The sequence below is a fragment of the Crinia signifera genome, chromosome 8, assembly GCF_055691185.1.
Source record: "Crinia signifera chromosome 8, ASM5569118v1, whole genome shotgun sequence".
NCBI lineage: Eukaryota > Metazoa > Chordata > Amphibia > Anura > Myobatrachidae > Crinia > Crinia signifera.
The window spans coordinates 126994437-127066525 of NC_139224.1; the positions used below are offsets into that span (position 1 = coordinate 126994437).

General features: G+C 42.5%; 1 protein-coding gene across 1 annotated transcript; it reads right to left on the bottom strand.

Moving 5' to 3' along the window:
• Positions 1-8846: 8846 nt before the first annotated feature.
• LMO4 (LIM domain only 4) lies at positions 8847-40806 on the bottom strand. Its single transcript, XM_083157148.1, has 5 exons — positions 40358-40806; positions 37867-38105; positions 20215-20311; positions 19878-20033; positions 8847-9619 (listed from the first exon to the last, which is right to left on the bottom strand). Exons 2-5 carry the CDS (start codon positions 38100-38102, stop codon positions 9611-9613), a joined length of 498 nt encoding a protein of 165 aa, XP_083013274.1. The 5' UTR covers positions 38103-38105; positions 40358-40806; the 3' UTR covers positions 8847-9610.
• Between the last annotated feature and the right edge of the window lie 31283 nt (positions 40807-72089).

The following is a 72089-nucleotide window of genomic DNA, read 5'->3' on the forward strand; positions in this document are numbered from 1 at the left end:
AAGCAGAAGATTGGGCATCTTTAGAATGTAAGCTCTCACAAGCAGGGCCCTCTCCCCTAATGTGCTTTTCCTTTTCTTATTAAACCATCTTTGACGGCACCAATTCCTGGGGTTTCCAGCCACGCTGATACTTATTCCAGTGTCCGCTGCTGATGTAGCTATAAGGAAAAGTCACACCAACTGTAAGCCAATCAAGGCTAGGTGGAGGTTGCACTGGAGAATAGGTACCAGGAGAGACAGGTGAACATCAAACCACGCCTTATAGATAGGGCAGTGCTTGCATAGGAAGCATTGAGTCACATGAAGCAGCTTTTAGATTTACTGGAGCCTTGCTTAGAACAGAATTAGGGTTACCACCTAGTCCCTTTAATTCCGGACACATATTAATTACACAGGTTCTGTGGCTGGCTGACTTCAAGACTCCACTTCACCTGATTTTAAACTGCCACAGAACCTGTGTAATTAACATGTGTCCGGAATTAAAGGGACTAGGTGGTAACCCTAAACAGAATGCTTATTTATATATGAATGTGAGTACCATTTCCAAGGAAAAATTGGAATCAAGATGCAAAATATACGATCTGCCACTGGCCTCAAACACTATATGGATACTAAGAACTACCTTGATACGACTTTTAAAGCTCTCAGTACAGGAATACATTCTATACGCACAATGGCTGCTCTGACAACAGCTTGCGTTAAGCATAAAGGAATCACCTATGCAATGTATTACTGATGTACAACACAGGCCATCCCTTAGCTCCACCAGCAAGACAACCTAGTACGGGATACGCTTCTTGTATGAATCCTGAGAACTGTCTGCAGACATCTGTCAAACACAGAACTCAAATGTATAGCAAGCTTTTCCCAAACAATGCTCTGCCTAGGGATCAGCTGTAGCAGGCTGAGCATGCTTAAGGCAGCCATGCATCTATATTAGAGAGAACTGAACATTTTAAATGCTTGTGGTTGGGAAAGAAAAAGTCTGAAAATCATTCTGCTAACTACTTTAGTATGCACTATTGTATATTAATAGTGCCATTAGCCCGTCTCCAATTTAGCACATCAAAGCAAAACCTTCATCTCCTGCTGGTGGATTATAAGAAAATGAGTGACATCTGTAATCTTATAGGTTCGCCATTTAGGAAATGCTTTTAAATCTTCCCATTAACTGAGTAGCAGTTCTCCAAGAACCCAGGGATATAATGGCTCATTTAAAGCGTTATCTGAACTTTGACCCTACAACACTAAATACCTTTTTAGGATACTTACTAATTGTTAGCAGTTATGTTTAGCATTCCATGCCTGTCATACAGGGTGCTGGATTTCGGCCAGTCAGAGAGCAGGATTCTCACTAATGCCCTGGAATTTTCACTAATTAGCATATGATATATGTAAGCGAATCTGAGTGCGTTGATGTGACATGAGTAAAATCTGCGATCGCAGGCTTAGCGAACCACACAGGAGTTTACAGAGTACACCAGAAGCTAGGAAGCTATGTATCATAAGCTGGCTATTAAATGACATTACACTTATTTCGGGGACGTTTCTTGATCACAATATATGGTTTTTATTGCTTTGTTTAAACTTTATTAAGAATACAGATTGCATTCTGCGTATTCACTGGTCTCTGGCTGTTTTTGGTAAAGATTACAGTTATATCTAGACAATGGAAACAACATGGCAGTCCCTAAACCGATTACTAAAGAAAAAATGCGGTAAAAACCCTGTTTTTTGGTGTTTTACCGCACTTTTAAATGTATTAAAGCCCCTCCCGGTGGGGCTTCGCTTCGGCTCGTTATGCCAGATCTGGCTGGCCCAATCCCATAGAAGTCTATGGCTTCTCTCGCAAGATTACTCCCAGCATGCCCCGCAGCCGCCAGTGTCTCTGCACAAGAGGGACTCCTGTGTCATAGACCCGGAAGTCCAGGCAGCGGCAGGGATTGCAAAGGGCAGCTCTTATCGGGAGAACTGCCCTTTTGCATTGCTCATCGCATATGTCAGTACATACAGTGTGCGATGAGCATCAGTGCGGTGGGTGGCGGGATGTTCCTGACACTGGTTGGTACATCCTGCCCAAAGGCTTGAAACCCTGTTCACACAGCAGGCTGAACCCTGCCAGCACTTGGAGATGACATAGGTCCAGATTTACTAAGCTTAAAAAGTGATAAAGTGGAGAGTGATAAACTACTGTGCCAGCCAATCAGCTCTAAACTGTAATTTTTGAAACACATTCTGTAACATTACATTTAGGAGCCAAATGGCTGGTTGTTTATGGCTCTATCACTTTCTGAAGCTTAGTACTGTACATCCCTCCCAGAATCTCTAAGCACTGGTGAGCCTGCTCTCCATAGGCTTTTAACAGGACCCAAGTGACCTATTAACACCGCAGCCTTATCTGGTCTTAAATTCAAATGAATAGATATGGTTTATGCTGGGGTAATAATGACCAATCAGGTTTCAATTTCAGACACATACATTCAGTCTCTACAGTAAGTGTATAATATTATGGACTGCGGGCACATCCTTAAAGCTGAGGATCTACAATCATCGTGTAATCAGTAAGCAGCAGAGATTGGTTGTAATAAGAAATAAAGCATAGAACTGGAAGTGAGACATTATTGATTGTGGTTTATTCTCATCTGTAATTACTTTTCTCTATTGTTCAATTTATGCCCGTTTCATCCCTATTTTCCCCAGTACAGGTGCAGTATATGTGAATGCTGGCAATCTTGGGGTTGGTTACTTTTACAAAAACTATTTTATAACAGGAGGAAAAAATACAAAATATGATGGTACTTATGTATTATCTGGACTCCCATGTTAAATGCACCTCATTTTTTCATACCCCTGCTATCCAACTATGCATGGAGTTGATTTTATATAGTGTGGCGAGCGCAGCGAGCCCCGCGAGGGGACGCGGTCTCATAAGAAAAACGGGAGTCCAGATATTACATAAGTACCAATATGACCAGATAATCATAAATATAGATAGATCAAAATCGGTCATCTTAAAGCCGTGTACACACGGCAGCGATAGGGGCTGATATCGCTGGCGACCATATTGCCAGTGATGGGAGTGTGCCCCGGCGATAAATCGACGGGTTCGTGCTCCCATTTTCAGCCCCGTTATAATCGCTGGTCGCAGGAGTTAGGTCATTTAAGACTCCTTGGTTGACAGGCTAAAAGGATTTACAAGCAGATTTAGGGGGGTATACAATCGTGGCCGCCTATTTAATGATGCCGGTTCCAACAGCGTTGAAGGCGGATTCCAACAAAACAGATCTCTTTTTAAAACCAGTTGGATCTGTTTTATGGAAACAGACGCTGCAAATTCACGGCTGTTTTTGCCGACACGCCCACTTTCGACATTTGACAGAACATTAAATTCCACCTGTCGAGTATCTGCGTAGCGGAGCGAAAATGGCTCGGGATTATGAACGTCCGGATGTTCCAACAGTCAGAATACCGGGGTAAATTTACTAAAGTGTGAGTTTTTAGAAGTGAGAGATGTTGACATAGCAACCAAGCAGATACTATTTATAATTTATCTAGTTCTTTCTAGAGGATAATTGGTAGAGTCTGATTGGTTGATATGTGCAAAATCCGTCACTTTTAAAAACTCACACTTTAGTAACGTTACCACTTTGGCTACAATAACCATATGATAAGGTGTTAAAAATGAAACAGGTCAGAATGGATGGAAGCACTGACCTGTTTGGTGCAGAATTCTAAAAAACAAACAAACAAAAAAAAAAACATTTCTACAGCAGTTTTTATCCGTTTGGAAAATAACTCACCAGGCTCCTGAGGGTGCAGCTTTATAGAAGTCGAGATGTTGCCTATAGCTACCAGATTCTAGCTATTATCTTCCAGATGAGGGATGGGGACCCTTTAACCCTCAAGCTGTTGTTGAACTACGCAACCCAGCATGCCCTGCAAGTTTCAGCATGGCCAAATTGCAAAACTATAGCAGGGCATGCTGGGATGTGTAGTTCAACATCTGGAGGAGCAAATGTTCCCCATCCATGCTCTAAAGAAATAAGTAGAATCTAATTGGTTGCTATGAGCAACATCTCCACTTCTATAAACCCAAACTGTAGTAAATATACCCCTGAAGTAGGGCAGTACCAATTGTGAAAAAGGAGTTTCCAGGGCTACTATACATTATTTTCTTACATTGGGCAATTTCAGCCATGCGCTGAGCAATGTTGTCTAGCACAGATCATTCAGCGCACATCACTGACTCACATGCTATGCACCTGCGTTGTGTGCTGTGCTAACCAGTGTTCTCTGGTGAAACTGGGGATGTAACTAGATTTATACCACACGTTTGAATGATCTAGCCTGGCAATAGTGACACACAGGTTTTTTGGGGTTTTACCGGATTTTCTAATGCACACGAATACCCGGCCGCCGCATCATCGCAGGGCAGGGTATCGCCACCTTTGGGTACCTATACCCTATAGAAGCCTATGGGCTTTTATCGCCACTTCTGCCGACCCCCCTTCCCCTGGCTTACCTTCCTGCAGGTTCTCCTGGACCAGGAAGGTAAACCCCTCCTCCCCCAAGCAACACAGCTGGACATCTTTCTGGCTGCAGGGGGAGGAGGAGACGCCGAAGGACAACCTGCTTAGCTGTCCCGGTGTGATGGGAGGAGGAGGCACCCAGGGAGGTGACGGAGACCCGCCGCACACCACATTAAAGGTATTGCGGGGGGCCACCGCACCGCGATGCTAGCCGCATGTTAGTACATATGCACTAGCATCACGGCAGGGTGGCGACGTATGTTAACACATCCCGCCCTCAGTACTACACCATCCTACATGGATTTAATGTTCTGTTTTGTATATTTTATTATATAATCCTATTTAATAAATATGAACATATGAAACCCATAGATTAAGTGAGTACTGCACTTTATAAGGGCATACAAGAAAAACTGGAGTTGGTCAACCTTTAAAATATGTAACTAGGCCTTCACATTAGGTATAGTTGGGAACAGTGGACATGTTTTGGTTCTGTTTGCAGCCACAGACAGTGAGGTAAACAATCACACAATATCACAGCATCTGCATGCCAGCTAGCAGTAACCAGAAATGGGTTTATAATCAGATTTTACAGGCCATTGATTGTAATGTGCTAGGACATGTGACTGAAGGTGTAACAAATAACCGCAGTGTTCAGCTTCCCCGTAGATAACAAGATGTTCGGGGAAAGCAATATTATTAAATACAAAATACAGTAGGCCTGGTTTTGCACTTAATACTATTGCTTATTAAATCCAGCAGCTTTGAAAACCCGCCACTTAGTAAATATACCAGCTTAAGTTTCATGCGGTACATCTGAGCGATTGGGGACCTATCACATACACAAAATGAGCCATTAAACAGACAACATATATACATTATATTCACTGCATAATATTCTTGCTCAGGTTGTGCCTTTATATAACATTAGCCATTTCCTGCGCTGCTATACAATTTTTATAATTGTTTGGAACATCTAGAACAACCAGATCTTGCTTGCTGTACTTGGAAGTATTAATGGTGTTACCTCAGAAGACTGCAGTAAGGGGATGCAGTCAGTTGGTATACAGCATGATGGTCGACAGTCATTCGTTCAACATGGGAAAAGGTCGACATGGGTCTAGCTCGATATAGGAAAAGGTCAACATGGTTTTAGGTCGACAGGTCGTTAGTTCGACAGTGTCTAGGTCGAGTCAAAAGGTCAACATTGGGTTTTTCACAGTTTTTTTAGCTGACATGTGCCGACAGGCGGTATTTCATGCTCTACCGTCCACTAGGGCATTGTGGGAGAATAAAATAGTGTGCCGAGTGTAGCGAGGCACCGTGCCCGACACATTGCGAGCGATGAAAGGGGATACGGTGCACTTTAAACTGTGTTGACATCCAGGAAAAAAACTGTGAAAAACCCCATGTCGATCTTTTGACTGTCGACCTAGACATGGTCAAACTAATGACCTTTCGACCTTTTCCCATGTCGACCATCATGCTGTAGACCAAATGATCCCAACCCGCAGTAAGATAGACAGGAGTCTGCTTAGTTCTGACTGATGACACAGGATTAGTACCACAGAACCACACCAAACATTCATTCCTTTTTAACATTATGGGCCAGATGTATTAAGCTTCAAAAGTGGAGAGTGATAAACAGCCAGCCATTCAGCTCCTACCTGCCATGTTACAGGCTGGATTTGAAATAGGACAGGTAGGAGCTGATTGGTTGTTTGTTTCTCACTCTCCACTTCATCACTTTTCGAAGCTTGATACATCTGGCCCTATAGCTGAAGCCACCAGACAAGGGGGATTTTCTAGCAGATTATTTTACTCAGGCGTTACTATTGAAATTTAATTTCTCAATCCTTCGAGTATACTGTATGTAACATCACTAAAACGTCTTATATAGATCAGTATGACCCGAGAGGTCTAAAAATTAAATTGGAAGCGGGTAACGGAGCATGTTCTGCCTTTCCATTTGAACAAGTTTTTTTTAATCGGAACAACCATATGACACACACTGCCGAGTGTGGTGTTATTTGGCAGCCACACTGTTCTTTAAAATTTCTATAGACGAGGCCAAACTGTGCCTCTATAGCTATGGTGAAACTACAAGTCCCAGCATGCTCTTTCCCAGATTAGCTAGCAAGCATGCATGCTGTGACTTGCAGTTTCAGGACAGTTGGAGATCCAGTGGTTGGCATAGCCTGCTTTAGACCATTCCCTTGTAACAATGTAATAGTGCAATTTATAATAAATAGGGATTATGCACATTAACTTGTAAGATGCACTAAGCTTCAAAAGTGATCAAATGGAGAGTGATAAACAACCAGCTCCTGCCTGACATTATTCTGTGACATAGCAGGTAGGAACTGATTGGCTGGCTGTTTATCACTCTCCATTTTATCACTTTTGAAGTTTACTGCATCTGGACCATGGTCTGAATTTCAGCTCATGGAGCCAAGAAAATCGTTTTAAGCATATATTATGCCAACTCAATGAAAGGGACGTCTCTATTCTGCATTGCTATAGGTCCATCCAGAACTATAGAAAAGCATTTTCTGTTCATTTAAAAAAATAAAAATAAACTATAGCTTTATGACATGCTTAAAACATCTTTGTTTCAGACACTTTGGTGGGGAATCACATAGGAAGGGATCAGTATGATATACCTGCAACTGAATTACCGACAATTACTTCACTGACTGTTATACCGGCAGGGTGTAAATATCTATGATCAATATCCCGACACATCCATAATACTGACTGTTATACCGGCAGGGTGTAAATACCTATGGTCAAAATCCCGACACATCCATAATACCAACTGTTGCAATGCCTACAGTTAATATACAGACATAATCATAATGTTGAACACGTAAAAATACCAACACGATTATAATGTTGACAAGGACACTGTATTAGTGTAGCGCATACTCTCGCGTGGCTCCCAATGCTTCGGGCACAGTGCCTCATTGCGATCAGCACACTATAATATTCTCCCTCTGTGCCCACTGGGATGGTAAAATATGAACAAGTCGGTTTTGAAAATAAATCATGAAACACTGTATTCGGAATTATTTTAGTTGTCGGCATGGTCTTTCTGCCGGTGTTTTACTTGTCAGAATTTTGATGTTGTTGGTATTTTGTTGGTGGTGTGTATAGGTCATCATATTGCCCTTCCGCATTTGGTTGTGGGGATTCCATCAATGGGTATTTGGTGCATTGGCAACTTAAAGACATACCCATAGGAAGAGCCGTTGCTTGGAGATTAACCAAGCTCCGGCAGTGGACCAGCCTGCATGGCCATCACCAACCCAGCAATATGGATGCCAGTCTTAGAGTATAGACCCCTGTACAAAATACTGGGTGCGACCTGGCTTAGCGATAAGCTTTTGTGATTTTACAGACAGAGTTAGAAGCAGACTGGCAATGTTGCCCATAGCAACCACTCTCTCTAGAACCGGCCTTGCTAGATGTTTCCAAACCACACTTCCCAGCATATTCTGCCACAGTTTTGCTATTAGGGAATGCTAAAACTGTGGCAAGGCATGCTGGGATGTGCCATTTTACAACAGCTGGAGAGCCACACATTGGCCAGGCCTTTTCTAGAAGCTTTGCTACATCTCCCCAAAAAAGTCCTAGCTGCCCCTTAGGGTGTATGGGTGCTTCAAGAAAAAAATACTATTATAAAAAATTAATAAATTGTAATACATTTTAGATCTTTTTGAGATGATAGAAAACTATTATGTATATATGAATTATGCCAAGATGATCTCATGGAAATGACCCGTATTGGGATGGATATTTTGTCAGCTCTGATGGAGAAATCTAAAACTAGAACCTACAGTAGTTGAGGGAGCGCTAGGGGCAAGATGTACTAAAGCTTGAAAAGTGATAAAATGAAGAGTGATTAACCACCAACCAATCAGCTCCTACCCGTCATTTTTCAATCCCAGCCTGTGACATGGCAGGTAGGAGCTGATTGGCTGGTGGTTTATCACTTTCCATTTTATAACTTTTCAAGCTTTTTTCCATCTGACCCTGTGTGACCATCGGTCATCTGACCCTAAACCAGATAATAAAAAGTCCATTAGCATATTTGTCTCCTTTAGATCGGTTTCATAACCACTTAACGGGTTCTGACGTTTCCTGAATTCAAACACAGTTATTCGGTATGTTCGGAGATTCAAAAGCTTCTGTACACACCATACAACAGGCACTTGTAAGAGCTTGCCATTTGACATCAGTTAATGTATCGTTGGTGTAGCTCAGGCACAGTTTCAAAAACTCCATATCCTTTCATTAGAACTTTGAAAACCCAAATTTAACAATAGCATTTTAATCTTTTATTACTTAAATACACCATACTAGAGCAAGTCTCTGAAAATATCACAAATAAAAGATTTCTTCAATCAGCAAGTAGGTGAAAATTTCTACACAATAGCAGATGTCTTTACCGCACCTTCCCCCTTTTTTGCTATGGGAAGTAGCAACAATAGGACAAACAAAAACAATAAAAAATAATAAAATAATAACACATACATGCATACGTACATTGTATTTTACAGAGCGTTACAATAAAAGTGTTTGTGATAAAGTACCACATTAGCTACAACTCCCCTTTATCTTATGTTCAGTTTGATTGGAGTATTCTTCCTCACAGCACGTAAAATATACAAAGAGTGAGTAGAGTGTTATCAAGGGAAAAGGGTGCAAACGCCGGACAGTGCCCTGCTAATCGTACATCAGAGGAATAAGCAGTTTCTGAATGCATCTTCTAATTGGTTTCATTAGTCCATTTCACCTTCATAAAAGAAGTCCTCTGCCGAACTGCTCATTTTAATTTTTTTTGCCCCCCAAGAGTCTCCCCCATTCGCCCAGGTTCTAGGAGTCCTGAATTTGTGTCTTCAGTCATTTTCATACACCAACAAAATGTGGGAAGGAACCAAGAGGAGAAAAGGTGCAATGGCATGAAGCTGGCACGGATGCTAGCTACAAAAGGTGACTTGTCTAGTGGAGACATATGGGATCCATCTGTGATGAACAGAACTTGAGATGAAGGCACGCATTCTGTTGTATTCGGACCTTTAACAAACCTAGAAAGCAAGGAAAAAAAAAAGTTAAGTACTTCTGATTTCTACGGTGTGAGGTAAATTAGGTGTGTTTTTAAACAGGAGTATAAAATGTTTAATTCACCAAAATTAAAAGTATCTATTTCCTGCTCCCGGTGAATGAATAGTCTCAAATTGTGCAACCCACTAAATTTCACGAAATAGGAGGGGCCTAATTACACAAGCAAACACTGAAATAGGTAGAGACTTATTAAAGTATGGAGGGAGATATTATCCAATCAGCTCCAGTCATTTCACAGGCTGTGGATGCTATCCTATTAGACTTGATGCCAGTGTCCTTTTACCCCCATACCAGCTGTTATCAGGCATTATATTTTGCGCTAGAAAGCTCCAATCAGACACACCGCACCAAGAACCAATCAACATAGAGAGGACTGAAATGGAGGGACATTTAAACCCAGAGACTTACTGAACAAACCATTTCCCTAGAAGAAGGCTTAAGAGCCGAAACGCGTTGGAGGGTCCATAATAGAACTATTCATCATTTAGCTGATTCGAGAACCGACATCCGTGACCATCACACTACCTAGCGAACGGCGGGTGCACACGCCGCCACGCAGCAGAAGCCGGAGCGAGACTGACTGAGCGAGACTGACACAGAACCAGTGTAACGGCAGCGGTGAGTATCTACAGGAGGGAGAGCGGGTTGAACCAGCAGGGTCCTGTCCACGAGGAAAACGGTCACCGCAAAGGATAGCTAAGCATCCTGATAATATGCTGCCACTACTATATTTCCTATTGAGGTCATCATAACATTACAACTCTGATTGCATTACACAGAAACATTTTATCTAACACACACTTAACACCTAAAATGATATTCTCTACTTACTGACGCTATGGGAGTTCCTTTACCATCACTCAGTCAAAAGATAACATTCAATATTAATCTTCCATACCAGGTACGATTGAAAGATTGAGATTTCAAAAACATTGCATGACTGGCAGGGCCCCTTAAAGGCTTGTTACACAGTGCTGTGGCCAATTGGCAGTGACACAGCATTTCAAAGCCAATGAAGGTATCCAGTGCGGAATAGAAACACTTAAGGTGTTGTTTTTATGTATGCTGCCTGCACTAAGTAGGTATAACGGTCTATGTCCTTCCAGGAGAAAAGAAGATAAAATGATTATAGTCAGTCCTGGTATAATTTACCAGGTATGGAAATCCTTCGCTCGCTCTGTCCTATAACTTCTTACTGCTCATCCCTTCCCTTTATTTTCCTTTCTGACATGCTGCAGTCATAAAAACTTGATATACATTTTAGAACAAATTCTGGGGTTTTCTGCCACCTTGATACAGTACTTCTTGCAGTGATCTCTGCTCATGCAGCTATGGTTACGTGCCCTGTACTTGTCCTCTACTGTATTCAAATGGTATACCCCTTGTACACCAGCTAAATTAACCCGGGAGCGTGCAAAAACCTTGGTTTGCAGGTGGTGTAAATGCAACCATTTGAAATGTCCAGGGTCATGAGACTGCATTTCTACCCAGGTAGCGAGCAGGGTTGAACACGGGTTCAAGCCGGCTTGCTGAGGTGTAAACAGGTAAGTGACCCGTTCACTGCAATAAAAAAGCCAGCCCAGGGCCTGCCCCCGGAGAAGTCACCCCCAGCATTATACTGGGTAGGGAAGAGATTGTAAAGGGGTTCATAAGCCGGATCGCACTTTGCTTGGAGCTGGGTCTAAAATCCCAGGTTATTGGTATAAAAGGGTTATAAGTCACTGTTTTGCTTATTCATCTATGTACTCTGTAATTGGGCACTGTGGATCCCTTGTGGCACCATATAAATAAAAAGTTAATAATACCAAACAATGGGCGATTTTTTTTTTAAACAATATCGCTCATTTTAGCCCTTCTGAGTTCTATCGTTTAAAATGATCGCCTAGTGAGTACGCTACAAATGACAATGGATGTGCACTCCTGTGAGTCGCTAATGACAACCAGCTAGCTTTCCAGATAGTCCCTCTGACTCAATTTGACAGAACGTCATTGACTGCAAGCTCAGCTGGGGGACAAGATGATGTCAGTGAACGATACTGTTCAGTGTTTAAGCGCTAGATCGTTAGTCCGGGAGCACCACAGTGCCACAAATCGCTCAGTGTGTACACAGTTTTAGACTGCCAATCTGCATGCGGTTACTATACCCATGGTTCGTTTCTGGTTTGAAGAAGTTACATTACAATTTCATTGAAATGCTTACAAAACAGAAAAACGTTTAAACCAGTTTCTGTGGTACTCTGCTGTGGTTAGGGGAATATTATAAGGAATCTTATTATATGATGGGGGGTAACACTAGTGATTATCGTCACGACTTCCCACAATCACAAAATACAATCTACTTCTAACAAAAGTCCTTTAAAGTTAGCAACACGTTACACAGGAGTTTTAGGATAATGTTCTGAACTTACTAGTAGCACCGAGTTAGTATAAACAGAGGTCTATGAATAAGTTTAGGCCCCTGCCCCCCTCCATCAGGAACACCACACTTTCAAGCTAATTAAAGTGGTACAGGAACAGAGCTTCAATTCCCAAGAGTTGAAGCTCAGTGTGAGAAAGGTAATTTGGCTGTCCAGAACAAAGAGATTAGAGAGCAGCGAGTGAGCATATTTAATAAATGAGCATCAAATGTCCTCTGCTATGGACACAGACAACTCCAATTATAGAACAACCAGGGAATTGTTGAGTGATCTATAAACTAGAATTTTTTTTCTTAATATCCAATAAAGGGAATGGTACAGACCTGCATTGAAAACAAAGCAGGAAAGATAACACAATACACGAAATGCTGACTGATTGTTCAGGTGAGTGTGCTAGCTGTCACCACTTCCCACCGCCCCCTTGCCAAACACAACAAAACACTGTTTACACTCTTGTTAATGAAATGACTTGAGGGGTATGGACACTAGTAACTAATAAAGTTGTCTTTAATTACTGGTCTAGATAGTCTGTTAATTTTGAGATGTAATATCCCTAGTTAAAAAATATATATATATTTTCAGTGCAAGACAACTATTCTAGTAGTGTTGTGTTTTTCACACTTTACATTTTTGCTGCTATATGTTCTTTCATTTCAAAAGCAAAAAAAGTGATGGAATTAATTACGTTTCTTGGGCTGTATTAGCCAAGCTTGAAGAGAGATACAATGGTTAGAGATACAGTACCAGCCAATCAGCTTCTGCCTTGAAATAGGACAGTGGCCGACGATTGGTTGGTATTTTCTCTTTCAAAATCTCTATCCAAGCTTAAATACTCTCCTTAAGTTCCATACACACTGGGTGTTTTTGTCCAGCGTGAATGCACAGCGATGCTGGGGGAGGGTGGAATAATTAAAAAAATAATAATAATAGCTCAGGGTAAGTGATTTTCGCTCCTCTCAGAGATTTTTGTGGGGGTGAACAGCTTTCCATAGTATGCTATGGAAAGCCATCCACCCCGTTATACCAGCAGATGAGCCGCGGTGGCCGGCGATGATGCAGGATTGTGCATCGGCGCTCACCGTCGGGCAATACACACTGAAAGCAGCTCAAACGGTAAAAGTGAGCCGCTTTCAGCTCAAAATCGCCCAGTGGGCCTTTAGAATTCGTTTGCTCTACTTTTTTTTTCTTGTAGGTCTTTCACGGCATAAATAAAGGCAAAATAATTTACAAGACCAATTCGGTTGCCTATAGGCAAGGGTCAAGAGTTATGTGGTTGAACACATACATGTACAATTGACAGCCTATTTTTATTGCCTTTAGCACCGTCATGTCAGAACTAAATTTACAGAAAGCATTTTACCAGTTACGTGTGGAGACTGGGTCAGCCTATTACTTCCACTGGCACTTCTGTAAGGGCAATAACTACCTTGACCCTTTTGAAAGTGCAGTTGGCTTGCAACCGAGCAGCTAGATCTATGCAATTCACATACATTATATGGTGAAATTGCCCATACATCCTGCTGTTTCTGGAAGTGGGCTAAGTGTTTAAACTTCAGGTTTCCTAAGTAATGCGTTTTGTGGTTATGATAAAAAATCATCCGCTCAGCTAAGAGCCCCAAATCTCTCTCCTACAGCAATCTGCATGGGAGAAGCTTGGTCTAGCACAGGATTTCTTAAAAACAATTCTTGCAATTATAAAAAAAAAAAAAAAGTGTCCAGACAGATATTACCCAGCTAGTGCCACACAGCAGGAAATTGCTTTCATTCTTCCCTTCATTTAACCTCATAATTGCAATACTTAGTCACAAAGCATTTACAGCATCTGTGTTTTCTTGATCTACTTTTGCTCGTTAAAATGGTGCATCCTACATTGGCCTATTAATTATCCAGGGATGTATTAGCCATATACTCTGACGTAGATTCGTTTTTGTATCTACATGGATTTTGTTCTGACCCTAGAACTTGTTATTAGCATGAACGTTTTCTATAGTGCAGCCATATTACATAGTAAGCTGTGATGGGTGGGAGACCGTCTAAATATGGGACTATATATGGACTTGATGAATTATAAAGAGTATGGGTCATATGGTCAACTGTATGAAGGTCGACATAAATTAGGCCTAAGGTTGACAATGAGAAGGTAGACCTGTTTTCACTTTTTTTTACATAATGTCAACGTAAGTTGATATGGACATTGTTAGTGTTCCCGCTAGGCTGTTTTAGTGGGAGGCTGCACCCTGCCCAATTTTTAAAGGGCAAAATAGCGCCCTGCTCCTCTAGCAGCGCCCCGCTAAAAGATGCCGCCGGTGTGCAGCCCAGCTGTAGATGGCAAGGCCTGACATTTCCTCCGCAGTGCAGAGACTTCGGAGGGGCAGGGCCCACCCATTTAGTGATGGCGGCGGCCGGGCCCGCCCCTTTTCATGACGGTGTGGCCCGGGCAGACCCCTTTTGTGATGTTCTTACGCTGACCCTGTGCAGCAGCGCCCTGCCCGCCAAGGTTCCTAGAAGGAACACTACATCGTATCAGTGTACCGCATCCCCAGCTGTGCTAAGGCACACTATTATATTCCCCCTCCACGTCTTATTGGATGGTAGGGTATGAAATATTGCCGGTTTCTAAAAAATAAAATAAAAAAACGTGTAAAATTGGGAGAGAATGAACCATCCAATCAGCTATTGCCTTACAGTTTACAGACTGTTTTCGAAAAGTAACAGCTAGGAGCTGATTGGTTGGGATTCTATCACAAATTCATCTCTCCCCAAGCTTTTATAAATACCCACATAAACAAGACTGTCTACTTGCTGGGAACCAGTGCAATAGCTGAAGCAATGACTACATGTTCAGCCCTCACAATGTCTTCCTCCACAGGGAGCAGATCAGCCCATTTTAATGAAGAGCTACATTTTGTGTTTATAAAACTCTGCACAAAAGTCTAAAGTTGTGTTTGGTGTATTATTGTGCAGTGCAGTTATTATGATAATCGATCCTCTCCCGCAGCCACAGCAGCTTGTCGTGTTTCACTGTGCTGCAAACAATAGACAGCTGCATTATCACTAATTAGTTGACAATGTTGTCTGTAGCGCAGTGTCCTGAGCCAAGCTACATGTGTGTATGTGACACAGAGATATCACCAAGTCAGGCCTGACTATTGTGCAGACCTTTGTAAGAGACCATTCCAAACCAACGAGACACATCATGTACATTTTTACGATCTCGATGACCGGACACTGACCACCATTCACATGTGGTTCTCCCAACAGTGATATTGTAGCACAGATCTCTCAGTGTTTCACTTTTATTGTTTACATAAGACTAATATAATAAGCTAGAATAATGGCAATAATGTTAAAAAGTTTTCTACAAAAGTCCTCCAAATAAAAGAAAAATAAATAACAAAAATACCGCAAACACTAATCTATGGGATCAAAATGTCTTTCGTCATCAGAAACAGTCTATTCGGGGCAAGGAGATTTGAGCTGCAAAAACAGGGTATTAACCTCAATTTTTATTTCCCTGTTAAATTTGATTATGCCGGTTTTTACATTGTAAACAAAGGCCATTGTTGTTATACAAAAGGAATTACAATTACAGCCACAAAAGAGGTCAGTTTTCAGGAATGGTTATTCCCTACCTATGGCTAGGTGACATAAAAAATAATATCCCCAATCCTGACGACTCTCGGAGCAAATTGAATAGCCCCCTAGGGTATTCATTTAGCTGTGGTAATTTACTGTGGCAAATTGAATTTCCCCTAAGACTACATGGACAATGCTGACATAGGTCAACATTATGTAATATTTCTCTTTGCATTTCATGTACATATCATTTATATATGTCTAGTGTCCGTTTGTGCCAGGTACACACTATATGATATGTCTTGGTTTGCAGTCACTTGGTCAACCACTAACAGTGACTAGGTTGACACCCAAGCATGGTCGACATACCCTAGGTTGACACACACTTAAGGTTGACGTGAACATGGTCGACTTGAAAAGGTCAACATGAGTTGTTGTTGTTTTTTTCTTTTTTACGTTTCATACTTTACTATCTAAGTGGGCATGAAGAGTGCAGCGCACCATGCGAGGGGACGCGGTACACTTATACTGTGTCCATGTCGACATAAACACCCCAAAAAGTTAAAAACTCACGTCGACCTTATTTGTGTTGATAATGTCCATATCAACCTAAAGCTTGCGTTGACCTTCCGTTAATGTCAACCATTCTTAGGTGTCAACCTAGTCACTGTCGGCCATTAGTGGGCGATCTAGTGACTGTCGACCTAGACATTGTCTATCATATATACCGTACTCATGCAATTTTGGTATCTTCGAGTAATCGGCACGACCATAATAAAGTGTTTATCCCGAGTCCGTCATTCCGGAATCCTCACGATGGGACAATTCCATGGGCAAGGTGCAAGTCACTTGAAACGATACATCACAGTCGTATAGAGGATAGTGTAGTAAGTACTGTATATTGCAAAGGTGCGCCGCTGGTGTGTACCCAACATTAAAGAGAAGGTATCAATTTATTTACAGACTGTTTAAAAAGGAGTATATTGGGTACTTCCTCATCTTTGCGGCCACAGCTTACGCCAGTTACGTTAACCGCTTTCAGAACAGCACCATTGTCCCCTCGCGGGCTAGCTTCATTAGCCACAACTTTACTACAGGTAATAGACGGTGGCATGGACACAGGACGATGGCGTGGACCCAATGTAGTGCGGGTTACTCTGTAGCGTAAGTTGTGGCCGCAGAGATGAGGAAGTACCGAATATTGTTTTCTCATTTTAATATATAATCCTATATACAGTTAATTGCTTCTGTAAATAGACAATGGCTTTTGGGTGTACATATTAAAAACTCACATGTATTAACATACTGGAAATGTTTTACAAATCAAGTGTGTGTGGGGGGGCACATTTCAACCTGGTTCCAAACACTAGAGAATAAGAGCATTTTCTCTCTTTAATTCTTAGCATATTAATGCAGTGCCTAGGTCAGATCTATAGAGTAGCAGCAACTGAAGTATGCATTTTTGTTTCCCTGTAATAACTCAGTGCAGCGTGATTGCTTGGGTTAATGATGAAAAAGTCAAATACGCTATCAGAGCTGATGGAAAAATCTATCACCAATTTGAAATTAAAATTCATATGTGGTCAATAAGATTTACTACCCATGCAAGTGGAGCTGTAAAGAGTAAATGAATCAATGTCATCAATACGTAATCAGTATGAAATATGATGTGAATACAATTATGTGCAGGAGTCGCGCATTCCTTCCCTTTCCTCTGAACCAGTGTGGAATGAGCAGACTTGGTGAGGACTGACAGTAATTGTTACAAATTAGACACAGCAGTTATCAAAATGCACTCACTAGAATAGCAAGGAGACTTATTAGGAAAATGAAAATAGATCTTAAACAGTCTCTTTCGGAGAGAGATTCTACATCTGTTGATCTAAATGCTGGTCTCAAACCGTGGATTACGGGCGCAGTCTCATTTATATCTATTGGGCAAGAAAAACATTATGTATATTGAAAAAAACAAGAACCTATTTGTTCTCATTCTGTTGTACTATTGGGCAGTGCTTTCATTGTAATTATATTTGCAGACCACTGTTCAATAACACAAGCTTCAGAACAAGCCTTTACCACATTTTGTAAAATATATATATATATATATTCTATCAATCTAGCCCATGTCGGTTTGGGGCAGCATCCAAATTACATTTACAATTACACATCTTTATGCCTTTTACATTTTATTGTTTTTGTTCTTGCACAAGAGGAATGTGATAGGTGTATAATGGGCCTGATTCATGTAAGCAAAGCAAGCAAATTGTTCTCAAATGGACAAAACCATGTGCACTGCAGGTGGGGCAGATGTAACATGTGCAGAGAGATTTAGATTTTGGAGAGGTGTGTTCAAACTGTAATCTAATTTGCAGTTTAAAAATGAAGCAGTCTAGTATTTATGGACTACATGCAAAAGCAGCCAGTGTTTACCCTGCACAGAAAAAAAAATATAAATATCTTTGCTCCTCTTTTGCTTCAGTCTCAATGTTACTTGGCTTGTTTGTTTTCCTTACAAACATGAATCACGCCCAATATCCTACAGCTGGGCATATGCACAAGTTACTGATGTGAACAATTACGTCCATCTTGTTAAATAGATGTCTCTACCTAGACCAAGGTCCCAGTTCTGGTTGATACGCTCCCATGTGAATTCACACGGGAGCACAAGGTTTTTATTCTATGCATGCGCTGTGTGCGAGCGTGTTCCCAGAGTGTTCCCTGGGCGCTTGCAGACAATAGTGCGGGCGGGGAGGTGGTGGACACATCCATGGGAACGCCCAGCGTTTCGTGGACATTCCCATGAAAATGCTGGGCGTTCTCATGGTAATGCCGCAATGACACTGGTGCCAGGAGCGGGCAACGGACATTAACGGATGTCAGCTGCCCGCCCTGTCCTCGTACAGGACAAAGGCGAAGCTAAGACACCTGAGAGTCTCTTCATATTTTCATGTATGCACTACATCATTTGATGGTTGGCGACCATCGAATGATGTGGGTGTCGCCCCCTTGGCTGCAAATGGATGTCTATGCAAAACGATGTGGGCGAATGGCAATGCAAGCGGCGGACGGGCTTAAAAAGACATGCAGCGCTGCGAACGGTGGTACATGAAATAGGGAGGGGGCAGTTCCTTCCCTAAGGACATGGCTTTTGTCTTGTCAAGTGCTGAGCTGTGAAGTCACTTCCTGTGAAGACGCACCTGCTGGCAGCCATTAGAAGATCAGAAACAACCATAGAACAGACTACTTCTTAGTGGCTGACTTTGTAATATATAACATTATGAAGAAGGTTTTTGACAAGGTTAACAAGTTTCCGATATATACATTTTAGGCCCTAAAGCCTTTAAAGTTAAATGGAGATAGCCCCCTAGTAAACATCTAGGTACAAGTCCGTCCCCTGGAACAGCAATATTCATCCTAATGAGCATGCACATGACATTTGGTAAGTAAAAATCAAACCGTCATCAATGTACATATACAGATTGCCTCTGGCCCGTCATCATTCCTGCCCGTTTCAATATGGGGTAATGAAAGTCTGGATTTACTCGTCACCTGGGACCTGCATGTTCATTTCAATTGATTTTGATATACTAATTGTTATGATGGACTGTAGGGGGTTGGAAGAGCTGACCTGTGCAACAGCAGCCATGAGACCTGGCATTCACTGCTCGCATATTGTATTTGCATTTCCTGGTTGACAACATGCCCTATCTCTGAGCCCCCTTATTCACACTAGGCCCACAAACATTTTTAGCTAGAGATGAACAGACATCATCCTTTCATCAATAGGACGGCATATTAAGTTTAAATGGGGAAATTAAAGCAGGATATCCCTATGGCGGTAAAATACTTGCCTTCTCAGGTCTTCAAGACTGAAGGTCTGAAAACAAACTTTCGGGGTTATGTAGGGTCGATACGGACTGGAGTTATTAGGAATATTCTTTGTACAAGGCGCAATTGCGGCTGAAGCAAGCATCACTAACCAGATTTTCCGTATACAGTATAAATACTGTATATCATTAAAGCTGCAAACTGGAATAGATCGTAGGAATTACGTAATTTAATACAAGGGTCCTTCGCTTTGAAATTACAGTACGGTAATGAATTCCTCTGTCATCACCCCGAAGTATGAAAGAAAAATTGCTAACAAGAAAAACTGCACAATATATTGCTGCCAATTAACATCCAGGTAAAAAAAAAAAAAAAGCATAATAAAGAGGCAAGTATTCACCTTCTGGTCTGGCAGTAGTGGATTGCTCTGAAGTGAATTCAAATGACCATTGATAAGAGCTGTAGGTCTATCATGTTCACAGAATAAACTGCCATTGATGTAGTGAAACCGGTCCCCTGGGACGAGGCGATTCCGACAGGTTGAGCACGTAAAACACTATGGCAGAAAAGGGGAAGGCAGTGAAACAAATGAATCAAACACACGTTTTAAATAATATAGACCATAGCTTCAATCTAAGAACTGAGCAGATTCCAAACGAATGTGCTAGAGGCTCTTTAAAAAAAAAAGTCACTAGTCTGTATGTAGCCGAACCAAATAATGCTGGAGACTGAGTTACCTTAAGATGATAAACGTTCCCTTGTGCCCTCATGACCAGTTCACTGGCTGGAATCGACTGTCCACAAGCACTGCAAGCACCACTGTTGCCGAATAACCTATAAAAAAACAGCACAAAACAAACAGAGCGTTAAAATATTTTTGTTTGCGGTGGTCACAAAAAGACACCTTAACCCTTTGTGTGCCAGCATCTCTGAGAGATGTTCAAAACATCCACTAAAAAAAAAAAAAAAGCCAGTGTCGCTCACACTTGTTATATAAATTCAAATAAAAATATTTTGTAAAAGAAATATAGATATTTCAATGTGAACATTCAAGGTTCCATTTTGATAAATCTAAATGTTTTGCTTGCCAATTTTTCACACCAATTTTGACAAATTCGCTTGGCACTCAAAGGGTTAAAGTCCTAACCACATTACAGTGGGAATTCAGAGATGTAAAGATGAACGAGGAGAATGTGAAATACCGCTGATAGGCTTATACATAAAAACAGTATAAACACACTATATTATATACACAAACACACTTAAATACATATACACACACACTATAAAACCTGTGGGTATAACAGAAAGATGCGACTTTCCTCCTACATGTATTTGCACGGAATCAGGTGATTTAATAAAAAAAAACAAAAGCAAATATAGAACAATTCTGTTATACACACATTATATCAGATATCCAGATTCATCGTAAGAAAACAAATAATAAATATATAAAAGATAAGATTCACGACTACAGTTTAAATGAATTGTGTCCTTGAAATTATTTGAAGAACTCTTTTTTTTTGTGCTATAATCATATCAAGAGATATGAGTCATGAAAAGGGTTAAGGGGATTTGATTGTATATCTAAGAAGACATCATGCTCTGTGTATTGAAACTCCAGCAAACCGCCATCAGAGCACAGTTTCCATTAGGAAGTCACTGCTATCCAGGTTGATATATAATGTGTATGGGTTAACCTTTTCAATCATAGTGTCAACACTTTAGATTTGCCTCCGCTCATCTCTTTCATTCTAACCTTCTCTCTCTCTCTCTTGATAATGAAATGCTTGCTCCGACTTCCCTCTATCTGCTCCTGAGTCCACAATTTAGATTACTTCATCTCTGCTAGCAACAAACTGAATGAAATTTCGATTTGAGCAGAAAGTAATTTACCGGGATCTGGACCCATTTGTCATCATATCTCTCTGGGTGTTTGTTGTATCACTGCAGTTTTCCTATGCAATCAAATGAGACCACAACATCTGCTATAGGGGGGGAGTGAAGAAGGGAAAGTGAAAAAAAATATATAATTTTCTTTAATACATTTAAGCACTTGCCAAAACAGTGCACATGGACGTTAATGAAGATTTCATTTTATATCCACCACGCATGGGATAATCTAATTTAGTTTACATGTTAGGGCTTTGATAAGCTGCTAGTCAGATGCTGGGACAGTTCATCTCCAAAGGAAGGATAAGGTTTTCCTGTGACTGGCTTGATACTAAAACCATTTTGTCCCTTGTCGATTAGTAACGTTTGATTGGCCATTTCTCCTGGAGTAGAACGTCCAATATATAGGAGAGATTATAAAGGGTGTTAAATCCAAATACTGTTGGTTCAGCCGGTTTGGTTTTAAAATATTTAATCTGCAGTTCTGGACTATGTATGACATGTACCGTCCCCGGTAGAGCCAATGTCACGCAGGTTGTGGATTGCAAAACATTAAAAAAATAAAAGTACAGGTGTGAGGGCATAAAGTATTTTTTGGCAATTGAACTACAGGCAGTGGAGTTCCCTTTGGAGGGAGCAGACAAATCATTGCAGTGCATGAAGCAAGGTTTTAGTATAAAGGGTCGACAACATCAATTGGTTGACATGGAAATGGTGACATGAGTTTTCATGGTTTTTTTTTTTTTGTTTTATTCGATGGACCCAAAAATTAGTGTACCCCGTCCCCTCGCTTGGCTGGCCATAGTTGGCGTACTTTACCATTCCCAATCGGAGCCCAGAAAGGTATGAAAAAGATTAAAAAAAAATTAAATAAATATGTCCTTCATGTCAAACTATCATGCTGCCTTATACATGTGTCAACTTTTGGTCAGTCAACTTTGTCGATGCCGACCATATTGTGTTGACCTATTGACTGTCTACTTTATGGACTGGATAGCAGTGCCTTGAACCATCCTGCTTAGTGTAGTTTATCCCATTGTGCCCACTTCACTAGTAAGATGGTGGGGGAAGCAGGAGGGTGAACTGCTCTCACTAGAGTCCAGGGAACTGGCCAAACTTTATCTCTTGGAAGTTCATAGAGTATAGGCAAGTATAACATGAATGGACAGAGACCTTGGTTTACAAGAGAAAACGGGTGTCTAATGACTCTCAATCATTTGGGATTCAGTCAGGAGACAGATGCCGGAATCCCGAATGTTGAAAGCCGGACAGTCAGAATCCTGATTGACATGGGCTATTCTCCCTCGCGGGGTTCCATGACCCCCATAGGAGAACAGAACCTGTGGCGAGTGTAGCAAGCTACAGAGCCTGCAGTGTGGCAATCACAGCGGGCCTGCAAGGGGCATCTTAATGCTTCCCTCCCTGATGTCACACTTATTACCGTCGAAATCCTGACCGTCAAAGCATCATACCACACCCAGAGAAAGCAATGGGTTTTTTTTATGTCCTAGCTCATTTAAGTCACCCAAAACAGAGCCTAGGAAACAGGGAGACACCTTGGTTGATACCCAATTTGACTCAGGTGCAAAAAAATTTTTTCAATTTGTCTCAATGTCATACCGATATTAGTTTTCAGGCCATCCAATTTCAACACCCTGAAAAAATTTTTGCACGAAAACACAGTTTCAGGGAAACCGGTGTGTTTTCACTATAAACTGCCCCACTTTCGTCTGAAAAAATAGCCAATTTTGGAGTACTTACAGCGAGATAATTACTGAGGGTAATTGAATACCGGCCCTTGGGGGAGGGGGAGGATCATGGCCTATCAACACACCCCAATTTTCTTCACTCCTGGGTGTGCCCAGCTCTCCCAGAGTAGCTGGGCATCCCCCCTGAGACTCCACTTACTGCTGGCTCTTTGTCAGTGTAGTGCTTGGCTCCCAGTCACTGTGTAGTAGCTGGCACTTACTATAGTGAAGTATAATGATGTTCATAAGATAAGTTTTTAAAAGTAGGCCACTTACCGAGCTGCACAAAAATCAAAGATTTCCTCTTTCCCAGCCTACCCCTAGAACCATTAATGCAAGACCATTGTATTAACACAGACGGACTGGATTCATTAAAAGACAGAGCTTCTTAAACGCTACTTTTTAAATGAAACTTACTCATATACTGGAGCTTTCTAGCGCAGACAGCCTGCGAGAGGAAGGTCTGTACTTCATCAGCGTTCCACTGTTTATAATACGTTTGTGTTAATAATGAGGGACAAGGAGCACAAATGTATCCTTTCATTAGCTTAGCATAAACTGGAGAGATCAAAGCTACGGTGATTGTTTGCTGTGGGTTATAGAACATTGAATTCACTAAATATTAATATACTGTAGAAGCCATTTTACATTTTTAAAATGTAAATTGGTTTTATTACATAGAAAAAAACCTAAAACTTAAAAAGAGTTTACTTTTCATATACTAAGTCTATGTAATATTCAGTCATGCCCCACCCCCCCCCTTTTTTTTTTTTTGCAGACATACAAAAAGTGGTAATTCTCACCTTCCTAGCGCAAACCGCTATAGACACCCATCCAGCGCATCAATGTCATAACGTGGGTATATTACAGGTCAAAAAAAAAATACTTTTTTTCTGACCTCAGGGACAATACCCCACAATGGGCGGTATTCAATGAGCCTGATTCGCCAGGTTTTTATGGCAAATTTGTGCTGTTTGGCGAATTTCTGACAAAAACGGTGAATCACCCTATTCAATGACCACATGGCGAATACATTTGAAGGTTTTTTTCGCCATGATTCACCGAGTAGCAATCGCTATCTTTTTATGGTGAAGTGGAATGTGAACTTTTAAAATAAAGTGTTTTGTTTTTTACATTTGGTGTCAAAAAATCAGGAATTTTATTCTGAGGAGGGCATGCTATTTTTATTCATGTGCTGTAAGCACATGAATATATATTTAATTTTAAAAATAATTTTATTTTTTTTTTTATTTTATTTTTACACAGCAGCCAGCAGGGGGCGCCGGAGCCGAGCCGCTCATTACATATTCATATATTCACTGCACGATCATTACGATCGTGTGTAGTGAATATACGCCCCCCCTGCTGGCACCCCCGGGGGGGCAGCCTGTGCTGCCTGGCACCCGGGGAGCCCACCTAACCCCCCACAAAGGTCTGGGCTAGGCAGAGAGACTACCATCTCTCTGCCTGGCACCGTCCTCAGGCTCCCTGCGGCAATCGCCACAGGAGCTCATATTCGCCAGTCAGGGGCTCGCTGCCCCTGACTCGTTGAATACCGGAGCCCGCCGGCTCCGGAACATGGCGAATGTGCAGCGAATCCAAAAAAGGATTCGCTGCACCTCGCAGGTATTCACATTGAATACCGCCCAATATGTCAGCCTATACCCCATAATTTGTTACCTAAAGAACTTGCAAGTCAAAATCACATAAGGTCTGGGATCTGTACTGCAAGAATCTGTTCAGGTTACCTGGGCAACCATAAGGGCAGCCCCGCCCCCCAACAATTGGATTGGATCTTAAAACAAATGTGCAGACAAACTGGCCACAAATTCAGCTCTGTCATTGGACCAAACCACCAAATCAGTATAGGCCAGCAATTAAGGCCATACCTTTGGGCTTATCGTTCCAACACATAAGCTGTGCATAGAGACTCAAGTAAGTGATCATCGTTTTCAGATCAACTTCAATGCAACCAAAATTAACCTCATATTAATAGTCATTTTCTAACCATGTTTACAGCCACGGCTAAGAAGCAGTCTATTAAGTGTTCTGGGATTGGTATTTAGCATCACAGTTACTATGGACTAACTTGGATGCCGGTTCTATAGAACTAAGGTGATTGCAACAATGAGCACGTGGAAATAAACACTAAAATTCCAGATTCCAACTGATCTGTGAGACCAATCTGAAGAAAACAGGCAAAATTGAAGCTCCCTATGATCCAATGCGTGCCCCAGCTTCAGATATGTCTGTATGGCAGTAGTGCTGCACCAAGGATCTAGCTGATCTGCAGCCATCAGGGGTACATCGGATATGTCTTCTGTACTTCTGAAGTACACAGAGCCTGGACATTCCCAAACTGCCCCCGCCCGATGTAAACGCTGAGTAGCCGCCACATCTCCACGCCTGCTCTGTGTGTGTGTGTGTGTGTGTGTGTGTGTGTGTGTGTGTGTGAGAGAGAGAGAGAGGTGTGTGCGAGCGTCTGTGTGTGTCCACCTGCCTGCCCCAAGTCCTGACTTGCCCTGAGTCCATCCGACACCCACCTGATGCCGCCCAACTGCTACACAGTTCAGGTTTTAAGGGGGGGGGGGGGGTAGGTGCAGCAGCCACCCCTTGTGGCTGCACTTACCCCTCCCTGAATATTTTATCAGCCCCGCACCCACAGGCCAGGTGTGACAGGGACATAAGGCTCAGGTTCCCACTCCCCCTGGCACCCTATCCCACCGGTGACTAGCTGGGGGGGGTAATGCTTCGACCCCTAGTGTCCACTAAAAAGGCGTCCACGGGCTGTGGCATTTCACCCCTTGCTAGTGGACCCAGGGCTGGTTGCAAAAATACGGGGGACCCCTACATCTTTTGTACCCCGTATTTTTGTATCCTGGACCAGTTCAGCACCAATTCAAGTAGTCTGGGGCTGGTTATGTTCAGGGGGACCACACACACTTTTTATTTAACAATTAACCCTTTACTGATGCATGCCTCACACCGTAATGCCCACTAAGCATTATTCCACACACCGTAATACATAATATACATTGGGCCCGATTCAGACCAGCTCGCTGGGCTGGGAGTGTTCGCAGCCCAGGCAGCAGGTAAAGGTAAATGCTGCCCCGCCAAACACATGCCCCCACTCCTGTGCACGGCTGCAAACATGTTCACAGCCATGCACACGGGGGAAAATCATTCACCATCAAATCATTTTTTCCCTGCTCGCAGCACTGAGTCCAGTCTAGACTTACTCTGCGCTGCTGAGGCTGTGGGGAGAAGGAGGCTGCTGATGGCTTCAGCGGCTCACCCTCCCAGCAGCCGGGGAACGCCTGCCATTTCTGTGCATGCCCCTAAATGCCCACAGTGTGCCATTCACCCTGCCTTCGGACTGGCGGCTCACACATGCGCACTGCATACCGTGCACATGTGCAGTTGTTCAATAATTGCTTGGGCTATCCAGCCCAGCCTATTGTATTTAACCCCTTCACGACATATGACGTATATATACGTCATATGTCGGTTGCGGGGGAATCAAGCCAGCTCACGGAGTGAGCTGGCTTGATAGAGAGCAGGTAATGGCTGTATATTACAGCCAGGTCCCTGCTCTCACGGCCACGAGCGGCGAGTTCGCCGATCGTGGCCGTTTAACCCTTTAAGCACCGCGGGCAAAGCGCCCGCAGTGCTTAAATAGCTGATCGGAGGGGGGGCGCCCCCCTCCGGCGCCGATCGGGGCCCCCCGCAGCGAGATCGGAGGGTGCCGATCGGTTGCCATGGTAGCCAGGGGTCTAATGTAGACCCCTGTGCTGGCCGTGTATGCATACCTATTACATCCTGCCTCAGGCAGGATGTAATAGGAAGTGCATAAAATCACTACGTTCAGCCATAGAGCTCTATGGCTGAACCTAGTACAGGCGATCGCGCCCCCTAGTGGTCAAGTACACTAGGGGGACTTGTAGTAAAAGTAAAAAAAAAAAAAAAATAAAGTTTAAAAATAAAAAAAAAAATAAAAAAATATTAAAAGTTCAAATCACCCCCCTTTCCCCATTTCCCAAATAAGAATAAATAAAAAATAAAAAAAATAAACATATTTGGTATCGCCGCGTTCCTAAAAGTCCGATCTATTAAAATATAACATTAGTTACCCCGCACGGTTAAAGGCGTAAGCGGAAAATAATCCCCAACGCCAAAACTATGTTTTTTGGTCGCATCGCCTACCCAAAAAAAAATAGCTAAAAGAGATCAGAAAGTCGCCCATATCCCATAATGGTATTAATTAAAAAGAACACTTCAGCCCGCAAAAAATGAGCCCTCACCCAGGTCCGTAGGTGGAAAAATAAAAAAGTTATAAGCCGCAGAACATGGCGACGCGACGCAAATTCGAAAAACCGTAACATATTCTATTTTTTTTTTTTAGTCGTAAAACGTAACGAAAACTATAGAAGTTTGGTATCACCGGAATCGTAACGACCCATAGAATAAAGATAACCCATCATTTTAAACGAACTATGAACTCCAAAAAAAACGTAACCAGCGCAAAATTGTGGAATTGCGTTTTTTTTTCTTTTTACCCCACATTGAATTATTTCCTGATTCCACAGAATATTTTACGGTATAGTAAATGGTACCATTAGAAAGTACAACTTGTCCCGCAAAAAAAAAGCCCTCATGTGTCTATATAGCCGGAAAATTAAAAAAAGTTACGCTTATTTGAACGCAAGGAGGAAAAAAAAAAAAATAATTACCTTAAAAGGCAATGTCGTGAAGGGGTTAAATAGCATGTGTGCATCACATCAATCTGATGCAATCGGTCTGCACCGGATAGATCTGCTCAGATCAATCTGAAGTGAATAGAGTGAAAATTTAGCCCAGAGTCAGATCAGATTCCTGGGAGAGTTCAAGGGAAATCTGAAGATATTTGTAATGGATGGGAGCCTTAAAACTACTAGCAAGACCTTGCAACCTGTAGAGTCAGCTACATAGAGATACAGTAGATCACAGCTGGCTAAATGCTCACTATTGCATCACGAGTGGCCAGATTAGTGCAGTATATTGAAAGAAACCATCTGCACAGGAAGAGACCCTAAGAAATAGACTTTGTTGGAGTACATATTTTTAACATACATTTGCACACAAGTATGGTCAAATTAACCCATTTTTCTAGTAATGAAGTAATACTATCAAATTTGCAGAGATTTTCAGCATGTACGAAACATGTACTAATTAGGAGGTTATTTGACATGGTTACAGGTAGTGATGGTGAAAGGCAGGCCAAAGCTGTATCTTTTAATCCCTCCCATCAGGCCAGTGCTCCTCCCCTTCTTCTTCTAGCAAATATACTGTATGTACCTGTGAGCATGCACAGTCCAAAATTCCACGGCTTTACAGTTCTTAGTCCACTGGTGCACAATCTAATCCGATGACATGTCACAGCTGGGAATTCTTGCTTAATTGCCCCTAAGCTGTGTAGCAACAACAGATGATAATTTTGGGGGGGTTGGGGAAATGTGTTCTATTAAATACAACCCTAATTCTGTTAAATTAATAAGACATTGGCCCAATCAACTGGCTTCCTGTACCCAATTAAAACGTAAAAAATAGTCAGAGGGCTGAAGTTGGTTTACATTTGGAATGCTGTGATTACCCAGAACACCTCTATTAAAACAATAGGGAATTCCCTGTGTATTTTTAAAGATGTTCTGCAGCAGCCGTGATGTTGATACTAGCCTATGCCTGGAGAAAGATGACCTCATGGTAATTATCGATGGTCTAAATGACACACAAGAGACTGTATGTGCCCCTCTGACACCCAGCTGGAATGCATTGTGCTACCCTGCAGCTCAGCAGAGGTTAATAATTTGCCTGCACCAGTCCAAGTGCTTCTCATTACTGCTACATGCTCCCTCCTTAGGAAAGGAGAAGAAAAAAAACTAATTGCCCAGAGTTTTCTGAATGTGATCTTGCAGGAGGCTTGTCATGTTCAAACTACTAATTTGCTGTCGCCACTTTATTGAAAATAGCCTGTAAGTTGTTATTAAATGTATCGACTGAACGACAGGGAGAGTAGTAAAAACTGCCCCTTAAGATGGCTTTTAATAGGAAGTCCGAGAAACAAATTTTGCAGCGGCATCGATTTGGACAGTTCAATCAAAACTCCATTTCAAAACTAATTAGTCTGAGGCCCGGGATCGCACGCTGACACGTTCCTGCAGAATGCTCAGGGTGGTGGGAGTGGGGGAGGGGAGGCCGGCACACGTGGTTCTCTGGACACCACAGCCTCTGGCTGCTGGGCCCCTCACAAGAGAGTAAGGGACATTAACTTATCCTGACACACACCAATGCAAGGTGGTAATTCACTAGGTTAACTTGTAATGACTTGATTATAGGAGCTGGCACAAAGAGGACTACGACTCCCAATGGCATAACCTCCCCTGAGCTGTAGTCATTAATATACACACACACACACGCAGTGTATATATCTGCCTAATGTCGCTCTGGTGGCATTTGTGTCCGCATTACTATGGAACAGGCAAGTGTTTTACCATTGCAGGACATGCTTATACTTTGTGTTGCCTGTTGGACTACAAGTAACAGCACACCCCAGAGCTGATGCCTATTAAAGAAAAAAAAAATCCAACAGCCAACATCTTATAAGATATAAATGTCCTAAGCTCATTCTCTATGATTGTTGTGGAACTACAAGTCTTAAGCATGACATGCCACTCAACAAATATGATGGGGAGTATTCTCCGTGATGTGCGGATTAGGACGAAAAAAAAAATTCACTTCACTGCGGTCCTACCTCCACCGTGGAATGGCAGAACAGTTCACTACGAATCAGGCCTTGAACCACCCACTTTTACCTCGTGTTAGAGTATTTTCGCTTCTGACACTCATTATATAGCTAAACTCATACACTCAGGTACTGAAAGAGCGTAGATCACCAGTTGGCTTGAAAAATATAGAATTCCCTGATTTGCATGCTTCAACGCTAAGACAATGAATATTTATTATTCTCTCCATATAAAAAAGTGACCAATAGGACTAAAATATTTGTACTTCCAATATAAATGAATTCCTAACAACTTGCAGCTATATTAAAAAAAATAAAAAATAAAAAAGTTCAGAAATCTAAAGTTTGAGGTATTGTTATCGGTTATCAGACTAGTAGGTCTGTCCTCCAACAGACTACTGTGCATACGATGAAAACTCTTTTCCTGCCATAATTGATCAGGCAACTGTGATCAGTAACTCTTCTGTCAGGTATTTGTACCAGAATACCACTGTACAGGTTTCTGCACACAGGGTTTCCATTATTTTTACTGACCACCTGCAGGTGACAAAAAGAAATCAAACATGCAACATCCTATTTACTAAACAGATCAAAGCTATGCAGCACGGATTACATGTCATAAAAAGTTGCACCGTTAAGGATCTGAATATAACTTGTTCAGTGTTACATTGCTAAAATGTAAACAAACGCAAGTCGACAAATGCAGCTGTCATAGCGTATTACACATAAACTCATCTTCGGTGTTGTTTAGAATTCATTACTAGTCATTAAAATGCCATCTTTTGTTCCACAGTTGTCAGTTTGTCACTTAATTGAATCATTGGACCTATATGAGCAAGTTTGTAAGCCACATTAAACTTATGCAGGCTGGCTGTCTGCGTAATGCTACAGTCAATTGGTCTCATATTGCAGTGTCATACATCAGACCCTAGACCTTTTTACTCTGAAAAGCTACATTTAAAACAGGCATGTCCAAACTACGGCCCTCCAGCTGTTGTGAAACTACAAGTCCCATCATGCCTTGCCACAGTTTTGCTTCTAGGTAATGCTAAAACTATGGCAAGGAATGCTGGGACGTGTAGTTTCACAACAGCTGGGGGTGGATTTACAGGGGCTGCTTGAGAATGCAAGTCTGCTTTGTGTACAGGTGGCGTGATCTTTAGCAACTGCGCACCTAGATGGAATTGTACGCTACTCAGAGGTGAATGAATGCCAATGTCAGTGGCCACAAAAAACTTCCACATTCTTCTCCGAGTCTTTTATTTAAAATACTTTGCACCACATGTTGCCCCATTCTGACTTCTGTACAAAGAATGACAAAGCTCACCAGCCATAATAAAAGAAGGGGTGCACTGTAAGCCTAAAATAGCTGACTAAATATCTCCCCCAGCCAATGATTGTTTTGGTGCACAGGCCTCTGGGTACAGATAAAATCCCGCCTCCAATGCAGACTCTCCATAACTTATGGAACTCATTTTAGATCTGTCTTGACCAAGTTCTCCAGGGCGTTCGCTTAGGGTTTCCGCGCTGTGTGCAGTTCTTTATTACCAGTCTATGATTGAAACAGGCTATGTTTGAAAAGTCAATTCCTGTTTATCAAAAGAAATAATTCACCATCACATAATTGGACAGTAATTGCTTCCTGAATGCCACTTCAGTTGCAAAAGTACATGATTTTCCTGTAAAAAGATAACGATACCAACCCCTAACCCCCCCCTAAAGAAAAAAAAAATATATGGGGGTATAACATACCCAACAAGAACCTGTGTTTTGGAGACATATTTCAGGAACAGAAGTGCCACACCTGTAAGTTATATGTGCCACGTCTGATCTGTTACATGATCAATGACAGAGCCTTCGGCTAATGTACTATACTTAGTCGATGTTTATCTTAGAAGTAATTTTAGCTTTTTACTCACAGCATACAGGGCTACACAGTAAACACACATTATGTAGGTTTGGTCATTAGTACTCAGTGTAATAGAAACTTTGTGCATTTTTGACATGGTGCAAACATTTTTTTCTAAAACTGCCTGATATCGATAGATACCAATTTCTCTACTAATTGCATCCACTTAATATCAAGCTATGTATACAACTCATATATGTGGTGTGTGTGTGTGTGTGTGTGTGTGTGTGTGTGTGTGTGTGTGTGTGTGTGTGTGTGTGTGTGTGTGTGTGTGTGTGTTTACCACTACTACTCCAAGATAAAGACAACCTGTGGCTGTCTGGCTTTTGTGGAACTACAAGGTCCTGCAAGCCTTGTTGTAATTGAAGTTTGGCAATCACCTCAGAGAGATTACCTAACAAGGGTGCTGCAGACTGTCCCTTGTACCCTTACCCCTGCCCCAAATGTGAACCATCGTTTGCAATTGCTAATTGGAGCAAGAACTCCTAATATAATTAAAAGTTTTAACTGCTTTGGTCACTAATAAAGGCCAGTAATGTTTATTACGTGGCACACCTTTACCAGAGCAACATAATGAGCAATCACTGCCTTATTGGGGAGAACGGTGCTACACGCAATTATTAGGCAGGAAGGAAAGTTATTACTTGGTGGACCGCATAATAGTCCTTAGTGCTTTTAAAACAGGGTTTCTATTGTACTGCTTATTTTGTCCTCACTTCTTTGTATCAAACAACCACCCAAGACCATATTGGCTACAAAACACAATACGGTCTATTGTTCTCTCCTAATTGCCTGGATGTTGGTTATCAGTCTTAGCGCATGAAGGTCGTTTGTAGGTCAAACCCAATTTCCCTAATGTTGTTCAGTATGATATGTTTGCGTTTCCCTTTCTCACGCTCCCTTACATAAGATTGGTCAATTTACTTTCATGGGAATGCTCCCGTCAGTGTGTATGGTCAGAATATTTAATTATATAATTTTCTGGAAATTGAAAAAAAAAAAATCTCAGTGAATGTAAACCCTTGTAAATTAAGACAAGTAATTGCTTTTCATTTCGAGCCAAGAAAGAAGGCAACTATGTAACTACAGCCTTTTCTAGAAAACTTGTTTTCACAGTTTCTGCAAGGCAGGAGAGTTAATTATCTAACCAGGGGATTGTGCAGGACAGTGTTTGATTTAAAAGGCTGGAGGCTTTAGGTGCTCAATTAAGTAGCTATCAGTCTCAGGCTGGACTTTAATGGGCTTCTACACCCCCCCCTCCTCTCCAACTCAAGCTATGGAGGGGAGATACACCCCAGGTCAGACTAATTAAAGCCAGGGGACTCCTTAATTGTGATGACAGAAATGGTTTCAGTTTCCTCTGTTAAGGTCTTCAGACTAGAGGAGATCATTAATATTTTAGCATTTGGGGAACACAATCAATCACAAAACAGCAAGATGTGCCTAATATAGTGAGACCATTTACAATTACAGGCAGATCATTGTTCTGAATGTTAGATTGGACATAAGAGATTGCTTACAAGTAAATATTTTATTTAAATGATCTTGACTGGTTGGGGTTACTGGATCTCATAAAAAAAAAAAATAATAAAAAAAAAAAAAAAAATTCCACAGATGTAGCCGGAGTTAAAGTACTACAGGAGACAGGCTAGAGCAATTGGCAGCGCACAATGCTGCTGGTGGCACCAAAATCTAATGAATGTCAATTGAGAGAGGTACAGTACGCTGCATTAATCCTGCAGACCAACAGCTGCAGGTATTCAATTAGCGGACAAGTAATCCATCAATAATTTAGAATATGAAAAGTATTTCTACTTTATACTGTACTAACAGAAAAGACTGAACACAAACGCACATATAAATGATAGAAGTTCCTTTTTGTGCAACCCAACACCATAACAGGGTTTTTACAAGACTGAAAAAAAAACAAAAATAAATAAAATGACCAGGCCAGGCATTAGGTAGGTATATACCATTACATATTAAAATCTATATTTACATAATTACAAACAAATATTCACATATTTAGGTGGTACATATTAAAGTTTGGAGAGAGATAAAATTGTGTGATAAAGTAACTTCTGCCTTACATTTTGAAAGGCTGCTTTTTAAAAAATAAATAAAAAAAAAACACAGAAGCTGATTGGCCAGTACTTTATCTCTCACAATTTTACCTCCAAGCTTTGATAAATATCCACCTTAAATGGGTTTTTTTTAAATTTCAGATCTAAATGGTTTATATTTTTACATAAATAACTCCTCATCTTGACGGTTGTTATAGGATAGCTATGGTAAACCAATTTAAAATTTCCTAATGTTAATACACATTGGTCTTCTCAGGTGCAGTTACAGCCATTTTTAAAATAACATTAAACACAATTATGCTAGTGGTTGTGGATAATGTATAGTATTCAAGGTCATATACAGTATTTCATTTTCTTGAAATTAGATTATATATATATATATAAAACTCCTCTTTGCCATTAACTGTTTCCTAAGCAATTATGAGTCTTCCCTTTTCATTTAAGTCCTCTGTGCAAAAGTGCAATGCATTAACCTCCAGCTCTCCAGGGGTTAATGGGAGGTGTATTAAATGCTACAAAGTGATGCCAAGAGCCAAGTCCATTAAAGGTACTTCATACTAACTGGATACCAAGGCACCTTAAAAGGTCTAGGAGCTATTGATACTTAGAAAAGGGCTGTGCATAATGGCTGCAGCTACATTAGAGAAGGAAAGAAAAAAAAAAATCTGCCAAATTACGCTTGGTTAATTCAGAGTAACATATCTGCCCCCAAGTGAATTGGAGGCCTTGAATTAATTCTGTTATGACAAATCAAGATAAACGTTCCCCCTAAATTGCATGCGATTTAATTAATTTTTGAGATCCAGTTTTTTTTTTTTTCCCCTCTCTCCCAGCTAATAGTTCACATGCTCCTGTGCTGTCATTGTGCTTGAGTGGGCAGACTTCAAAGTGATATTAAATAACCAACTATTAGATTTACCTAGCACGTCCTATTGGAAAAACGCCATTTAATTACCTAGCCTGTTCAATTAAAGGGACAGCATTCCCTGAATATAGCAGCTTGCTGTTGATTACCAGGGAAATTAACTCTCTGCATGATGTCTCTTGGATTCTTTCTAAACCATAGCAAAGAAGGAGGAGGAGATGGGGGGGAGAGCTACCAGACTTATTCCAGCAATTACAGTGAAGACCACTATCAAATCTAGGATTTAGGAGTAGGGCGCCAGGGACCCACACTGTCCTCATAAACCTTTAACTCTCATGCCAGCCTAAAAGTCTGTTACTTATTTCTCTAGGGGTGTTCAAACCCCCCTCAGGGGACGACATCGGAGTAGAGGTTTCTTTAACAATAATATAACTTTGTGGTTTGGGAGCCAGAATACATAAATTACCTTTCGACACCAGTATGGTTGTTAGTTCACATTAGCTAAAACTCACGTGGCCTGTGGGTAGTTGTGGCCAACTGTACGTACAGTAGCAATTTAAGCTTTCGTTATTACATAAGGGTTAATGCAGCAATTCTGATGGAAAAATTGGCCCTTATTCAGATCTGATCGCAGTACAAATTTGTTCTTAAAATGGGCAAAACCATGAGCACTGCAGGTGGGGCAGATGTAACATGTGCAGAGAGAAACATTTGGGTGGGGTGTGTTGAAACTGAAATCTAGATTGCAGTATAAAAAGAATGCAGCCAGTATTTACCCTGCACAGAAACAAAATAACTCACACAAATCTAACTTTCTCTATACATGTTACATCTGCCCCACCTGCAGTGCACATGGTTTTGACACATTTGTACTGTGATCAGATCTGAAAAAGGGCCATTGTTTGAACAACAACACAACAATCATTAAACTGTCAGAATAGATGGCAAAGGGCAGCCAACAGACCCTTACAGTACAGAATTGATGCAGGTGACCCGCTGCTACCCTATTTTATATTTTGTGGGCAAACAGAATGTACTATTGCAAAGCATCACTAGTTAGGGATATGCAGAATCGAAGATTCTCTAATCACATCAACGTCTCGCCAAATCCTTTTAATGTTTCCCAGTGATCAGTCCCTGGCCCTTTAACAGTCTGAATCCTCAGCCCTGGTTAATAATCCCCTCTCTTACAGGCCAATTTTGTTAATTAAATGTTTTGTTTGCGATGCAGCGCTCATTCATTTCGGACACGTCATTCTGAGCAGATCTAAGCCAGGGCCCAGATCTCATTAGATAAAACCTATCAGGACTAAAAGAAAATGGAGGAGTCACTAATTAAAGCTTTTAATTGTGTGTATTCACTGTCAGGCTGTTTTATCTTGAATCTATGATTGTAAGCTGCATGTCAGTCTCCCACCAAAAGCACTTTCATTAATGGAAGAGGTGGATTCCGGCCCCCCCTCATGCTTAAAACGAAGGGGACAGCTGAAGCACTTTATTTGGTCTTCCTCAGAAGGTGCATTTCAAAGGCACAGTCCTAGCCTCACATCAAACTCTCCACAGACATTATGCCCAGCCCCTCTACCTTTGTACTTGGACACTTTGAATGGCAAGCAGACGTTAAGGCCAAAACACCTCACGTGAAACTTCTTCTCTGCAGCCGAAACGTTAGCATCTCTCTCCCCTATCTGTTATTCTAAAAGTCCAATAGTAAAAGGTTTACACCTTAGCACAGAATAAATACAAGATTTGGTTCACATATACATTCACCCTGATAACACCCAGTAAAGCCATCTGACAGATCATGCTTCTTCAAACTCGTCTTACTGAGCGCAACAGAAAACTCTTGTTTCCATAGGACTCTTCTGTCCATTTTTTTTTTTTTTTTTGTAAAGAGAAAAAAAAAAACACAACACACGTTTGATGAACAAGCCCTGAGGATAACACTGCATGCAAACTCTAATTAGTAATAAGCAGAAGTTAGTTTCTGCTGAATGGTGTTTATTGTCAGATGCATCTGTAACACGAGAGGGCATGGGGACAGTAGTGTCATTTTTTCCACTTCAAACAAATGGCTCTCTCTCATGTTCTCCTCAATTTAATTAAAATTATGTCAACCTTTACAGTTGCTCTTGCAGACATGGAGAGAGGTATACAACAGGAATCGGTTAGTTAACGCATGTGCTTATTTTCTAACATTTAAAGTCAGAAAAAAAAAAAAAAAAACACTTAGTGAAATTAATGTTCCAATCCCTCAATGGCCTTTTCACCAGCAAATTTTTTAGCTGATTGAAGACACTGTGGGGGTTCTGTAGCACTGAGGCTAAAGCAGAGACTCCGTCATTTTAAAAGTAAATGAATTCTAAAATGTCCTTAAAAACTTAACTTATGGCGTATAAAGATTCCTTAACAATTCCTTTTGGTTAGACAGCAGTTACCCCACTACACTTATCAATATTTTTTTTTTGGGGGGGGGGCTTTTATTTGATTTCCAAATTGGTTATTTATGGAACAGTTCAAGTAATCCTGAATAGGATATAATTTAAAAGACCAGGCATCCAGGTGCATCAGTGTATTAAACCGTTCACTTACATTAAATATGTAATCCTTCAAATGCCTTTCAGTTTAATGACTTAAGAAGCTTGGTTTCACCTGGAAAGATCACACAGGCACACTACCTTATTGATTCCCATCTTTAAAATGACATTAGGAAGTATGATGGGCATCTAATTAATCTGTGCACACATCTTGTGCAATTAATGGGTTATTACTTTGGATGATTACATCCAGAAGTCAGGAAATGGATCATTTTCTTAAGGAAGGGAATGCGAAAGATGCCTAAACCAGTTTGGTAATTAGGATATTCAGCATGTCCAATCATGTGTGAAGTTGAAACTATGTACAGATAAAAATCAAGCAATATTTAACTTATTTCACGAAGAACCTTTGCATACATTGTCATCGCATGACTTGGCTCACACAGTATATGTTCTGCAAATGTTAATTGCCGGAGAGAGAAAAAAAAACCTGGATTGTAAACATTAGATTCCCAGCATATAAGCGATTGTCAGAAAATTGCACTTTAAAACAGATAACGTTAACAGCCACAAACCTAATGTAGTCATTTCTGCAGAGGATCATCCCACTCTTCGTATAACATGAAGTGCCAATTTCCCCAAGTTGAGCTTGACAGCAAGAGCATTTAAGACATCTACTGTGCCAGTAGCTGTCCATGGCATAGAGCAAGAACCGATCTGCAATCTTTCCACCGCACCCAGCGCATCGTTTCCAGGAGAGGGTGCTAGCGGTCACCGGAGGAGGCTGAGCACTACTTCCTGGGTTCACCATGGTCTACGAAAAAGATGAGCAAATAAACAAATATAAAAAAGTTATTCTGGATTTTGTTCCAACGGCAGTCAGGTTTTCAAAACAGTAGCAAATGGCCAGACTCAGCTAATTAATGGAGACCTGCAAGTGCTTATTTGTTTTGTTTAGGGTCAATGATCTATCTCAGGAGGTGCCACCACCCACCAGATCTTTTTACTGATAGTCTTAGCAACTGTCTGGAGTTAGGTCAGGACCACATGACGATACTTGCAAGGTGCAGAAAGGTTGAGGGTTCTAGGTGGACAAAAAGTCAACATTTTGATAAAAAGGCTAGTGGCACGGTGTTTGCGAAAGATAAAGTGAGAGATACTTAGAGCAAAAAGGTGACAACTTTATTCGTTTACTAAATAGGATTATAGTACAAGCTATTAAAACTATTTAGGTCTCATGCCTTAGCAAATCCATCATGATGCATTCAGCGAAGGGGGTACAAATGTGTTGGGGCTGTTTTTCATATTTTTTTTGTTACGGAGATTTCTATTTCTTATTATGATCAGATCAGCTGAAATAAAGTTGGATTTCAAGCAAATCAATGAATGTCACTATGGAAATAGGCTTCAACAGAATGGAATCTAAGGAACCCTTTCATTTATTAAACAAAACAAAGGTAATCAGACCTTGATCAGTAATTTAAATGCGATGATTATACCCCTTCAGAAGGAATGCATTGACAGATAAAAAAAAAAAAAAAAAAAAAAAAGTCACACAACAGAAGCTATAGTCTGAATTAAACAACTTCTGACTGTCAACACAATCACCTTACATGTGTACTCAGCAGACATGGCACATACTCCCTGGGACAAACTGGTTTCAAATGGCCTCTTGACCCCTGCACCAAGTATAATTTGGGCCATCATTAGATTTAGGACTAGACAAATTCCAAGCGCCAGGTATACATTGCACTTAAAACTTTATTGCTGACATAAATCTTTCATTGCTGCTGAACACGTCCACCTGACTTCAAGACTAAAACCACCACCTTTCAATGGGTCACTGGATCAAACAACATAAACAACAAAAGGTTCTAAGCAATCTTTGGTGTTATGTGACAACAGTGCTTTGAAATCACTCCATTGTAGTTCCCAGGTCCACAATGAAGATTATTTTCTAAATATATAAGTTTTCAGTCGGCAAAGTTGGTGGCAGCACTATTAAGACATTCTGCAAAGGACAGTAAATAAACCACATAATCTGCCATAATCAGAACTGTACCTATTAAGCTGTAACAAAACACTAGGGCTTGGGAAACGGAACCACTCTAAAAGCCATTATCTTCGTGTACCCGAATGCATCGTACCTTTATGTAAATTGATTTATCTGATGCATTACTCAACGAATGGCTTTTGGTAACAATTTCATCTCCAACCCCTAAATGAATCTGCATTTCCTGCCCAGAGCATACCAAGTGTTTTCATTTTTTTTTTTTTCCTCTCCCTTCGCTTCAAATTTCTTTAGGGAGGACGGTCTGCGACCTGCCCCAATCCTGGCTGAAAGGTAAATAAAAAATAAATAAATGAAACGTGACACTGCGCCAGGCATCCAGTAACCACATTAAGTAAAGCTCTTAAAGACAAGCAATACCTTAATGCTGATTACATCTACTAGAGATGAATCCTGCTGCACTGACCAGCAAAGGACAGGAGAACTTATAGGGAGGGCTCTCATCAAGTTTCACTGCAGTTGGGGAAATAAAAACCTTTTAAGTTGAATAGAGCTGCTTCATACATGGCATGGACAGGCGGTGTAGGGGATCGGAAGAGGAAGCCAGTGGTGGCAGCTTCTCCTGTATAATGGAGATATGTGATGGGGAGGGGGTCATTCATTCCCAATATCAAATCTAGATTCTGCATGCAGAGCTGGGCTGTAATGAGGCGACAGTCCGGGGACACAAAGACAAGTTCAGGCCACTTTGATCTTTCTGACACTTCTGTTTCTTAGAACAGGGGTCTCCAGTGATGGGAAGGGAGGCGGGTGGCAATCCCCCTCCCATGTACAGCCCTGTCCATAGGGGGCAGCGATGTATTTACTGTATGTACCAGGAACAGCATGGTATAGGTGCGGGCTGCAGGCAGGCAGGGGCACCCGGAGCCGGGGAGCGATCGCTGCCAGCTGCAGCCTTGATACCCAGAGGAGAACTGGGCATAAAGGGGGCACAGGTGGGCAGGAGAGCCGGGCACAGGAGAGTGCAGTAGCCCCGGAGAGCCTGACTGGCTTACCTCTGCCGTCCTCTCGCTGGCACTCCGCCGGTATATCACTGGGATGGCTGCAGTGAGGAGAGCGCACAGGTCCCGGTGCTGCTGCTGCTCTGCGATCCTAGGTGCAGATAGTTCCCCAAGCTCAGATCCCGCCTGTCCCTGCTGGTGCCCAGCCGCAACTTTCCTCCCAACCGCGGATCAACTCCCGGATATCTCCTGTGTGCGCGGCTGCACCGGGGACTGAACGGGCGCCGCTCTCAGGATGGCACGTCAGACAGGAGACGGGCTGCTGGGGGGGAGCTGGAGGCCCGGGCTGCGGCTGTCTGCGCTGTGCTCTCCCGGCTGCTGCTGCTGCTGCTCTAGTCTCTCTCCCTTTGCTGCTGCTGCTGCTGACATGTGTTAGTGACGGAGCTCCCAGCCCAGCTCTCTGCTGCTGCTGCTGCTGCCGCCGCCGCCGCTCTGACTCCTCCCAGCCCAATCCCCTCTCTGATTGTTCAGGCGGAATAATGAAATGAGCCCAGGGCGGGCGGGCGCCGGCGGGGACCGGGGGCAGAGCCACAGCGTGATGGGCAGTGGGCAGCGCTTGTTATCCTTGCGGAGAGTTGATGTGACTTTATTTTGAGGCTGCGTAGGAATAGCTAAAGTCCGGGAGCACCCCAGCCTGCTGGTGACAAGTGCTAGGTCACTGCACCCTCTGATATACCCTATGAGTGTCCACTGCATGCCCATATACACCTCTCTAGCTCTCCTCTCACTGTATGCCCATATACACCTCTCTAGCTCTCACTGCATGCCCATATACACCTCTCTAGCTCCCACTGCATGCTTACATTACATACAACTGAGCTCTCTAGCTCCCATTGCATGCCCATATACACCTCTCTATCTCCCACTGCATGCCCATATACACCTATCTAGCTCTCACTGCATGCCCACATACACCTGTAGATATCACTGCATGCCCACATTCACCTCTGTAGCTCCCACTGCATGCCCACATACACCTGTAAATATCATTGCATGCCCACATACACCTCTAGCTCCCACTGCATGCCCATATACACCTCTAGCTCCCACTGCATGCCCACATACACCTCTCTAGCTCCCACTGCATGCCCACATACACCTCTCTAGCTCCCACTGCATGCCCACACACACCTCTGAGATTAGTCATTAGGTCGACCACTAATGGTCGACAGTGGGTAGGTCGACACCTTTAAATGGTCAACATACTAAAGGTCGACAGTGACAGAAGGTTGACACAAGCAAAAGGTCGGCATAAACATGGTCGACACTGAAAATGTTTTTCATGTTTTTTGTTGTCTCTGCCAACATATGTTGACATGGACACCGTATAAGTGTACTGCGTCCCCTCGCATGGATCTCTGCACTCGGCACACTATTCTATTCTCCCTCCACACCCTAGTGGATGGTAAAGAGTGAACCTAGTCGTTTTAATCCCCCAAAAAAACATGAAAAACTCGACCTTTTCAGTGGCGAACATGTCTATGCTGACCTTTTGCTTGCACTGCTTGTCCACATACACCTCTGTAGCTCCCTCTGCATGCCCACATACACCTCTGTAGCTCCCACTGCATGCCCACATACACCTCTGTAGCTCCCCCTGCATGCCCACATACACCTCTGTAGTTTCCACTGCATGCCCACATACACCTCTGTAGCTCCCACTGCATGCCCACATACACCTCTGTAGCTCCCACTGCATGCCCACATACACCTCTGTAGTTTCCACTGCATGCCCACATACACCTCTGTAGCTCCCACTGCATGCCCACATACACCTCTGTAGTTTCCACTGCATGCCCACATACACCTCTGTAGCTCCCACTGCATGCCCACATACACCTCTGTAGTTTCCACTGCATGCCCACATACACCTACGTAGATCCCAATGCATGCCCACATATACCTCTGTTTTTCCCACTGCATGACCACATACAACTCCGTAGCTCCCATTGCATGCCCAAATACACCACTAGCTCCCACTGCATGTCCACATACACCTCCGTAGCTCCCACTGCATGCCCACATACACCTCTGTAGTTTCCACTGCATGCCCACATACACCTCCGTAGCTCCCACTGCATGCCCACATACACCTCTGTAGTTTCCACTGCATGCCCACATACACCTACGTAGATCCCAATGTATGCCCACTTATACCTCAGTTTTTCCCACTGCATGCCCACATACAACTCCGTAGCTCCCATTGCATGCCCAAATACACCACTAGCTCCCACTGCATGCCCACACACCTCTGTAGCTCCCACTGCATGCCCACATACACCTCTGTAGCTCCCATTTCATACCCACATTTACCATTAGCTCCCACTGCATGCCCACATACACCCTCTGTAGCTCCCACTGCATGCCCACTGTTTTTCCAACAGCATGCCCACATACACCTCCGTAGCTCCCATTGCATGCCCACATACACCCTCTGTAGCTCCCACTGCATGCCCACAGTTTTAACCACTGCATGCCCACATACACCTCCGTAGCTCCCATTGCATACCCACATACACCACTAGCTCCCACTGCATGTCCACATACTGTACACCTACGTAGCTCTCACTGCATGCCCACATACACCCTCTGTAGCTCCCACTCAGAGGCAAATTTAGAACTCATGGGGACCTTGGGAAAATACCAGTTTGGGGTCCTCCTCCCCCAAACAATCCATAGCACTCTATATTTGCTGCTGATTGCAGGTGGCATTGATTGAGTACTTTGGGGCATGTACATGTCCATACAATAATATGGTGTCCATGTCGACATTTCAATTGTGTCCGCATTTTAACATGTTTGGCATTATGATCATGTCAGTTTACTGACGGTCAGCATTTTAACGGTCGGTATTATGTACCTGTTGGGATATTGACCATTGGTAGTTACATCCTGTCGATATAACTGTGTCGGCAAACTGATTGTCGGTATTTCAATTGTTGGTAAATTATACTGAACCCTGCTCATGTAATGGTAGTGGAATTGCACCAAGTAACAGGGGAACCCAATTAAAATATTTTCTTACCTACAAATAGTATATTTTGTAACCATTACTACAAAAAATGGCTTGTGTTATTTCAATTAAAAAGCTAACTATTCACCTGTACTGTATGTATTGTTTCTTCATTTGAAAATATAATAAAATAACTATGGTAACAACAAAGTCAACTCTCCAAAATACCATATCGGCAAGTTACATTCTGTTTCTGCATAATGCAATGATAATAAAATGCCATCTCTAAAAGAATGAAACAGAAAAGCAATAAAAACTTATAATAATAATAATAAACATGCTGGGCGACTACAATTGTAACAATGTTTTAATCCACTTTGAGGACATGAGGTTATTCAGTTAACAGTTATTCTAAGTCATGTTGGGTATATTGTGTTCAAGCAGTTATTAATTGTTGGCAGAAGTACCTCGCTAATGGAGGTGAAGGCCACATTGCGCAGGTGGAACATGCCATTAAGTGATTATTGATTTTAGAGGGGAAAAAAGCAGAAAGTAAAAAGAATAACTTTTTATTTTCTGCTTTTCTTGTCATAAATGTTCCTGAGAGCCCCCGTTGTCATATTGCATGTTTATCCTTGATGTAAATGCATCAAAGCGATATATATAAATATATATAACCCATGAAATATTACTCTCTAAAGCTGCTTTTAAGGCTGGTGTTTGCTGTATGCTTTGATTTCACACAGCTCACTAAATTACATCTATTTATAAGAGATATTTAACACCATTTAGGTTGGGCACCTCAATAAGCTAAACATATATTTGTAGTGTTTGCTTCCCTGTCAGTGTTGCCCTGAGGGTGTACTGTTGTCAGATATATTGTGTTATTTGCTATAAGCCTATTTTAATACCAATACATTATGGCCCTTATTCTGGTTCACTCGCAGAGGCAAATTCCTCAAATGTACAAAACCATGTGCACTACAAGGGGGGGGGGGGGGGTCGACCCGGAAATTTGCCTTTTACACAGGTTTTTTTGCAGTGTGAACAGGTCGCATACCCGGATCTCATATATGGGAAAAGCCTTTTTTTTACCCGTGTTTGAGATACGGGTATGCAGACACGGGTTGACCCGTTCCCAGGGAATTTGCCTTGCAGTGAGAATGGGGGTCCGTCCCTGCAGTCCCTGGTATTTTTAATGCCGAGTAAAAGCTGTGTATTTCTCACTGGCAGTGAGAACACGGTATTAGATGTGTATTCTACTTCACATGTGATGTTGCTACGGGCAACCTATCAGAATCTACTTATTTATTTAGCACCCTCTCGAAGATAGTAGACAGGATCTGATTGGTTGCCCATAGCAACATCACATGTGGAGTAGAATACACATCTTAGTAACTTTTCCCTTTAGTGTTTTCTCTGCACAGAATCAAAATAACTCACCCACATCTAATTCTCTCTGCACAAGTTACATCTGCCCCACCTGCAGTGCACATGTTTTTTTCCATTTGAGAAGGAATTTGCCGTTGCGAGAGAACCAAAATCAGGGCTGATTCTGATTGACTCGGTAAGCCGCGAAGAGGGCCAAATCGCTGTTGCCGTATCCCCTGGCAACCATGCGAGGGGATGTGTCACTAAGACACATCTCTTCGCATGTGCCCGCGGGGGGGAGAAATCATTTTATGGTCACCAACAATCTAATGATTTCTTCAGGCCATGCAAATATGAGTCAATGAAAACGGAATTATATTTGCGGGCAACGGGATGAAGACAGGGCGAGCGGCTGACGTCATGGGATGTCAGCCACCTGCCCCCTGCACTCCTCGTCCTGCATGCAATCCCATGGGAACGCCCAGCTTTTCATGGGGACGCCCATGAAACACTGGACATTCCCATTGGCGCGACCTGTGCCCGCCAAAAGAGCCTGCACATGCGTGTCAATCATTCTGCGCATGCGCAGAAAAAAATATTGCTGGGGGGACTGTTTGAATGAGGAAGAATGACCCCTTGTGTGTGTGCATACTTAGAAACATGTTATTAGAAATCATGGCCAAAACTGAAAGCCGCCCGAGTTCAGGGGCAATGTCCACCAAACTTTTCTTTTTTAAAGGGGAATTAACTTACAAGGCAAAACCATGAACCACCAAACTTGGGCGGCATTTAAGTCTTGCTCCATCAGTCTGTACATTGTTTTATTTATTGTTATTGCATTTTGTAATCAGGATAAGCCATGTCATGTGTGTTACTAGCATAGTATGTTTTAGACATTTGTTGATGGATTTTCAGCAATTAATGACAGACTTGCACCTTCGGTCTGAGTCGCCCCACAATGTCCAAGTCCAATTTATGAAAAGCAGCGGAGATGAATGCACTTATCATCACCTCTATATAATCACAGAACTCATTCATTGCACTAGCGGAGCTGGCGGGATCTTTGTCCCCACCGCCTATGATGATTAGCAGTCTTGCAGCCAAGTAAAAGCAAAAGGTACCAATGAGAACAGTTCTAACTGTGATTCCTGTTATTCCAGCTTGACAAAGTACTCCAAATACATGGCTAATCAAGCACTACATGTGTCTCTCTGCATTAAAGTGTAAGAAGCCCAGAGCAGATGCTGATATTGGATTCCCCTCAAGATATTCCGCTCACGTGTTTATCCTAGGAGGAAGTCCCCACATACTGCCTGAGGGGATTCAGCATGAAAAGCCGGCGGTCGGGATCCCTGCGTTCAAAATCCTGACGCCGGAATCCCGAACGCCGAAATCCCGACAAGGGGGGGACGTGGATCGCCCCCCCCTTGCGGGCTCGCTGCGCTCGCCACGCAGTGGGCCCGGTGCCTCGCTATGCTCGGCACACTAATTTATTCTCCCTCCGAGGGTGTCGTGGACACCCACAGGGGGAGAAAGTGTTGGGATTTCGGCGTTCGGGATTCCGGCAACGGGATTTTGAACGCCGGGATCCTGACCGCCGGGATTTAAACTGCATCCCACCTGAGGGATTCTTAGCACAGGAGATCGAGGCTATTGTGACTATGTAATGTGACTGTGAATTTGGCTGAGCAATGTGAGGCATTACACTGTCATGCCTTAACCTCTTGGTGGGCTTTCCTGGAGGGCAGGTTAGTCCTGCCCCAGAAATACTCACCACTCAAGCTGCAGCTGCTGGTCCGGCGTACAATCACCAGGGAGTGCCAGGCAGGGTGGTGTGTGTGCTCCCAGATGGTGGTGCGCCAGTGGTGCACAGCTGGAGGCACCACTGGTAAAGACCTACTTTACAATGGCATGCCTGGAAATTAAGTGGTTAAACCAGGGATGGGGAACCTTCGGCCATCCAGCTGTTGTTGAGCTACACATCCCAGCATGCTCTTTGCTATTTAACTATGCTAAATTTGTTGCAGAGCATGTTGGAATGTATAGTTCAACAATAGCTGGAGTGCCAATAGTACCCCAACCTGGCAGAAAACCAAAATACTACCCTCTGTCAGTGGTTTTACTACTGTAATAGACTATTCAGGGCAGGCATTGATGTTTAAGTTGCTGCTCTTTTTAAATGATTCAGAAATATGCGTATATATGTATATATGGGTTCAGTATGATTTCCCGACATTCAAAATACCTACGGTCAAAATACCGACAAGCACTGGCAGACAGTCAAAATACCAACATGTTCAAAAAATGTCAACATGTCAAATAGTCGACATGCTTTTTTTGTGTGGGTCTATGTTGACATAGGCCATATAATTGTAAGCATCCTGTGTCCCCTTGCATGGCTCTCTGCTCTCTACATGCTTTGGGCACACAATTATGATCTAACTCTATGACCACTTGGATTGTGAAGTAAGAACAAGTCGGTTTTAAAGAAAAAATCATGAAAAACTCATGTAGACCGTGTCGGTATTTTAACTATATCGGCATAATGAATGCCGGCTTTTTGGATGTGTTGGTATTTTGACTGCCGATGGTTGTCGGATTGAATGCATCCCGTATATATTTATAGATTTGCTCACTGGTTGTTTTGGCCCTGGCTGGAAGTTAAATAGGAATCGGGACATCTGTCAGAATGAACTTAGGTCTACAGTCATTAGGTCGACCCCACTAGGTCGACTGGCAGGAAGGTCGACCTGACTTAAGGTCGACATGGGCCAAGGTCGACATGACTTAAGGTCGAATTTGCATAAAGGTCGACATGAGGAAGGTCGACTGGTCATAAGGTCGACATGGGTTTTTCACTGTTTTTTTATCCGAATGTCGACACAGTCGACATGGACACAGTTGGCAATGAGAATCGGACCCTCGCTTTGCTCGCAATGCTTCGGGCACGGTGCCTCGCTGCGCTCTGCACACTATTTTATTCTCCCACCACGCCCTAGTGGATGGTAGGGCATGAAATACCGCCTGTCGGCACATGTCGGCTCAAAAAACAGTGAAAAACCCATGTCGACCTTATGACCAGTCGACCTTCCTCATGTCGACCTTTATGCAAATTCGACCTTAAGTCATGTCGACCTTGGCCCATGTCGACCTTAAGTCAGGTCGACCTTCCTGCCAGTCGACCTAGTGGGGTCGACCTAATGACTGTAGACCTAAGTTCATTCTAATAGATTACCGCATCCCGTTAAATAGGATTGTACACTGACTGCATCTGCTTGTGTATATGGTCATTGTCCAGTAGCTCTAATAGTGCCATGATGCAGCTGTTCAACCAAGCACCAGAAGAGCAACATCAGTGGCTGTATCAACGTATATTAACAACTAGTAAGCCCGCTCTAAGCAAAAGCTTCGAAAGCTAGTCTGCTACCTTCTGTGTTTGTGCATGTGTGAGAAAGAGATGTAGTTTCACTCTCTGCCAGCAGATGCCGGTGTTTCAGAGACTCACGGACACTAGACATATACATAGAATTGCCTGATTCTGGTTGGTTTGCAAAAGCAAACTCCTTCTTTAATGGACAAAACCATTTTTACACCCCGCCCAAATCGAACTCTCTCTCCACATGTAACATTACATCTGCCCCACCTGCAGTGCACATGGTTTTGTCCATTAGCAAACCAAATGTGCTATCACTCCCAAAGAGTGACCACACTAAAGTTGAGCCCCTCCAAAGGGACATATGCCCCAAATTTTGCCTATGTATAGTACAAGAAAAATGAGGACAGAACAATTGTATATAGCTGTGCACTTTTGTATTATAGCTGAATAATATCTCTGTTTATCTCAGCCCAAACCCCGCATCCCAGTGCACTGATAAAACAGCAAATGTTGACCCTTAACTTCCCTCAGGGTTGGCACCAAATCCTCCTTAATTAGATTTTAATGAAGGATACATGTACTACTATTGAGAAGACCAAATTTATCCTGGAGGCATACATCTACATAGATACAATAAAGACACTGTATTACATTTTATGCAACTACTTGTTTTCTCTTGACAAATTGAGTCTAACGAACAGTCAGTGCCTTAGCAGGCTTAATAGTCACAGTCCTTACCTCAGGCCTAACGCTATCCCAGTGCAATAGTTTCCCCTAACGAAATGCCCACTCCTGCGGCCAGTCACATTATGCTTAATTAATAGCAAGGCTCTGACACCCTACGAACATTAATGTAATGAGGCTTTCGGGAGATCTGTTCACACGTAAAATGGAAAATGTCCTTATCTAAATAATAAAGGATGAATTGATGTTTAAATAAGAGCTAACTATAAGGAGCGCATTAGTTAAAAACACATGCTGTATAGACAAATGTAATATTTATATCTATTTGATTACATTAGTAACAGGAAGAATGAGTAACTTTATTCAGTAAGGTGATATGGATTTTGTCACTTTGCGTGTGTCCTTTTACAAGAGCGCCATCTGTTGGATATTTTTATTCAGTAATTCTACATGTACAATCTTACATCAAACACAATGCATGCTGGCTATTTATTTACTGTACTTGTGCATGGGCAATGTCAATAACGTAAATCTAAAATCTAAATCTAAATCAATTCGTGCTGGCTATTTGTTTACATGTGTCCATATAAACTTCGGAATATGCAATCATAATTTAATTCAGGGTACACAAAATATTTGCAAATCTATAAATAATGTGTAAATATGTATTAAGCAGCCAAGTCTAAGTGAAGGAAATACATTGAGATTTGTAAATGTGTTGTAGAAAGAAGCAAAAAGTGAGGTTAGAATGATAATACAGTATTTTTATTTGCCATATCAGGACGATACACTGGAATTCAGCAGATTACATTGAAGAGCTCACATCTGGTACATCACCGTGTTAAGGACAGGATGTATTAAAATACATCACCGCCCCTCTCCGCCCGACCGCAGTGATGCTAGCCCATATGTATTAACAAATGCGGGTAGCATCGCAGTGCGGAGACGGAGGCCCAAAGTGATACCTGTGATGTGGTGTGCGGGGGGTCTCCATCACATCCCTGGGCGCCTCCTCCTCCCCTAATGCCGGGAAGCCTAAGCAGGTTGTCCCCGGTGCCTCCTTCTTCCCCCTGCAGCCAGAAAGGATGTCCGGCTGCATTGCTAGGGAAGGAAGAGTTTAACTTCCAGGACCTAGAGGAAGGTAACTCAATGGGAGGGGGGGGGCGGCATCTGCAGCGGGGGCGGCAGAGGTGGTGATAGAAGCCCACAGGCTGGCGATACCCTTGCTGGTGAAGACGGGGTGGCCGGGTATTAGTACATTTGAAAATGCGGTAGATCTCTGCCCTAAGGGAGAGATGCACTAAAAGGATAATGCTGTGAAAAAGCCGGTATCAGGGTTATTAATGCATTTCCCCATGCACTAAAATCCGACTGCCGAGTTTTCGCAAAAATAGCCTCTACATGCCACACATATGCCCCCACAGTGCTATGTATGCCCCCAGTGCCATATATGCCCCCACAGTGCCATATATGCCCCCACAGTGCCATATATGCCCCCACAGTGCCATATATGCCCCCACAGTGCCACACATATGCCCCCACAGTGCTTAGTATGCCCCCAGAGTGCCATTTATGCCCCCACAGTGCCACACATATGCCCCCACAGTGCCACACATATGCCCCCACAGTGACACACATATATGCCCCCACAGTGCCAGATAGCGTAGTTACATTAATTTACATCCATCCAGGCTGGCTGCCCCCCCTCAAGACTTCTGTGACTGAGCAGCAGCTGCAGCCCCCAGCCATCGTTGATACAGAGGAGACAGAGGAGCGTAAGAGGAGAGAACTTATATTAAATTACATCTATCCAGCCTACCAGCACTGGGCGCCCTGTCACATGTCCCGCCGTCCTCCCGGAGACAGTGGCGGCTGACTCCCCTCCATGGTCCTGTCAGGCTGCGTGGCGCCGCAGCCATGTTCTCCTCCTCCTCTTCTGCCGCCGCAGTCAGTCAGAACTGACTACCGCGGCTTTGGAGACTCCCGGGACCCGTCCTGTGCGGCACGCTATCCTGTGCATGCGCACTGATAGCATTTACGTATAGTGTTTTATGGCGGTACGGGGTACCGGCAGAATATATCTTAGCGGTACGCCGTACCACCCCGTACCGCCACACTTACAGGCCTGGGTAGCTCTATTGATCATATTATATATCATATTATTTACCAGTGCTATTATTGTCATACTCATACCAGGCACTTCCCAAGAGGAGGGGTTTCCGGGCAACCAGAAACCCCCCCCCCCCCCCCCCCCCCTGCGTTTGCCTATGGAGGCCACTTCATGTTGAAAGGAAAAGTGCATCCGAAGGTGAACCGACCATCGAATGATTTCTCTTCCCTTTGGAAATAAAAGTCTGTGAGGGGCGGGCGCTGAGACGTCATGTGACACAATGTGGCATCAGTCATCCACCCCGAGCAAGTATCGGCACAGCCGTTCACTCCAGAGGTTTGCTCATGCACATAACCGCGAATGCACACCATCGGAACTGGGCCAAATTTGTCCCCTTCCAATCAGGTCGGAATTAGGCCCACAGGGAGGATCAATTATGACTTGACATTCAGTATGAGCTGGTTGTAGCAGCGTTATTCTACTGGTGGAGCGTTGTGTGAGGACTGCAAGATGCTACGCTGTGTGCTCACTAAATACTATAATCAGTCATTTGAATTTGTCAAAATATAGTGACATTCAACTAAGAATGTTGCAGTCTAGGGAAGATCTGATAGGTCATACACTGTTATATTCAGCATGTTGCTACATAGGAGTAAACATATTTTCTCTAATATGTAATTAGTGGTTAAAAATGATATTTGCAATTGGTCTGAATAGACTCAATCCCTCCCCTTATGGTTCTTCCTATACAATCTGTTTAACACATAACAGAAATGCCATGTCTGCCGGGAAAACAAACTGTCTTACAAGACTATAAAGGATTAGTTGAAGAAATGAGAATGTTATACATATATAATTATCTTTCTATTAAAGCAATTATTCTGAAGTACCCTCCTAGCATATGACTTTGCCTGTGAATAACCTTTCTATCATGATGTTCATATATATGGCTCTGAAGCCTGTAATTAAACCGATACATTACAAAGTGTCATTTTTTGGAGATCACTGCATATCCTTCATTTATAAGGAACCTGCTGAAGTGATCTATTTGACAATTTAGTGCATTCACCTGGGTTCAGTAGTAAAGCTTCATTTTAGCTGAATAAAAACAAAAGAGAATTTGAGATGGACTGTCGTCTTGTTGCCAGTTATTGGTCACTATGGTAAAGGTTGGTTTCAAGGAAGAATACCTACGGTAATGTATATACAATGCAGGTTGCCTCCTCTAAAGCAGCTACCAATAAGAACACCTTTGGAATATTGTATGTTTTAAAGGTGGATTTCCCTCTTTTTGGACCAGCACCCCACTCATCTTTCCATAGGTGTATTTATCACTGCAGTATAGTTCCCTAGCAATACAACTTGGAGGCAATAAGTGTTCTTTTAGCACCCTCATATATATATATATATATATATATATATATATATATCCAAGAGATCCACACACAATGGTGTAGAAGCAGAGCACTCGCCACAATCACAAATCAGCCTTGTGATAAAAGTAAAGAAGAAGTTTTTAATCCAACTGGGTCAACATAGTAATAGGAACATCAGCAGTACATAAGCCCCGACGTTTCGGTCCCAATATGGACCTTTATCAAGGAGCGTTTTGCTGAAAGTAGTCACATAATCAACGATGAGGTAACAGCCTGGGTACGGACAGGGTCAGCCAGCTGGCTGACCCTGTCCGTACCCAGGCTGTTACCTCATCGTTGATTATGTGACTACTTTCAGCAAAACGCTCCTTGATAAAGGTCCATATTGGGACCGAAACGTCGGGGCTTATGTACTGCTGATGTTCCTATTACTATGTTGACCCAGTTGGATTAAAAACTTCTTCTTTACTTTTATCACAAGGCTGATTTGTGATTGTGGCGAGTGCTCTGCTTCTACACCATTGTGTGTGGATCTCTTGGATGTATTAAGGGGCATGCTATTGCATGTACCTTCTGCTGGGCACCCCACCGCTGTCTATATTTGGGTGAGAGTGCGGTCTTTCTTTGTTCTATATATATATATATATATATATATATATATATAATTGATAATGTAGGTTTACAACTGAAAAGGGTTGCTGCTATCCATCTATCTATCTATGTATCTATCTATCTTATAGAAAAATATATATCATCTATATATGTCTAATGTCCATTTGTGTATTTCGGAAATACTGCCATCTGTTGGCAGCGAGTGAAACTACATCTCTTTCTCTCTCACACATGCACAAACACAGAGGCAATCACAAGGTATATATATATATAGATATAGATAGATATATAAATATATAGATAGAATTGATTCAGACACTTATTATTTTGTTAATTGATAGAAAATAAACTATTATTACTTTTACTTTTGAAAGCATTCTTATGGCCCCCGTACACTAGTGCGATTTCGACCTGATTTCACCCAATTCCGATGAATTGGGCTGAGAAATCTGGTGAAATTGGGCCAAATCGCATGTGTATGACATCCAATCCGATGCATGGTCACGTGCGCATCGGATCAGAAACAGAATTCGGACCTGCTGCCTGTCCGACCTACGACTCGTCCCCCCACCCGTCCAATCAATTTTGGGTTAGTACAGGATTTAATCATGTATCACTATTACATACAAAGTATAATGACCACCATCTAGTGGTGTTAGTTAAGTTACTGTAAGTGTATCAGTGTGTATGTGTATCATTGTATGGTAGAGTCTGCCAGAACCCACAATTTAGTAACCCCTAATAGATATCGGTGAGACATTGAGAGAGTAACTGTACCTATTCAGTATTCTTAAGAGACCACTATCAACTATACAAATTTCCTCTAGATCCTGTGTGATTTTTGCCTAAAACAATCCTCTCAATATCAGTGTCTGTCTGTGTGTCAACCTCCTTTAATCTGTGTTTCAGCATCTATTCATATGTCGGTGTCTGTGTCAGCATCTGTCAGAGTGTTCGTGTCAGCATCTTTCTGCTTGTCTGTGTGTCAGTTGTCTATGTATCAGCATTTATGTGTCAGCTTTGATTTGTCAGTGTAAAAAAAAGAAAAGGAGATTGTGCTGCGCTTCTTTTGAAGTAGATAAAACAACTTTTAATAAGCAACAAATATAATAAAATTACATCTCTCTATTGCATCGAAAAATATTAATAATAACGACATAAAAAAGGTGCGAATTTTCAGTACAGTATATAATCACCCCTTGAAAAAGCTGTGTATATCACAGCGAAACGCGTCGGTGGAGAGGTGCTCATTTGAAGTACTGGGATGCTGATCACCCTCACTTGGACAATTTTTTGCTGCTGCGTGAGAGATTTGTCAGTGTGTCAGTGTTTGTCAATATATTTGTGTTAGTGTATTTCTGTGTGTCAGTATCCGAGTATCAGAATCTGTGTGTCAGCATATATTGCAGTTAGTGTGTCAGCATCAGTGTGTCAACATCCGTCAGTATGTCAGCATCTGTCTATGTCAGTGTGTCAGCATCAGTCCATGTGTCAGCATCAGTGTGTCAGCTTCCTGGTATCACTCTCCCTGGGGGAGATTCTGTTAAGCAGAAATGCGGTAAAAAAACCATTTTCGGGGTTTTTACCGCATTTCTATATGCTATATGCCCCCTATATATATATGCCCTCTATATATGCCCTCTATATGCTATATGCCAGCGCTGCGGAGGGAATCGCCAGCAAAAGCTGGCGATTCCCTGCAGAAGGCTATGGGCTTCTTACCGCAGCGCTGTTTGAGGGATCCGTCACGGATCCCTCCCAGCGTGCCCTGCGGCCGGCGCCGGGGTCTGCGCATGCGCAGATTGACTCCCGGGTCACAGACCCGGAAGTCCAGTGCCGGCCCCGCATCGCAAGGGACAGCTCTTATCGCAAGAGCTGTCCCTTGCGTTAATAACGGCATATGTTAGAGCATATGCCGTTATTAATAATGCGGTAGCCGGCGATAATGGGCGCGGATGTTACAACATCCCGCCCCCTGTCCCTGCTGTCAGTCTCTCTGCCATTATATCCCTGCTGTCACTCTCTCTATCCCTACTGAAACTCTCTCTGTCCTTAAGTCCCTGTTAACACTCTCCATGTCCCTATGTCTCTGTTGTCACTCTCCCTGTCCATACTATCACTCTCCCTGCAACTATATCCCTGCTGTCACTCTCTCTCTCCCTCTCTCTATACATGCATTTTGGCTCATACTGTGTGACACAATTAAATTTTTAGCTCATTCTGTGTGGCATAATGTGTAAGGGGAGCTAGTACTAGATAGTGTAAGGGATCCTATTATGGTGCATAATATGTATAGCAGGTAGGTGGGCGGCACTCAATCGTCTTATAATAATGGAGACAGGAAACCTTCATTATTATTTTTTCATTAATCTTTATTTTAGTTTCCATTTCATACAAAAGACAATTACACTTTACAGACATAATACATTTAAAAACAATACAATTACAATTACAGGTCACCATTTTATATAATATTCACTCTTATACTTTATATCGATTCTAGTTCAACTATGTGGTGGTAGCATGTCCTTCTGTAGGACCTTTTCAGAGCAGTGCAATCGGCCCAAATCCATTCTATTACTCATGGAATAATATATATTTATAGGTTATATCCACTAGTGCTCATCTGTATCACAATTCAGTCCTCTTGTTTATTTTATGTGTGTTTTTAGTGGTGTTTTTTTATTTTTATATTATTAGAGTGCCCTATTTAGTATTGCATAGTGCGTTTATTTATCTTAGAGTGTATATATATATATATATATATATATATATATATATATATATATATATAAAGTAGAAGAAATGATGGGGCACTCACTGGATTTTGCTTGCAGAAGCAATCTTTTAATCACATACCGATTATAACACCATTGTGTGACAGTGGGTACAGGTCAACGTTTCGGTCCTTCCTTGGACCTTCTTCAAGACCCCCTTTGCTGCCTCCTCTGCATGCAACTACCTATCTATTCCAATGGTCCTTAAATACCCAAATCCAGTGTCACATGGCCACTCCCCTTAGATCATTCAGGAAGTCATCCAATTTCATAATTAAAACTTACTTGTTGCAGTTCAACGTAGTCAGTATTTGTACTATGTGCTAGCAGCCATCAAGACACCGTACTCATACATAAAACAGCACAGAATATATCCACCGACCCCTGCATACCTGCATAGTATTATCGGGCGTGCGTTTCATCAGTACTGGCGTGCAGTCCAGGCCTCACTTTGATTCGCGGCGGCCCCATCATTTCTTCTACTTTGTATACTGAAGATACCTGGACCGCAGGGACTCTTTTTGAGCTGGCACCCTGGTTGATGTCCCATATTTTGGAGAGTGCTGTCCATACGGACTGGATTATATATATATATATATATATATATATATATATATATATATATATTGACTTTGTTACAATTTATACATACTTTGTGACATTTTAATTATCCATAACCACTAATTGTGTTTATATATATTAGTGCTCTATATTTCTCATCATAACCATTTTAAGACTTCCGACCTATTGTATATCATATTCTAATATTTTCATTTTTTTTCCCCCTATATTTTACGGATATCTACTTGATTGCACTAGTCCGTGCTAGCACCCTCCTTCCTCTCGATCTTCTATTTCACTTGTTCTATATATGCTGGAATCACACCATCTTTCCCATTTACTATGGAACTTAGCCGTCGCATTTCTTGTATGAAACATGTATTTCTCATGTTTGATCACATCTTTCACTAGGGCTCTCCATTTAATTATTTCTGGTTGTGCTACTGAAAACAAAGTGCACACTATCATCATTTTTGCTAAGGAGATCAAGCTAATAATATACGAGTACAGCTGTGATGAGTTACCTCCTTCCATTCCTAAGACATATCCTGGGACCCAGCTGGGCAATATTGGGCACAGTGGCCCTGACATCGCTCCATACCACCTCCCAGAATAACCGAATCTTAGAGCACCCCCATATTTTATGCCAGAAGTCCGCCCCCTCTTCTGCACATTTAGGGCATCTGGTATTATCCCTTAAGCCTGCTCTATATAGCATCGTCGGGGTGCGATATACTCTATGCAGAATAAAGAAATGGACCTGTTGGTATCTAACGCATGATGTAGCATATTTTAATAGACCCAGTACTCTTTTCCAATTTTCTGTTGATAGTGGGCCTATATCATCTTCCCATTTAGTTTTTAGCTGGTCTAACAGTTGAGGATTTTGGTTTGCATTATTATTAGCATAAAATTGTGCTACCTGCCCTCTCTTACTCAATTTACGCAGCAACATTTTAACAGGTGATATGGAAATTTCTAGAGTATGCCCTCCAAATTGTCTCTCTATGACATGCCGTAATTGCAGATATCTAATGAAATAACTGTTTGATATTTTAAATTCATTCTGCAATAGGTTAAATGATTTAAACTGACCATTGCTATATAGGTGTCCTATCTCTATTACACCTTTTTTTTGCCATACTGTATATTTTCAATAGATAGCTTGTCTAATTCTGGGTAAGGAAACCTTCATTATTATCAGACGCTTGAGTGCTGCCTATCTAACTGCTGTACATTGGTAACCAGGGCTGCAACAGAAATAGTGGGACCCAGGACTGACAAAATAGGCAAGGCCCCCATCCTCGTCTATTGTCATACAAACTAGGCCCCCCATCCTCGTCTATTGTCATACAAAATATTTTAGTCAGATATTTTGGCTGCACCCCTCTATTCGGCGCCTATTTTTTAGCAAAATACCTAAATGACAGCAGGAGGGAAGGGGGGGCCCACAAGACCTGCCACACACCGTAATGCCCATTACATATTACACCACACACCATAATGCCCATTACATATTACATCACACACCATAATGCCCTTACATATTATACAACATACCGTAACGCCTATTATACATTATGCAACACACCGTAATGCCTATAATATGTTATGCCACATAACTGCTGCTTACTTACATGCTCGTTGCCAGGAGTTTCATGCTTGTTGCCAAGGGTTTCTTGCTTGATTCCAGGGGTTACATGCTTATTACCAGGGGTTAGATCTCCTTGCCTGGGGGTGACATGATCCTTGCCAGGGTTTTTTTGCTCATTGCAAAGGTAGGGGGGATTAAATGCTCAGTGACATTGGGAGTTACATGTTTGTTGCCATGGGGGAATACATGCTAGTTGCCCAGGGGGAGTTTTTTGCTTGTTGCCATGGGTGAGTTACATCCTTGTTGCTGTGGGGGAGTTACATGGGGTAGTTGCCAGAAAGGAAGTTACATGGTCATTGCCATGGGGGAATACATGCTCATTATCTGAGGGTGTTACTTGCTCATTGCCAATGGTGTGCACTGCACAGCAGCGCTCCCGGAATCTGCACTTTCAGGTAGCTCTGAGTGCTCTGCGCTCCCATCCCCTGTCAAGCTCTGTGTCTTGACTCGTGTTCTGACTCCTGCAGCTGCGTGTGAGCAGAGCGCGGTGGGCGGCATCAGCGGCCAGTGGACTAGGCTTCAGAGCAGTGTCTCCCACTTGGCTCCTCGTTCTCTGACTGCTGCCTATCTTTGCTTGTTCATATGTAATGAGCGGGTCTCCCCTCATTCATATGTAATGAAAGGGTCTCTGCTGTGCATAATGAATGGGCTGCACTTGTCCCCACTCATTACATATTCACAGGACACGCTCTCACACACACACACACACACACACACACACACATATATATATATATATATATATATATATATATATATATAGACAGTGTCCCCGGCACTCCGATGCCCCTATTGCAGGGGTGTCTTTGCCCTGATGCCTTCCAATGTAGCGTCACAGGCCATAACAACACTGTACCTTGGGTACAAGATTATAACACCATGAGCCAACCTATCAAAAAAAAGGCTAAAGCCCTGTGGCCCATTATAACATCCGATTCAGAGTTACCGTTTAAAAATAGTCGCCTTATGCCCAGTTACAGACGCAGCTCAAACAAAAAAGATTTTATTGTCAAAACCGATGTGTCTCTCTTTAAGGACCCTAAGCCCACACACTTCCTTAGCCGAAAAAATGGCTGTTTTAGGTGTTTGGGCTGTGTCACGTGTAACTAGATGACAGCAGGAGACACTATCCTCCACAGGCAAACGGTATAAGATAAACTGGCCACTCACCTGTTGTACTAAATACGTAGTCTATGTCATCATCTGCCCATGCGGACTTTACTACGTTGGAAAAACTGAGTGCCAGTTTAAAGTCCCTTGGCCTAGTTCATTGTTTGTAAATGTATTTCATATAGAAATCACTATCTGTATAATTTAGCATCTGTAGAACTTATTGAGTATTAAATTAATTGTTCATTATCTGCAGAATGATGGTGGCCGGTTTCATCTTCCTGCTAGGATATAGCAACTAACAAATATAGTTACAAACAATAGAGGAACAACAGTGATTAGATTATTCTTCAGTTTAGATAAAGCATAAGCCTGGTTATGAACATAATATGTTTTTCTGTCAGACCTAGGCGCCCAGCTACAGCGTATGTTGCAGTACACTGCATCACATTAGCTTTGAGCTGGACAAGATGTATGCCAATACTTCTTATTTTGATTTTATTTCTCCTCATGTATTGCTATACGGTACAACTCTTTTATTCTCTTACGCACCATGTTTGTCCATATTCACATTTCTCAGTGTGGCATAGTTGCCGTCATATAGAAGTTTTTTCACGATTATTATGGTGTTAAGATATTGACATCACACAATTACTCACATCCCATACAGTGCTGCGCTAATAGTAGCGCAGTCTTCCACGTCACTGTTTGCTCACAAAGCACTAGGTACAATGGGGCAGATGTATTAAGCTTTAACAAGAGATAAATCCAGGGGTGATAAGGAGAGATAAACATCCAGCCAATCACCTGCTAGCTGCCATGTTACAGGCTGTGTTTGAAAAAATTCAGTAAGGAGCTGATTGGCTGGACATTTATCTCTCCTTATCACCCTTGCATTTATCTCTTGTTAAGGCTTAATACATCTGCCCCAATGTTACAACAGTCGAATAATGTTTTGCCATAGCTAGATTTTAGCGCTAATTGTATATTGTAAATTATATATTCACTGTGTTTGTTTACTTTTGACAGTACCAATTGTAACCAAGTGCGTCCAAGCCCTGATCTGTTGTCATGGTACCGGCCGGAGGCCGGCTCCGTCACATCCGTCAGAAGCTTCAGCCGAAACCGGAAGTGAGGGAGCGCGTGCACCGGAGGACAGGCTGGACACGGAGAGGGTTGGAAGACATCCTTGGTAAGTAAATGTATTTATAGATGTTGAGTGACCACATTTTTTTTATCCTGATGAAGGGGTCTTGAACCCCAAAACGTAGATTAAAGTTTCACTGCAAATAACCTTGTGCCCGACTCTGAGTGCCGCCAGACCCGATGCATATATATATATATATATATATATATATATATATATATATATAGACTTTTGGTTTGCAGGATGGCACTCTAAATAAAAAAAAATCCCGGTGCCAGGAACATAAAGTTTTAGGACATGAAAAGCACTTACCCCCCTTGGTTGTAGAAGGATAGGAACCGGCACACGGGTGGATGGTAAAAAAAATAGATTTATTGTACAAACATGATTGCACACAACGACAGCTGTACACCTGACAGCTGTTGATGAAAACCGTTTATTTCGGTTGAAACAGCTGTCAGGTGTACAGCTGTCGTTGTGTGCAATCATGTTTGTACAATAAATCAACTTTTCTTCACCATCCACCCGTGTGCCGGTTCCTATCCTTCTACAACCAAGGGGGGTAAGTGCTTTTCATATATATATATATATATATATATATATATAGGTGGCAGGAGCAGTATGCACACTTAACTATAGTCGACTGTACCATGCTGTAGCCACATAAAATGTAAATAGGTAAAAATTAGAAGCCAGCACAGTGGATGAAAGTGTCCAAAAAACTTTTATATATCAAAGATGAATTCCATCAGAAATGGCAAGTGGACACACCAATGTAAAAAAGTTTTTACAGAGTCCAAACACATGGTAGTTACCACATCCATAAGAGAAACATGGTGGTCCACTGCAAGGGTCACTGATGCCCGACGGCCGTTTCGATGCTATATCACCGTCCTCAGGAGCATAAGTGACCCTTCAGCAAGACCGGATATATATAGTGCATTAAACAAAATAAACATATTCACCTGTGCGCCGCTAATCTCATACAGACACCTGGTAAGGTGATGTCTGATGGGATACACATTGGAAGTACGAGGATCTATAAAGACAGGAGATGATATTACAAACTGACAATTAACACATTTAGTGCAACGAAAGCTGCCATTTTTGGGAGCAAGCCAACCTTTGTTTTTAATAGGCAACAAGTCAGATTTTGCAACAATATCCTTTACATTGCTACTTTTTTTGTAGCAAAACATGGGTAATTTGTGACAGAATGGCCCCATGGTATCATCTGCCTGAAGTATGTGCCAATGACGATGTATTACATCTCTTATTCTTTTGGAGGCAATAGAGTATGTACTCACAAAAGTAAGTCTATCAGAGTCATTGTTTTTCAAGGCAGGTACGAGGGATTGTTCCTGAGACAAATTTACACAATGAGAAATAGCTTCCTGTATCTCATCAGGCAAGTACCCTCTCTCAATAAACCTATCACCCATCTCAGTGAGGGCTGACAATAATTTATTGTCATCCGAGGTAATGCGTCTCACTCGCAATAATTGAGACAGGGGTAAACCATGCTTAAGCGGTGCTGGATGAAAACTACCTGCCGACAATAAGGTGTTTTTGTCGGTGGGTTTTCTATATATGCAAGTGGACAGGGACCCATTGGACATAGAAATGCCTACATCAAGAAAGCTAATATACTGCTCACTATAGGCCATAGTAAAACGTATAGTGGTATCTAGACTATTCAGATGATCCACAAAGAGTGCCAGGAGTTCAGGTCCACCAGTCCACACCATGAACAGGTCATCTATGTATCTTACATAAAAAAATACAAAAGATGAAAACTGAGGATTGGACATGATATGTTGATTTTCATACATGTGCATGAACAGATTGGCATACGATGGGGCCATGTTGGACCCCATCGCAGTGCCCTGTAGCTGCAAAAAAAATGTATTTTCAAAAAGAAAATAATTCTTGGATAAAACAATTTCCATCAATAATAAAAGAAAATTAACATTGGGACCTGCATAGTGTGGACTGGTGGAGATTAAACTCCTGACAGCTGCTAGACCTTCCCTGTGGATGATGTTAGTGTATAAACTGGATACGTCTAATGTCACCAGCAAAGCATCAGTCGGTAAGTTATCAATTTTCTGGAGTTTTTGAATAAAGTCTGTCGTATCACGTAAGTAGAATGGAGTATTTTGCACAACAGGTTGGAGCCAAAAATCTATGTATTGTGATAGAGGCTGACAAATAGAGCCACATGAGGACACTATTGGGCGTCCAGGGGGTTTGACCAGAGTCTTGTGATCCTACACTTGATTATACGCTTCCCTGACTCTGACCAGTGTCCTTGGCTTACAACCTATGACGCTGTCAGAGCCCGAGTGAATAGCGTGGTACCTAATCTGTTAAGAGTTGCGTTACCATGGATACAGACGCCAAGGAGGGTTTTCAGCCCACCGGGCGTGGTCTCTATGACGCGCATGTTCTCTAAACACTGTGTTCCCTTGGTGACGGCGCCGTGACTAGCTTTGGCCGGAAACGACGCCGCATCACTTCCTGGACACTCAGATGTTTTACACACGTTGGCTATGTATGAACAGGTGTCTGTATGAGATTAGCGGCGCACAGGTGAATATGTTTATTTTGTTTAATGCACTATATATATCCGGTCTTGCTGAAGGGTCACTTATGCTCCTGAGGACGGTGATATAGCATCGAAACGGCCGTCGGGCATCAGTGACCCTTGCAGTGGACCACCATGTTTCTCTTATGGATGTGGTAACTACCATGTGTTTGGACTCTGTAAAAACTTTTTTACATTGGTGTGTCCACTTGCCATTTCTGATGGAATTCATCTTTGATATATAAAAGTTTTTTGGACACTTTCATCCACTGTGCTGGCTTCTAATTTTTACCTATATATATATATATATATATATATATATATATAGAGAGAGAGAGAGAGAGAGAGAGAGAGAGAGAGAGAGAGAGAGAGAGAGAAAAAATTCCTTTATTGAGACGATTGGCAACGTTTCGATACAACAGTATTTTCGTCAGGCTCCTGACGAAAATACTGTCGTATTGAAACGTTGCCAATCGTCTCAATAAAGGATTTTTTTCTATATTTTGCAACAAGTCTGGAGTGCCACGTTCCTTCTACAAAAAGTCTACATTATCTGTCGACGGGGGCACCCGAAAAGCACCAGTAGTAGGAGGTTGTGCCCGGCTACGAAACAAAGTCTATATATATATATATATATATATATATATATATATACAGAGAGAGAGAGAGAGAGAAAGAGAGAGAGAGAGAGAGCGCTTACCCCCTTCCCTTGCAGGCGAGGATGGAACCGGCACACGAATTTTAAGGTGAAGAAAAAGTGTAGTTTATTGTACAAGCATAATTTTGCACAAACAGTCAGCTGTAACCTAACAGCCGTTTCAACCACTTCCTAGTGGTTTTCGTCAGAGGTCCACGAAAACTAGGAAGTGGTTGAAACGGCTGTTAGGTTACAGCTGACTGTTTGTGCAAAATTATGCTTGTACAATAAACTACACTTTTTCTTCACCTTAAAATTCGTGTGCCGGTTCCATACTCGCCTGCAAGGGAAGGGGGTAAGTGCTCTCTATTGCTTAATTAAGTTCCCGGTGCAGGTTGCAGGTTACTTATCCAAGCCCATCACAGCAGTGTAGTGTTACAGGGGAACCTGTCACCAGCTCCAAAGCATCAATACCCGACAGCCTGTTTCGGTGGTGCGACCACCTTCCTCCAGGGTGGTCGCACCACCGAAACAGGCTGTCGGGTATTGATGCTTTGGAGCTGGTGACAGGTTCCCCTGTAACTCTACACTGCTGTGATGGGCTTGGATAAGTAACCTGCACCCTATTTTTGCTTTATGATTCCAATGCAATGCCATGTGCTATACTTTTTTATGTGACATAAAAATGTTTTGTCTCAAAACTGGTGTGCAGACCACTCTCTACCTAGGAGATACCCCATATATGCAACTTCATATGTGATCTGGCACCCTACTGTCTTCCTGGCGGTGTGCGGTTTCTCAACTGTACATATATATATATATATATATATATATATATAATATATATATAACAATCACTATAATGGTTTAGAAAGGTAAAGTTTCTATTACTTCTGTAATCCACAGAGCAATAAGCCAAACCAACCATCATTTCCGAAGCCTGTCCATCTTCATAAATGGAAAGCCTGAAAAATACACTTGTTCTAGCTTGGATTTTGCATAACTGAACTTTAACAGAAATTGACTAAAGTGGATTGAAAAAACACAGAGCAGAAAACTGTAGCAGTTTAAAATGAAAATAGAAAATGTATGATGATTTTAATCTGCAGCACTATATCTAAAATCGTTTTTCTACACTGACGAACATTCCTGAAATCATTTTTACTGATTGATCTGGAAATGGTTCCTTCATCTCTACTTTTAAGTTAAATTATTATGCCTTATGGATAATCTGTGTATATAACATTAGACTCCTTTTAAAATAATAAGCATGAAAAAATGATATTCTATTAAGCACCTTGAGTTCTATTGGAGAAATACAATTATTATTATTATTATTATTATTATTAGAATAACAGTTATATGCAACACTTTTAAACATTAATTAAACATGTTTAATTAATTAAACAATACAATTTTATAAAAAGAAAATGATCACAACAATGCATTGTATCTAAATTCATTCCACAGCAATTAAATCGAAATTACTAAGGGCCAGATGTATCAAGCTTCATAAAGAGATAAAATGGAGAGTGATAAACAACCAGCTCCTACCTGTCATTTTTCAAACCCAGCCTGTGACATGACAGGTAGGAGCTGATTGGGTGGTTGCTTATCACTCTCCATAAACTCACCATCGGCAACCTTATTGCCGCACACTTTAACAAAACTTATTTAACTTATAACTAAACTTAACACTAAAAATAACGAGACAGACACAAGTGCTGGCGTTTAAAATATATTGTCAAATTTATTAATTGACATTTAAATATCTCTGACTATTAAGTGGTAGGCGGCCCTATAGAACGCTCATAGAAAGGAGGGGGTAAAGATCACACACACCATTCAATCATCGCTTGTGTTCAACTCTCCCAAACACACCCACCCGTCCGGGTGGTGCAGCCATCCCCTGTCCAAGGGGCATGTGCTGACGACATATTAAATGCCGGGAGAGCGCACCCCACTATCCTCAGATGATTTAAAATATACAAGACCGTTCTTTACCGCCACAGCTAGGCCTCAAGCCGCAGCACCGCCACCACTATAAACGCACAGCACTAGAACTAATCCAACTAATCAAATTGTCAAGGAAGATGGCCATTCCTTCCTGACTCAAATGGACCCCATCCGGTCAATACAGGCTGTCCCGCTTGAATGCAATGCCATCATGGCGGATGACGCCCCCTCCATTTGCTAGCAAATAATGCTGGACTGCAGCATTCACCTTCTTACGGGCGCCATCCAAGCGGGGACCAGACCTGGCGTTCCCCCACACCCTCCTGGGGATCATGGAGGACCAGACCAACTGGCAACTGGGCAACACCTGTGCAATGATATGCAGATCTCTAATAATGATGGACCTAAGCTCTAAGGCCATGCAGTGCCCCAGGTCGTTGCCACCCAAGTGCAGTATCAGCACCTCTGGGACTTTAAAGTCCCGCAACGATTGCAACAGCAGACTTTGCAAATCACTCCAACGCATTCCTCTCACACCAATCAATCAGACCCACTGGGCCCGCAGACACACACACGCAGCCAAGAGCTCCCGAGACCTTGAAGCCCAATGCACGAATGAGTGGCCCATCACCCATATCGACTTGGCATCTTGAAAACCTGCAATATGTCAGTAAACAGGTTAACCAGAATGCAATCAACACGCGCCACAGGCACACCAGGGGAGGAGATGGAAGAAGGAGAGAGGAAGAGGGATAAAGAGAGAGGAGAGAGACCATGGCCGACCGGACCTTGAGGCACACTGCACAGAAAACCCCCGGAGTAAACTAGCAGTAAGTACGCCATATCAAATTGAAATTAGCCGAATTGTGCCCCCGGTGGAAAGTGGACCACCTCAAGACTCCCGCTAAGATGAGACGAGTACTTATGCGTCCAGTGGGCCATGGTCAGGCAGGACAGAGAGACCAGGCCGAATGTATCTGCGGAATGCTGCAGAACGCCATCGACCCAGAGACTGAATCTCTGTGTCCGAATGGCCCGCCGCAGCAGCAGATGTGGCCGCCCTGATCCTAAATGAGTGCGTACCAAACTCCTTTGGATCGAGGCCAAGAGCGCCCAAAGCCCGCCCCAAGACATGGCAGAACCCAAAGGTGGCGATACCCTACACTGCGGTGACGTGGCGGTCGGGTAATAGTACATAGGAAAATGCAGTAAAACGGGGGTTTTACCGCATTTTCCCTTTAGTACATCTCGCCCTAAGTCTTTTAAGTCTTTTATTATACATGTTTATAACATATTTTTTAATAATTGTATATTTTTTTAATATTAATTTAGACACTTAAATAATGCCTACAACATTTTGCAGACACAGCACTGAGATGCGAGCGGTTTGCTACACATTGAAACATTTGCACAGTATTAGCAGCATCCTGGCTGAGCAGCCTACAGTAGCTGTGAAACCAGATGCAGGCCAGCCGTCAAAGCCCTCCACCTGACATGCCTGCATTGTCTCAACCACTCGCACGAAATGCTGAAGTGATGCCCCCACAGCAGGCCATCAGCTGCGGGCAGGGTGGGTGGTGACCGAGGCTTGCATGAAATGCTGAAGCGATGCCCCCACAGCAGGCCATTAGCGGCGGGGAGGGTGGGTGGTGACAGAGGCTTGCATGAAATGCTGAAGTGATGCCCCTGCAACATATGCTCCCACAAAAGAGCTGCAGCTTGCTGCAATGGCAAGATGAAAGGGCGCAACATTTATGGTTTGCAGGAGGGCGCCGGACACCCTAGCACCGGCCCTGGGTGGAGCCATACACAGTACCCAGACATTATTACACTTTAAATGTAATATACAGTACTCCAGTGGATTCAGTTTATTATACACAATCCGTACCTCCCAACATGACAAATAGGGTTATTTACACCTAATCGCACAGCTGTGAATTCACAACGCTTTGATTATCAATAGACTGCACCTGCGTACGGTAAAAGTGTTCTAGTGCCAAGGTGCAGAATTTTCAGTAGTGCAGAGGTATGAATATAGCAGCAATGCCGCGAAAATAGCGGTAACATGATTGGTCCACTACCCAGGAAATGGGTACAAAAGGAGATCAGGGACATCTCATTTCATACCCAGCTTGTAAAAGGAGACATTGAGGTCTCCGAAATGCGTTGCTGCTATATTCATGCCTATGCACTATTGAAGATTCTGCACCTTGGCACTAGAACACTTTTACTGGTTGCACTTTATTTGGGTGCTCTTGCATCCTTCTGCCTGGGACTTCACCTACAGTACCTAAGCCGACTGCCGCAGACTTGCCCACCTAGCATAGCCCACCGCAGTACTTCCACATGGTGAGATACCTTGATGTTTATTATGATTATACCCAGGATCAGAGCACATCATCCAAGTATTGTTTGTATCTACCAATACCTTTTTCTGCTTTTTTGCAAGTATTTTATGCTCAAATTAATTTTATCTTTTCATTAATACCATTGTGAACATCTTATAAGAGGGTTACCTCACACGATTCATTATATTGTATAAGTTTGTCCATTGGGGGACGGTGTACCCCTTTTATGTTATAGTGGGCAGCACCCACTTAATCTATTGCTCTCTCCATTCCACCACTACTGTTTATATCCATAAATCCTGAAACTATGGGTGAGATTTAATAGGATGAGAGATTCAGAAAGTGAGAGATTTGGTGAGAAATCTCCAGTTTTTTTTAAAGCGGCAATCATTTGCACTGCAAAACCAGTTTGATTTGATTGCCGCTTTAAAAAAACTGGAGATTTCTCACCAAATCTCTCACTTTCTGAATCTCTCATCCTATTAAATCTCACCCATTCTCTCTGGTTCATTGCCAATGGGGAGCTTTCAACATCATTAGGAAGACACAACTTCACGATGATGAGGATTTGACCCCAAAAATGTTAAAGGAGCTTCTCATTAGTATGCTGCAGTATGGAGCTGTGTGAGCATCTTCTATACTTGGGACTTATTTTTATAGGGCAAGGCATGCAGCCTGATGTCCAAATACAGGGAGTTCTATACTATACACAATGTTACTATGGGGGTTATTCTGGTTGATTCACTTAAATGCAAATGTGTTCGCACGCAGGGCCTGCAAATGGATGTTTAACATAAACACTCATTGGCAGCCTGTGGTGAACACCCACATCATTCGATGGTCGCCAACCGACGCAACAGAGAGAAATTCTGTTAGTCATTTATACCCCTAAAGAGGTGTATGGGGTTATTCAGAGCTGATCGCAGTTGTGCGAATTCGAAAGCGTATGTCTGAGCACATACCTCCCAACAGTCCTGAAGACCGCGGGAATGTCCCGGTTTTCGGGGACATTCCCGCGTCCCTCCCGCGGCCGGCAGTGTCCCGCGACGAGGGGGGCTGTTGGGAGTCCCCCCTGTCTGCTGGTGAGCAGTGGTGAATAAACGCTGTGCGCATGCGCACAGCGTCTATTCCCGCAGCCAGGGGGCTGGGGGCATGGCTAGAGGCTCACAGAGCCTCTGGTTCATGCCCCCATAGCATCAAAACGGGGGTGTGGCCTCGCGGGCGAGCCTCGAGTATAGACCACGCCCCTGAAATTAGGCAACACCCAAATTTTCTGGCGCGCCTAGACCATGCAGTCCCCTGTCCCTCCTCTGGTTCCCAAGAAGTTGGGAGGTGTGTGAGCATGCGTACATGCGTGCGACCGAACACAATAAAAATACATGCTTACTTTTTTTCCCTATCCCCTTATAACTTGACTGACAGGAAGCCACCATTTGTGATTGGTAACCGGATGTATTCAGGGAGTGTCACAGTTATGCACACTTGCACAGACTGGGAAAATCAGTCACTGGTGAGTGATTTGCGAATGGATTTGCAACTGGCCAGCGATTTGCACAGCAGTGATCAGGTCTGAATAAGGCCCTTCAACTCTGAGCCTGGTCAGCATAAACTTTGCAGCAGTTGTCCATTATACTGAGGTTTCTGTTGCCCTGCAGATTGCTTAACCCTGGGGGCGAGATGTACTAAGCCATGAAAAGTGATAAAATGGAGTGTGATAAACCACCAACCAATCAGCTCCTACCTGTCATTTTTTAAACACAGTCTGTGACATGACAGGTAGGAGATGATTGGCTGATGGTTTATCACTCTCCATTTTATCACTTTTAAAGCTTAGTACATCTGGCCCTTTCAGCGCCAACGGAATTGTCACAATAGGTGTGGAAATTGCCAAGCAAACCTTTTAATTAACCCTTTAAGTGCCAACGTTGCTGTGAGAGATCCTCAAATACCCGTTAAAAATGCAAACTAAATTTCAATTAATTGACTTGGCTGTATTTGTATTTATTTATTTAGGGTCAGTTCGGGTCTCTTTTCCCTTCAGATTTCCCCTCCTTTCCACCTTGTTTTACCTGTCTACTATATCCTGAGGGTATGTAAAATGTATATCAGTGACATGCAGCGGTTGCTACGGACTCCACCAAAAAATAATAATGGTTGAAAAATAGTTAAAATAATATAAAGCATATACTTATTATTATGTTAATTATTTTGACAAGGGAGGCACTGCCTCCCCTGACTGCACGTCCCTGATGTATATACAGAGAATAAGTAGATTTTGGTGAAAGACAAAGCGGTTTATTTATGAAATGTCATCTTTTCAAGCACACCACAATTTAGTAAACAACCCCCAGTTTGGAATCCTTTTGTGATCCTGTCTTTCATCCGCAGATATTTGATTACCAAAAATAATTATTTCTCAGTCTTCATGTTAGTTTTTACCCCCCTTCCTCCCTCCCCTGGAGGCTCAATATTGAAGGAAAATGACCTAAGCACAACAAATAACATACAAATAATAAAACTCTATGTGAAAAGAATCTATTTATGCCTTTCAAAGTGATAAATGGGTTTTATATACTGAGTACATTAGGTGTTATAGTTCTACATTTCAAGCCTTTGTTGAGAGCAGATAGAATTCCAGGATAACAGAAATAACTTACACGTACAGAAAGTCAGAGAGAGATCTGAAATATCTGCTGCACAATGCAGAGACGCCCGTGCAGAACCCAGCGTGGATCTGGTGAATCTATACAAGGTCACCTACAGTAGGCCTCCACTGAGGGTCATGCTTATGCAGAGCCAGATAGCAGCATGTGCAGAGGGACAGTCAATGTCATTGTGGGGTGTCTCAAGGCAACTAACCCAGGGGCATAACTAACTTTTTAGCGCCCCCCCCCCCCGCCGCACGTTTATTCGGCACCCCCCCCACCCCACCCCACCCCACCTAACCTCCCCCCCCCCCTTCTTACCCGCGGTCTGCGTCTCGCCCGGCTCTCTGTCGGGACCTTCCTGACGTCACGGTCCCGGCCGGCTCCTGCTGCTACAATGAAAACGGACTCTTAGAAAATGGCTGCCCCCATACTGCAGACAGAAAACTGTCTGCAGTATGGGGGCAGCCATTTTCTAATTGTCAGTTTTCATTGCAGCAGGAGCCGGCCGGGACCGTGATGTCAGGAAGGTCCCGACAGAGAGCCGGGCGAGACGCAGACCGCGGGTAACTATAGCCCCGCAGCCCCCCTGGCGGCGCCCCCAATTTCTGTGCGCCCCCCCCCCCGCCACCGCGGGGGCTGCGGAGCTATAGTTACGCCACTGAACTAACCTGTGGGGGAGCATAACAATAAAAATGTCAATATGATAAGCTGGTGATGATATTAAAAAATTATAAACTATGAACACTCCAAGTAGCACACGTGTTCAACGCACTGTTGAGCTCCACATTATGCCACACAGAAACATTGGATCGATCTTTCCATGAAATTAGGCATTTTGCATTGGCAACTGGGAAGCAAAAATGCAAGTCCCAGAACGGTGGGAGTGCCATGCGAGTGTTGTGGGCAGCTATGAAAAGCTCTGTGTGGGTCATGCGTACAGGGAAGGGAAACCTGTACAAATAGATCTTTTGTGCCAACCCCTGATATTATGCAAGAGCTAATATTAATAATGACCAGTGGCAGCTGCAGGGGTGGAGCTGCCGCAGAGTTCACACCAACTGCCAGTGAGTCCGTTTGGGGTGGCAGTGGGTGTGGCTCCCCTATTTGAATTTTGAACCATGCTGCAGCCCCACCTCTGGAGCCGCCACCGATAATGACTGTTGCTGCAGTTGGTGTAATATAATTAGGCGGCACAGGTTTCTGCTTGCAGAAACATGAACCCTTACATTAGTTGTACAGAAGCTGCATTAGCATAAGGAAGCAGAGCAGGCTTCTGTGGCCGGCCCGCACCTACAGACAAAATGGGCCGGGGCGTCGCATGGGATGCGGCCTGATTATACTGTTTTATCTCTCAAAACATTTCCTAACCTCATTCTAAGACAGCTCTGAGCTACAGTATATAGACTGCCTTTGAGTAAAATGAAATTCCCCTAATCCTGATGGATTTTAACAGCAAATTCATCTTAACTTGTCTAATGAAAACATGAGTATACCACCGTCACCTCTCCTAGCGCTTCTATGCTGCAAATACATTTCTTAGAGCTGCATTCCGCTCTTTCCTATTTGCAGAATGTAAAATCCATAGAAATAGTTGGCACTGACAGCATATATAATATTTGAACTTTAGATTGGATATGTTCGATACGTAAACACATTAGCGTCCTTACAGATAATCCTGGACATAAATCATATATCTCTTAAATTGTCTTTGATAAATAGCTGTCAGTCCATTTGAACACAGTAAGTCATTGTCCTTCTATTTCCTAAGATGGTAAAGAAATGGGACCTTATTACCAGTCACTGGATTCAACAGAGAAAG

Bases quoted from the DNA above. Each gene is read 5' to 3' on its own strand.
- LMO4 (XM_083157148.1), bottom strand. From the start codon at position 38,102: ATGGTGAACCCAGGAAGTAGTGCTCAGCCTCCTCCGGTGACCGCTAGC. The intron at 20,312-37,866 runs GTTTGTGGCTGT...GTTTTTTTATAG, and splicing joins TGCAGAAATGACTACATTAG to GTTATTCGGCAACAGTGGTG. The intron at 20,034-20,214 runs GTAACTCAGTCT...TTTCTGCCATAG, and splicing joins GGAACGTTTATCATCTTAAG to TGTTTTACGTGCTCAACCTG.